The 72,089-nt window shown below is 40.2% G+C and overlaps 1 protein-coding gene and 2 long non-coding RNA genes across 3 annotated transcripts; all 3 read right to left on the bottom strand.

Moving 5' to 3' along the window:
- Positions 1-26,947: 26,947 nt before the first annotated feature.
- LOC132607808 (uncharacterized) lies at positions 26,948-28,315 on the bottom strand. Its single transcript, XM_060321885.1, has 2 exons — positions 28,066-28,315; positions 26,948-27,348 (listed from the first exon to the last, which is right to left on the bottom strand). The coding sequence occupies exons 1-2, from the start codon at positions 28,313-28,315 to the stop codon at positions 26,948-26,950; spliced, it is 651 nt and encodes a 216-aa protein (XP_060177868.1).
- A 5,008-nt stretch (positions 28,316-33,323) lies between these two features.
- Positions 33,324-36,544, bottom strand: LOC132605070 (uncharacterized). The gene is made up of 3 exons (XR_009569011.1): positions 35,978-36,544; positions 35,705-35,896; positions 33,324-33,627 (listed from the first exon to the last, which is right to left on the bottom strand). It is a non-coding gene; the product is annotated as an uncharacterized LOC132605070 (long non-coding RNA).
- A 1,881-nt stretch (positions 36,545-38,425) lies between these two features.
- On the bottom strand, positions 38,426-41,032 carry LOC132605069 (uncharacterized). Its single transcript, XR_009569010.1, has 3 exons — positions 40,902-41,032; positions 40,629-40,820; positions 38,426-38,552 (listed from the first exon to the last, which is right to left on the bottom strand). It is a non-coding gene; the product is annotated as an uncharacterized LOC132605069 (long non-coding RNA).
- Positions 41,033-72,089: the final 31,057 nt, after the last annotated feature.

Raw genomic sequence — 72,089 nt, 5'->3', positions numbered from 1 at the left:
CTGTACATGTAAATAAGAATCACCGTTTTCTGAAAAAGAAACTAAGCATGCATGGCATCCGCAGAAAGGCATTTACATGTACAGGTTACTTCTGTTCCAAGATAAGCTCCATATGTCTATTCCGTTATTATTCATACTGCATATTCCTTTATTATGTCACTATTCATGCCTTACATACTCAGTACATTACTCGTACTGACCCCTCTTCTTCGGGGGCTGCGTTTCATGCCGCGCAGGTACTCCCAGATGATTAGAAGACCTTACTAAAGATGTTCCAGCGGAGATGGCGAACTCCACTTGTCCCGGAGAATTGCCAAGTCGAAGTATATGCTATGATGTTCTGTTCTATGTTAGAGACTTTGCAGACAAAGCAATGGGTATTGGGTTGTCAGTCTGTAAGCGGCTCCAGCAGCCGATATGCTATTATGTTTTATGTCACGAGTCTTACATGATGTAAGAGCTTACTTATGAAAAGAAAAAAAAATATTTGAGAGCTTACTATGTATTTCTTTCTTAATTGATTCAAGAGTTTCTATATGTAACAAGAGTCAGCGGGTTCGCTCGGCTCCAGATATGGGGTCGGGTGCCCATCATACCCTAGTAAAGTCGGGGTGTGACACTACTATTCAGAATGCAGCAGTCTCGTCGCTAGTAGTGAAAGTGAAAGAGCGACAATACGAATATCCCATGCTAATGCATTACAGAGATACACTCCCTCAGAAGGAGAAGTCATCATTAGAGATTGTAGGAGACGGAGTTCTCCGATGCCGAGGCAGATTAGGTGTTCTTGATTTGGCGGGGTTACGCCACCAAATATTGAGGGAAGCCCATTGCTCCCGCTATTCTGTCCAGCCTGTAGCAACGAAAATGTTCCATGATCTTAAGTTTATATATTGGTGGAATGGGATGAAGAAAGATATAGCAGAATTCGTAGCTCATTGTCCTAACTGCCAACAAGTGAAAATCGAGCACCAAAAGCCGGGCGGATTGTTGCAAGCTATAGAAATTACAACTTGGAAGTGGGCAGTAATTAACATGGACTTCATTACAGGCTTGCCCCATTCTCGACGTAAATATGATTCTATATTGGTGATTGTGGATAGACTCACGAAGTCAGCTCATTTCTTACCAGTCAAAACGACATATGTGGAAGGAGACTATGCAAAGCTTTATGTTAAAGAGATAGTGCGACTCCATGGTGTCCCAGCATCTATTATCTCAGATAGAGGAACTCAGTTTACAGCTAATTTTTAGAAGTCCTTCCAAGAGGGTTTGGGGACTCATGTGAGCCTTAGCACGACATTTCACCTGCAGACTGATGGGCAAGCCGAATGTACCATTCAGACTCTTGAGGATATGTTACGGGAATGTATGATAGATTTTGGAGGTAATTGGGATGATCACTTACCACTCATTGAATTTTCTTATAACAATATTTATCATTCTAGCGTCCAAATGGCATCGTATAAGGCTTTATATAGGAGAAAGTGTAGATCCCCAATTGGGTACTTCGAGGTAGGAGAGACTAAATTGATAGGGCTAGACTTGGTCCAACAGGCCATAGAGAAAGTTAAGCTCATACAAGATCGGTTATTAGCAGCCCAAAGTCGTCAAAAGTCCTATGCGGATAATTGTCGAAGGGACTTAGAGTTCCAAGTGAAAGATTGGGTATTCTTAAAAGTGTCACCAATGTAGGGTATAATGAGATTTGGCAAAAAGGGGAAGCTTAGTCCCCGGTACATTGAGCCTTATGAGATTGTGCGCAAAGTAGGCAAAGTGGCTTATGAATTAGATTTACCTCCTGATTTGGAGTCAGTTCACCCAGTTTTCCATGTCTGGATGCTTCGTAAATGTGTCGAAGATCCTACTAGGATCGTGCCAGTAAATGATGTTCAAGTGACAAAAAGGTTGACTTATGAAGAGATACCCATTACCATATTAGATAGGCAAGTGCGGAAGCTTAGAAACAAAGAAGTGGCCTCAGTTAAGATTTTATGGAGAAACAATAACCGAGAAGAAATGACATGGGAAGCGGAAGAAAATATGAAATCCAAGTACCCGCACTTATTCCAACCCCCGGGAGAGATCCGAGATGAGACATCAAGATCATGAGGTATGTATGTTTTCCCTTTTATGCATTTGGGTCGTGTGTGGCAAAACTCTATTGCTATTATGTTGTGACCCCGTGAGGCATTGTTATTATGGGTTGTTGTAACAGGATGGTAGTGCCATATTACAGGAGAAACTCTGGCGAAAGTTTTACAGAATCCCCGAGAACCTAACATTCGAGGACGAATGGGCTTAAGGGGGGAAGAATGTTACACCTCGGAAAATTCCCCGTTGATGAACAGTGAATAGACTAACGAAGGGCACGAAGTATACGGTATTGCAATAAGTGAGAAATGACATTTAATGACCCTAATTGAGATTAGCAAAGACATCCGGAGTAAGAGGAGAAAGTTGCCAAGAGAGGGCAAGGCATACGATGTGTATCGGAAAGGATTTACGAGTAACAAGTTAATGATGATTTAATGGTGTCTTGCAGAAGAATTATAACGTCCCTTAGATCGTTAATGAGGTCTTAAACAAGTATCAAGAAGGTTCCATAAGGATTGGAGATCAAACAAAGTGACGAAAACAAGATCAGAGGAAAGATGAGTTCCACGGCTAATTATACGGTCCGTATAATATTGTACGATCCGTATAATGGTCCGCAGAATCGTCACTGTGAAGGTCCCTCACTGATGGGATTATACGGTCACTTATACGGACCCTATAATGTGTTGTATAATGGTCACAGAAGCGAGATGTGGAAGGTGCGATTTCACGGTCACTTATACGAACCGTATAAGTTTATACGGACCGTATAAGTGTCCGTATATGAATATGAGTATGTATATGAATATGAATATGTATATGAATATGAAAATGGATACAAATGTAAATGAGTACGGATATGAATACGAATACGGATACAGATACGGATGTATGTACACAATCACACATTAGAAATGGAAAGTCCCTATTAAGAGCAAGTAAGTGTTTGCGACGATGATACTACTATCTCCCATTTTATGCTATTTCTTAGGTTGCTTATTATGCTTCTATAATGATGTTGATCATGCTTTACCTACTAAGTACATTCTTCATACTGACGTCTTGTTGTTTGTGGACGTTGTGTCATGCCCGCAGGTGGTCTGGGAGATAGGCTTGATCCATAGCTTTATTACTTAGGGACTACATAGCGGAGCTCCATTTCATTCGGAGCTACAACTTTTGGTATTTATTCTTTTGTGTACATATTTATTGGCATAGCGGGGTCCTGTCCCGCCTATATGATATGACATACTCTCGTTAGAGACTCATAGACATGTGTATATGGTTAGATGTATTTGGCCTTGTCGGCTTATATTTTGGATATCATTTTGTTAGCCTCATCGGCTTATGTACATTGTTGCAAGCATAGTTGTTGATGGTGCTATAAATGTATTGTTGCCCAATGGAAATAGTATGATTGATGGATAGAAAGCATGATTTAGCTATGTGGCTCACCTAGATGTTAATGTGTATGCACGTCAAGAGGTGCCCGGGTGGGGTAGCACCAGCTACCCATCATGGCCCTCCGGTTGGATCGTGACAACCCATCTCAAGGTTCATGAATTAAAGATTTTTTAAATCTTCTTCAAAGTTGAAATCTTTAATTCAAGTTTGGAGCATTACCAGGTAAGTAGAGTTACTATCTACGTGTGGAAACATCATTGTTCTTCCCCACGCCTCATAATCCATAAATTATGATTCTCTACTAAAACTAAGGTTTCTACACCATGTTCATGACAACCCTAGGTCCATGTCCATGAATAAATTATGTATGAATTGCTATTATTCTATCCTTGTGTTCTTAATAACTCCATATGATTATTGAGAATCAGTCTGTAATCCATGAAAACCCATATCTTGTATTCCATGGGTTCTTGCATGCATGTTTTTAACTAAGAATGATTATTTCATGAATATCCTACATGTCTACAAGTTTTCATGCAACTATATTATATAATTATTTTCATGCCATGATACAAGATACATACATGCTAAATACAAGCTATTTCATGAAACCATGTTCACAAGTTATTTCGTGAAATCATGATTACAAGTCAAGTACAAGTTAATTCACGAAAATCATGAGCTCCATAGCCAATTATATCATGTTCATGTTTTTGGGAGTTGCACCAATTACCGAGAAGGCTCAGATATCCTGAAACTACGTAGCCACCGTAGGACAAGGATCGCTCCGCCCAGTTAGGACGATTCCTTAATTTTACACTGAATGGATCCATCAGGCACGTTACGACCTTATACCCTTGCAAGGTATGGGGGCTCTACTGGTCCGGCGAGGTACCAGACTCCACGTATCCACGTGGTGATATCATGTTGTCAGTTTATGAAATGCTCTCCCTACTTATCATGTTTTACTTATGTTATATATATCTATGTACCCATGCTCATGCTCATGTTCATATCCAGGTTTTCAGTTTCAGTTCTTATCATGTTATTCCATGTCCCATGTTATTTCTTTCAGTTGCTTTACATACCAGTACATTCAATGTGCTGACGTCCACTTTTATTGCATGGGGGCCTGCATTTCACGATGCAAGTACGGATTTACAGGACGACGCCTCTGCTCATTAGGATCTGCACGTACCAGCTTATTGGTGAGCCCCATCTCTTTCGGGGTTTGGGCATTGTCTTTCTTTATTTAGTTTTGTATCTAAAGGTATGCTGGGGGCCTTGTCCCAACAAGTATGTTATGTGTTTTAGACTCATGTTAGAGGTTTCATAGACAAGACAAGTGTCATGTTAGACTTCCAGAGTTGGTTAAACGGTTTGGCTCGTTTATGATATTGTCCACATTCATGACTTAATCAAGTACTTATGTTTAATATTGTGACTTACTATGTTTTATAAAAGTTCATCATGCACTTCACGTTATATTTCCGCTCATGTATGCCTCATGATGATTCAGCAAGCCATGTGGTTCACTCGGTCACATGCAGCAGGGCACCAACTGTCGTGTTACGCCCAGGCCATGGTTCGGGGCTTGACAAAGCTTGGTATCAGAGCCTAGGTTCATGTGTCTTTAGGGAGTCTATGAAACCGTGTCCAGTGGGGTCACATTTATATGTGTGAGGGCCCCATACTTATAAATAGTTGACCACCAAGACATTCAGGATTGTCTCACTTCTTTCATATTCTAGTTCGTGCAGTTAGAGCAGTACTTTTAGGATGCCTTTCTAATTTGTGCGTGTACGTATTTTCAGAAAATGCCTACGAAAAGGAAATACACCATAAAGGCTACAGCCACCAGATAGGGGCTACTGCGGAAGCAACTCACGAAGAGACCGTTCCGACTCAAACAGCAGCCCCAACTGCTCCTACAGTTACATCTCCTAGTGATTCGGATGGGGATGTTAGGAATGCCATCAATATGCTCACAAAACTGGTAGCAGCTCAGGCCCAACGTCAGGAATCTAGGTCAAGTTTAGGAGGTAATGGAGAGTCTTCTAAGAATAAGTACTTTCTCAAGATAAATCCCCAGTCTTTACGGGGACAAAGAAAGATGAGGACCCTCAGGACTACATTGATGCTCTCCAAAAGATCTTCAGGATTATGACAGTTACAGAAATCGAAGCAGCTACTCTTGGAGCTCATCAGCTACAAGGCATTGCTAGCACTTGGTATGAATCTTAAGAATTATCCCGAGGTGAGGGTACACCTGACACTATATGGGATGAATTTACAAGCGCATTCCTGGACCACTTCATGCCAATAGAAGTCAGAGAGGCTAAGGCTGAGCAATTTCTAAAGCTTAAGCAGAATGGCAGGTCAGTTTAGGACTACTATTTGGAATTTGTCAGTCTGGCTAAGCATGCTCCACATATGGTACCGGATTTGAGGGAAAGAGTGAGGAGGTTTGTTGGAGGACTTGATTCCCATTTGTATGATGGGGCCAACATTGCTGCACAGAATGGGGGAATGACCATCTCCAAGATGGTTGCTTTCATACAGGGTAATGAGACAAGGCTAAAGGAGGAGGAAGCCTTGCAGAAAGAGAAAGATAAGGAATTTAACAAGAGGGTCAAGCCTACCAGACAATTTAACGAGAACGAAAACATGAAATTCTTTAATAACAGGTCAGCAGGACTTGCTCCTTCCACAACAAGTGCCCCAGTCCCCAAGTTCCGTAATGATAAGAAGCAGAATTTCAGGCCATCAAGTTCTTACTCTCAGGCTAGTGTGGGTCAGTCGACTTATACCCATCCGATATGCGGTAAATGTAACAAGAGACACTCAGGTGAATGTCGTATGGGTACTCATGCCTGCTTTAGATGTGGTCAGAAGGGCCATTTTCAGAATGACTGTCCATCAGCCAGACAGGGTACCGGAGGTAATGTGACGCAGTCCATAAATTCAGCAACTCCTCGTCACAATCAGGCCCAGTAGGGGCGTGGCACAGCAAGGTCCGACAATACAGGCGGTGGTCAGAACCGTTTGTATGCATTGACATGTCGTCAGGATATAGAGGCTAGAGCAATGTTGTCACAGGTACACTCACAGTTTTCACTTTTGAAGTATATGCCCTTATTGACTCAGGATCCACCTTATCTTATGTAACCCCTTTTGTTGCTAAAAATTTTGGTATTGAAGCAGAAAAATTGTATAAACCCTTTGAGGTGTCCACCCCAGTTGGGGAATCAGTCATAGCTAGACGTATTTATAGGGGTTGCCCAGTTTTAGTCTATCACCGCAAAACCATAGCTGATTTAGAGGAATTAGAAATGGTAGACTTTGATGTGATCATGGTTATGGACTGGTTAGCTTCATGTTATGCCACAGTATGTTGTAGAATTAAGGTGGTAAGATTCGAGTTTCCTAATGAGCCAGTCATAGAATGGGAGAGTAATTTAGTAGTACCCAGGGGTAGATTTATTTCTTACCTAAAAGCCAGAAGAATGATTTTCAAAGGTTATATCTACCACCTAGTTTGAGGCAAGGGTTCAAATGCCCAGATTCCAACTCTCAGTCCGTCCCAATTGTAGATGAATTTCTAGATGTCTTTCCCGAAGATCTTCCAGGAGTCCCTCCTGACAGGGAGATTGAATTTGGAATTGATCTACTTCCCGATACTCAGCCGATATCTTTTCTGCCATACAGAATGGCTCTAGCAGAGTTAAAAGAGTTAAAAGCCCAGTTGAAAGATCTTCTTGACAAGAGGTTTATTAGGCCCAGTGTTTCTCCTTGGGGTGCACCGGTCTTATTTATCCGAAAGAAGGATGGTTCCCTACGTCTGTGTGTAGACTACCGTCAGTTGAACAAGGTCACCATTAAGAACAGGTACCCTCTTCCTAGAATAGATGACTTATTTGACCAATTGCAGGGCGCCCAATGTTATTCCAAGATTGACCTCAGATCAGGCTATCATCAGTTAAAGGTTAAGGAAGTTGATATTCCGAAGACCGCTTTCAGAACCCGTTATGGCCATTTTGAATTTCTTTTTATTTCATTTGGGTTGACAAATGCGCTAGCTACTTTCATGGATCTTATGAACGGGGTCTTCAAGCCTTATCTCGACTTATTCATCATTGTCCTCATTGATGATATTTTGGTGTATTCCCAAAATGAGGCTGATCATGCAGAACATCTCAGAATAGTGTTGCAGACTCTTAAAGATCGCGAACTTTTTGCAAAATTCTCAAAGTGTGAGTTTTGGCTTAAATCAATGGCGTTCTTAGGCCATGTGATCTCAGGCGAAGGTGTTAAAGTTGATTCTCCGAAGATTGATGTCGTAAGGAGTTGGCCCAGACCCACCTCAGTTTCTGATATAAGAAGTTTCTTGGGTCTGGCAGGCTATTATCGACGCTTCGTAGATGGATTTTCTTCTATCTCTGATCCGTTGACTAAGTTGACTCAGAAGAAAGTTAAGTTCCAATGGTCAGATGCTTGTGAGCGAAGCTTTAAAGAGTTGAAGAAAAGATTGACTTCTGCTCCAGTTTTGACGCTGCCAAAGGGAACTGAAGGGTTCGTGGTTTATTGTGATGCTTTGGGAGTTGGTCTTGGATGTGTCTTAATGAAGCATGGTAAGGTTGTAGCTTATGCATCTCATCAGCTCAAGGTTCACGAAAAGAATTATCCGACTCATGACCAAGAGTTGGCAGCTGTAATATTTGCACTTAAGATATGGCGTCATTATTTGTATGGAGTGCATGTTGATATTTTCACACATCATAAAATCTTGGAGTATATCTTCAAGCAAAGGGAGCTAAATCTTAGGCAAAGGAGATGGCTCGAATTTCTTAAGGATTATGACATGGATATTCTTATCATCCGGGGAAAGCGAATGTTGTAGCTGATGTTCTTAGTCGGCGTTCCATGGGGAGTTTAGCCCACATTAATGCAGATAAGAGAGTTATGATCAGGGAAGTTCACCGTTTGGCTAGTCTTGGAGTTCGATTTTTGGACTCCGGGGATGGTGGTGTAGTTGTTCAGAATAGAGCCCTTTCCTCTTTAGTAGTTGAAGTCAAAGAGAAACAGTTTAATGATCCTTACTTGTTTCAGCTGAAAGAGGGGATTCACAAGCATAAGATGACGACTTTCGAACAAGGAGGAGATGATGGTACTGTCACACCCCGACCTTACTAGGGTGTGATGGGCACCCGACCCCATATCTGGAGCCGAGCGAACCCGCTGACTCTTGTTACGTATAGAAACCCTTGAATCAGTAAAGAAAGAAATACATAGTAAGCTCTCCATTTTTTTTTTCATAAGTAAGCTCTGACATCATGTAAGACTCGTGACATAAAACATAATAGCATATCGGCTGCTGGAGCCGCTTACAGACTGACAACCCAATACCCATTGCTTTGTCTGCAAAGTCTCTAACATAGAACAAAACATCATAGCATATACTTGGACTTGGCAATTCTCCGGGACAAATGGAGTTCGCCATCTCCGCTGGAACACCTTCAGTAAGTTCTTCTAATCATCTGGGAGTACCTGCGCGGCATGAAACGTAGCCCCCGAAGAAGAGGGGTCAGTACGAGCAATGTACTGAGTATGTAAGGCATGCATAATAACATACAGAAGGTATAGAACAGGGATACTAACATAAAGGAGACATAGCGCATGTCATGAGGTGGAAAGGTAACCTGTACATATAAATGCCCTTTGGCGGATACCATGCATGCTTAGCTTTCCTTTAAAATCTTTCCTTGTTCATATATATATATAAAAATAAGACATATCATATTGCTGAGGCGTCGGCAGCCGATCCATTTAACCATAAATATACACATCCCGCGTCCGGGCATCCCGCGTCCGGGACGATATCATGTCATATAATGCCAACTGATCAGGTGGATATGCGTTTATAACGCGCTGCCCTTATTTCCATCTTCCCCGTATGCGTAGACATACATCATGTACATATATTAGCGTCTATAGCGCTCTGGCTCTTTTATCATATACATATACGTGTGTCATGTACATACATCAGCGTCTATAGCGCTCTGGTTCTTTTATCATATACAAATACTCGTAACATGCATGCAACATGTTCGAGAGTCCAAGAAAACCATTTCCACGTCGGAGTGACGTAAGGTCGGTAGCCTCCGATTACATTATGGAACAATCGTGGTCGCCTTGTCTCGCCTTGAAGGAACAAGTATTTTAAGGCGAGACTACCAACGGAAAATAGCTTTAAGAGAGAGCATAAAATGAAATTATGGGCATTATAACCGTCAATTCATACGCTTTGGAGTCTTTTAGAAACTAGTGTCATGGCTACGGAATATAATTAAGGTTTAAGAACTAGTATAACACTTTCATATTCACATTGGGTTCTTAGCTCAAGACTCTTAGTCATGGAATCATTCTTGTCGTACTTATCATGGGCATATTCTCTTTTCTGACATCATAGCTATCTTTATCGTCATAGAAGTATTCTTGTCGGGACAGATATAGTACTTGCCATTTGGTAATGGAATAAGGATCGAAGGTTTCTTTTGGATTCAGCTTCAAGGTAAGTCAAGCGGAACAATAAGGTAAATCCGGGAACAGTGGGCCCACCTCGGATCAAATGAGGCGGCGCACCAAATTTACATATGTTACATGTCATGGCGTTACTTGTGAGGGTTTTAGGGTAGTCGGGTTCTATTTATGCGAGTTCTAGAGGTTTAGGAAATTCTTCCAACATTTTGCACACTTTTTAGTTCAATTCTTCTGATTGAAAAAGGGGAAACTTTAGATGCGGATTCTGGAGGGTAGAAGGGTCCCCGAGGTTCTTATTCAACATATTACATCTAAGACATGCCATAGAAAGAAGGGTGAAGCCTTACATACCTTTTCTGCTTCTTATGCGACTCCAAATTCACGTTCCAAACCCGCCAAAATCTACAAATTGGTCATGTTTACCAAAACTTGATTAGAGCCTTTAGAAGTTGATTCTTTGAAGTAATACTTCGTCTGCCGAAATTTCGGCAGCATCTCCCCTGTAAATGTGCCATCCCACCAAGTTCAACTTGGCCAATTCTAATCAACAACAATCCCGGGAATTCAACCCGGCCAAACTATCAACAACAATGCCAACAATCATAATAACAATTTCAATTAACATACGACTTCCTTCAAGACTTTCCAACTCCAACAAAAACAATAACAATTAACAACACATTTCTCTTATTTTAGGTTCACAATTCTCATCAACAACCATGCATTGACAACCTTACTTATGCAATATACGAATTCAAGCTAGCGTCGCATTATTTCTTCATTATTCCAATAACGATTACCACTTCATCTTAAATCACCAAACCTTCATTTTTCACCATGAAATTCTCAATACAACAACTAAAACATTAAGTAGAATTAATTCACTACAATTTTCCAAAATATCACCATGTTCGGCCTCCACCACAACATGCATATTTTCATGAGTTTTCCATTCATTTCTATACGTTACAACAATAACCAACATACTTCATAAATTATTCCATTCTTTCTATACCACATAACATATACACGGCCAACATACTACATACACACGGCCAACATACTACATACACACGGCCAACACACAACATGCAAGGTCTCATGGTTTTCATTCATTTCACATCATAGAATTCACAACGCAACAATCAAATTACTAGATAAAATCGATTTGTCACATCTACATTATACCACTTCCATTCGGCCACATGCATACTTACATATTCATCATGCAAACTTCCATCTTAGCATACTACAACACATATAAACCCTTCATAACACATAAGACAAGATTAAAACTCACCTTTCTTCTTCAACTTCTCCACTTGGTTAAGGTTCATGAATTGTCCATATAAGTGTCTTGCTTGCTCCAACAACTTCACCATGTTAAAGAGCATCTTCCAATTAGTAGAAAATCTAGGAGAAAATAATTTTCCTTGCTCAATTTCCCATGGCTAAATTTCTAGAGCCATGGCCGAAACCCTTGCACTCTCTTCATCTTTTTTTTTTTCTTTTGTTCTTCTTCTTTTGTCTTGAATTGGAAGACAAGCTCATTTATATATATATATATATATATATATATATATATATATATATATATATATACCCAAGCATGTGAGGGGCACATGCCCCTCTCTAGAACTTTCTTCCTTTTTCTTGACTTTTCTTTTCTTTGAATTTTCTTACTTGGTCAAAGATGACCAAGTGTCTTCTCTCTTTTTACACTTTAGCCCTTCCATATTTACACTTTCCCCCCTTCACTTATGAAATGGCCACATGCTCATTTCTTTATTTCCTAGAGTTCTCTTCCCTTTTTACCCTTAACTTTTCTCAATATTTCCATAACACTAATATCCATAATTGATATTTATAACCAACATATATATTAAAATAATTTTTGAACGTAGCCTTTCCCTTAACTTGCCACGACTACCTTGGAATGTCCGAACGTATAAAATACGGGATATAACAGTATGTAAGGCATGAATAGTGACATAATAAAGGAATATACAGTATGATTAATAACGGAATAGACATATGGAGATTATCTTGGACAGAAGTAACCTGTACATATGAATGCCTTTCAGGCAGATGCCATGCATGCTTAGTCCGTTTTTCAGAAAAACAGTACTTCTTACTTACATGTACATAAAACAGAACATTTCAGAAAACGGTATCCTTTATTCACATTTACAGACGCCGAGTACATCGGCTCTCCCACCCCCCTCCCCAACAGTGTCCCAACATATTATATATAAATATATATATATATATATATATATATATATATATATATATCACATATACAGACGTCGTATCCGGCTCTCCCATATCCCGCGTCCGGGACGAAATCCAGCTGAATCAGGTGGTGATATAACAGTGGCCCTTTCCCTTTTCCCCGTATACATATACATATACATATTCACATTCATATACATATGTCATACCATTGGCATGCATGAGAGCTCAAATAAAGTCATGTGTCCATCGGAGTGACGGAAGGTCGGTAGCCTCCGATTACATTATGGAACAACCATAGTCGCTTTGTCTCACTTTGAAGGAACGAGTATTATGAGGCGAGACTACCAATGAAAAGTATCATTATGAGGAAAACATCAAATAGGGTCATAGGGTACAGTTTCATATACATAGGACCTTTTAGAGTAGTCATTACCTGTAATAGAGTTGAGATATCAAGAATTAGTTTAACGTTTCCATATTTTCCTTTTCATGGCAGAACATTTTGCCAACATATCTACCGTAGGCATTTTCTCATCTTGGACTACATTGTTATCATTATAAGATCATATTCATCATCTTAGTCATGGAATCATCTTTGTCATACTTATCATAGGCATATTCCCTTTCTTAACATCATCATTATCATTGTCATCATAGAAGTATCCTCATTAGCATAGTTACAGTACTTGTCACTCGGTGAACGGGATAAGGATCAAAAGTTTTCTTTGGATTCTGCTTCAAAATAGATCAAACAGAACAATAAGGAAAATCCGGGGACCATGGGCCCACCTCGGGTCAAATGAGGCGGCGTACCAAATTTACATATGTTACATGTCATGGCGTTACTTGTGAGGGTTTTAGGGTAGTCGGGTCCTATTTATGCGAGTTCTGGAGGTTTAGGAAATTCTTCCAACATTTTGCACACTTTTTAGTTCAATTCTACTGATTGAAAAAGAGAAAACTTTAGGCGCGGATTCCGGAGGGTAGAGTTATTCCCGAGGCTCATATCCAACATATTCCGTCTAAGACATGCCATAGAAAGAAGGGTGAAGCCTTACATACCTTTTCTGCTTCTTATGCGACTCCAAATTCACGTTCCAAATCCGCCAAAATCTACAAATTGGTCATGTTTACCAAAACTTGATTAGAGCCTTTAGAAGTTGATTCTTTAAAGTAACACTTTGTCTGCCGAAATTTCGGCAGCATTTCCCCTGTAATATGCCACCCCCGAGAATATGGCTCGGCCCAATTCAACAGCAACCCAACCAACAACCAAGCTATAACGTCAATAATCAATTCAAGAATACATTCTAACATTAAGCGCTCTTCCTACATAGTCCGACAACATTCACAATATTCACAATGATTTAATGCTACCCGAAAACTTCAACAAAAATGTAACCACACATTTTTATTCTAGATTCATAACCCACATTAAAACCATGCATTGCTAACATCATATTCATACAAACATAAAGAAGCATACTAATATTACATTAACTTCTCCACCAATCTACAACCAATTTCCATTTCGTTCCAACCCTTTAAACCTTCATATAATATCATAGAATCCGCAACGACATCGACTAGAATATTACATGAAATCAATTCATCATAGCTTACCACACAATAACATTCTCGGCCACAACAACTACATCCCTATTTTCATGAATTTCCATCCTTTTCCATAAATTGCAACAACAACTAACATACTACATAGAATTAATCCATTCTCTTCCAAATCACACTATGACCACACAGCCACAACTACATATACACGGACAACTATTCAACATCCATATTTTCATAATCTTCATGAGTTCCATTCACTCCCACACACCACAACATATACAACCATACATAAAATATAAAAGAAGATTAAGTTCTTACCCTTTTTCTTCAATTTCCCACTTGTCTAGAATGTTGATCTTGCAACAATAAATGTTCTACTTGTTCCAATGACCTCTTATCCTTGCTAGAGACCTTCCAATTAGTAGAGAGTAATTTTTGAGAAATTTTTCCAAGGTTCTTGTTTCCTCCAAGCTTGGCCGAAATTGGCCCTTTGTTTTTCTTCCAAAGTATCTTCTTTTTTCTTTGTTTCTTCAACTCTCCAAATTGATGAATTAGTCCTCTCCTTTTATATATATATATATAGTCTCCTCCAATCTTATGTGGCCACCTATCCATCTCTAGATTCTTCTTAATGTGGTGGCAAAGATGACTTATTTGTCATTTTTTTTTCTAGAGTTTTCTTGAAATTTTAACAAAGAAGACTAATGTCTTCTTTGGCAAGCTTTGCCCCTTATGTTGTTATAATTTACCATTAGCCCTTATTAATTAATAAAAATGTGGACATATAGGGGCATGCCACACGGCCAAGGGCCCTTCAAGAACATTCTTGATATTTTTTGTGAAATTCCCATTTTGCCCTTAGTCCTTCGCAATATTTTCCATGAACCCTTTTCGCGAATTTTCTTTTTTACCCTTAGTCTTTCTCACTATTTCCATACTACCAATGTTCGTAAATAATATTCACAACAACTTATACATTATAATAAATTTTTGAAAATGGTCATTCCCTTTACTTCGTCACGACTACTTTGGGATATCCGAACGTACGAAATACGGGATATAACAGGTACTTTGAGGTACCGAGGTAGATTGTGTGTTCCAGATGTAGATGGGCTCAGAGGGTGAATCATGTCAGAAGCTCACAATTTCAGGTATTCCATTCACCCAGGTTCCACTAAGATGTATCATGATCTTAAGGAGATTTATTGGTGGAACGATATGAAGAAGAATGTGGCCGATTTTGTAGCTAAGTGTTCGAATTGTCAGCAAGTGAAAGCCGAACACCAGAGGCCTGGTGGCTTGGCTCAGAATATTGATATTCCTGTGAGAAAATGGGAAATGATCAATATGGACTTTGTATCAGGTCTACCTCATTCAGCCAAGAGACGTGACTCTATTTGGGTGATCGTTGACCGGCTTACTAAGTCGGCGCACTTTTTGCTAGTCAAGACCACAAATTCAACAGAGGATTATGCCAAGTTATATGTTAATGAAATTGTCAGATTGCATGGGACCCCAGTGTCTATTATTTTAGAGCGTGGTGCTCAGTTCACAGCAAACTTCTGGAAATCCTTTCAGAAAGGATTGGGTACCAAAGTGAACCTCAGCACAGCTTTTCATCCACAAACAGATGGCTAGGCAGAGCACACTATTCAAACCCTTGAGGGAATGTTGAGAGCATGTGTCCTATATTTCAAGGGTAATTGGGATGACCACTTACCTCTCATCGAGTTTTCCTATAATAACAGTTATCATGCTAGCATTGGGATGGCACCGTTTGAAGCTCTGTATGGGCGAAGGTGTAGATCACCAATTGGTTGGTTCGAAGTTGGTGAAGCAGAGTTGTTAGGACCAAATATGGTTTACCAGGCTATGGAGAAAGTTAAGTTAATACAGGAGCGTTTGAAAACGGCTTAAAGTCGCCAGAAGTCTCACCCATGAAGGGTGTTATGATATTTGGCAAAAAAGGGAAGCTCAATCCCAGATATATTGGACTTTATAGAATTCTGCGAAAGGTCGGTCTAGTAGCCTATGAACTTGAGTTGCCATAAGATTTAACTGTTGTACATCCCGTGTTTCATGTGTCCATGTTGAGGAAGTGTGTAGGAGCCGTCGTTGGTTGTTCCTATTGATACTATAATAGTTAAGGATGGTTTGACCTATGAGGAGATCCCCGTAGCCATTCCTGACCGTCAGGTTCGCAAGTTGAGAACTAAGGAAGTAGCCTCAGTGAAAGTCCTGTGGAAGAGTCAGAAAGTTGAGGAAGCTACATGGGAAGCCGAGGAGGATATGAAGTCCAAGTACCCATTTTTGTTTGAAGAGCAAGCAGAGAACTCTCAAGGTAACTTTCCATAGCCCATGTCATGTTATGTCTCATGTTCCACGCTCATGTCATGTATCTAGTGCCCATGTTCATGTCTCAGTATTCACGTTTCCATGTAACCATGTCATATTAGTTCAGTCTCCCTGTTTCATGTCATGTTTCCTTCACGTTCATGTAGTAAAGCCATGTCCAGCCATATTCTTAACCATGACCCATCATTCAAGGACGAATGATCCCAATGGGGAGATATTGTAACACCTCGTAGCTTCGGGTGAAGGTTTGACTCATAAGATGATAATATAATGGAACCAATATGACGGCTATAGAAAGTGTTTTGAAAACTAATCAAGTCATAAGAAATGTCTTTGGGCAAAGCAAAGTTGGAAGCCACTCTACGGGGAATGTTTGCAAGTGAGTTTGTAGAAGTTCTTACTTCCAATGACCATAACCCCTTTATTAATTTGGAATTTGGGAAACCTTCCTAAATGAAAGTTGTATCCCTTTGAAATATCTTTCCAACGGTATATTATGGGGGCAAGGGGACATCTGTACAAAAAGTTATAGCTCTTTTACTGAAGGATTACAGAGCAGTCCGTTCACTGGTCAAGTTATACGAACTTGTTATACGGCCCATATAATTTTATACGGACCGTATAACTCGTCCGTACTTCATGAAACTTCAAATTGACATTCTGTTTTCAGCCATGAGAAAACATGGTCATATTATACGGACCGTATAATATGTCCATATAACTTCCGCCTTACTTTTGTATAAATTCAAGCCTTCAGTTCTTTTATTTCATTATTCACAATTCCAAGCCCTAGCAACAATCCAAACCATCAAAGTAAGTCAATACAAACCTTTCCAACTCAATTCTAACATATATTCTAACATATACCATATGATTATTGAGAATCAGTCCGTAGTCCATGAAAACCCATATCTTGTATTCCATGGGTTTTTGCATGCATGATTTTTACTAAGAATGATTATTTTATGAATATCCTACATGTCTACAAGTTTTCATGCAACTATATTAAATAATTAGTTTTATGCCATGATACAAGATACATACATGCTAAATACAAGTTATTTCATGAAACCATATTTACAAGCTATTTCGTGAAATCATGATTACAAGTCAAGTACAAGTTAATTCACAAAAATCATGGGCTCCTTAGCCAATTATATCATATTCATGTTTTTGGGAGTTGCACGAATTACCGAGAAGGCTCAGATAGCCTGAAACTACGTAGCCACCGTAGGACAAGGATCGCTCCACCTAGTTAGGACGATTCCTTAATTTTACACTGAATGGATCCATCAGGCACGTTACCACCTCATACCCTGGCAAGGTATGGGGGCTCTACTGGTCCGGCGAGGTACCAGACTCCACGTATCCACGTGGTAATATCATGCTGTCGGTTTATGAAATGCTCTACCTACTTATCATGTTTTACTTATGTTATATATATATATCTATGTACCCATGCTCATGCTCATGTTCATGTCCAAGTTTTCAGTTTCAGTTATTATCATGTTATTTCATGTCCCATGTTATTTCTTTCAGTTACTTTACATACCAGTACATTAAATGTGCCGATATCCCTTTTTATTGCCCGGGGGCCTGCATTTCACGATGCCAGTACGGATTTATAGGACGATGCCTCTGCTCATTAGGATCTGCATGTACCAGCTTATTGGTGAGCCCCATCCCATTTGGGGTGTAGGAATTGTCTTTCTTTATTTAGTTTTGCATCTAAAGGTATGCTGGGGGCCTTGTCCCAGCATGTATGTTACGTGTTTCAGACTCATGTTAGAGGTTTCATAGACAAGACAAGTGTCATGTTATACTTCCAGAGTTGGTTAGCCGGTTTGGCTCATTTATGATATTGTCCGCATTCATGACTTAATCAAGTACGTATGTTTAATATTATGACTTACTAAGTTTTATAAAAGCTCATCATGCACTTCACGTTATATTTCCGCTTATGTATGCCTCATGATGATTCAGCAAGCCTTGTGGTTCGTTCGGTCACATGCAGTCAGGCACCGAGTGCCGTGTTACGCCCAGGCCATGGTTCGGGGCGTGACATTCTGATTCATAAGTGAAAAATTTGAGCTTTGTCCAAGTTCATCATCATCCTTCCTTCATTTGGTAGTTCTGCAAATATGTATGTTTGTATGTCATTGTTATCTAAAGCATAGTTTGCCAAAAAATTAGAAAGTGTCTTTCCTTCTCTGAATATTTGCAAAATACGTGCTTGTGCCATCTTCATGTCGTTTTTGATATCATCAATCAGTGCACTAATCTCCCAAGGCTTGTTCTAATGATCTTGCAATAGAAACACTTTGTGAGGACTTGAGAGTATCGATTTACTTTCTACTTCTACTTTTCTAGTTTACTTTATGAATTTTTACGTACCCATGATGTTTATTTCAAACATGAGTGGCTAATCTCCTTTTTCTGGGGTTATGGCCAATGTATGATTGTTGTCGTATGACACTTGAGTTGACTTTTGCTTTATTTATCATATGAGTTATTTGCTTAATCTTTTGCTCGACTATTTTGCTACTTCGAGACCAGTAGGATATATATTTGATTCTTAGTTTGAACTCGAGAGAGGAATGCTAAGATACAATGAAGCTTAAGTAGAGTAAGATCTTAACCCTAGGCATCAGGGAGTGGATTTGGGCATATGATAGAGATATGCCCAGTTTCCTTACTTGGTTATTACACAAGAAATACAAATGTTTTTGTGTTAAGGTTCATGACCATGGAGATATAGGCATGTAAGTAACTTGAATAGGCCACTATAGAACTCGAGAGATTCGTAGTCGTAATATCAACCCTGTCAATCAATGAATCGATAAAGAACAAAGGTCAATGAAAGTGAATACGCAGCATGATTATGAAGGTTATGTAACCCTAGAATATTCTTCTATCTGTGATAAACTCAAGCTTTAAATATACGTTCTTGACCAACTGTTAGTATAGTTAATTGGAAAATACATTAAAACCCCCCAACGTATAGCCAGATTAATTATGATGCACCCAACCTTTGCGGGCGACCTATTACCCCCCCAGTCTTAATTTTTCAGTATTTTAGTGACCTTTTTTGACTGACCTGGCCAACACAAGGTAATCAGGCGCCTGCTTCTACTCGTACGAGAAGTATGGAAGAAATGAAGGCTGATATGCAAAAGATAATGGTGGATCAACAAAGGATAATGACCGAGAATCAGAATTATGACTTGTCAGTGCATAATCTGGAGAGGTAAATAGGTCAAATAGCTAGCATTCAGAACACTAGAGCACTTGGGGGACTTCCAAGTGACACTGCCCCAAATCGGAAACCGTGTAATTGTCACGACCCGACTAGGGCCGTGACGAGTACCCGGTACTTGTACCGAGCACCCCTTATCTTGTCTCATATCCTTATTACTAAGTGGGCCGTATGACCTATACCATTTTTTTTATTTGTTACTTAACATTAACATTATTAGCATAGTTATGAACATAGGCGAACAACCTTTACTAACACATTATACATCGACTAGGACTGCTAAAAGTACAAAACATTTAACTGTACACATCTGTCTACGAGCCTCTAGACATAATACACATATACACAAGAAGGGTCGAGCACTGTCACGCCCGAATATATATATACACAAAAGTAGTACCAATAAACAGTGGCTCCGGAACAACTGGAGCACTCTCTATGAACCGCTGGTGGAGCTTCTAAGAATCAAGTCCGTCAACCTGCTTACCTGCGCGGCATGAAACGCAGCGTCCACAAGAAGGGACGTCAGTACGAATAGTGTACCGAGTATGTAAGGCATGAAAATAGTAAGGAGAGGAATATAAATTGCAACCAATAACATAATGAAATCATAGGACATATAGAGCGATAATAGAGCAACCTGTACATGTATGTGCCACCCAGGGCAGATGCCATGCATGCTAAGCTGTCTTTAAAAAAAACATTTCGTGTTCATATATGAATATAAAACATAATGTATTGCCGAGGCGTCGGCAGCCGATCCATTTAGCCATGAATGTGTGTAAATATCCCGCGTCCGGGCATCCCGCGTCCGGGACGATATCAAGTCAAATACGGCTACATGTACCATGTGTATATCCCAGCGTCTATAACGCTCTGCCCTGCTCCCTTCTTCCCCGTATACATATACATATATACATATATATCATAGCATGCAAGGGAGCCCAAAGAGAAGCTATAACGTTATCGGAGTGACGTAAGGTCGATAGCCTCCGATTACATTATGAAATCGTCATGGTCATCAGGTCTCACCTTGAAGGAACAATAATTATAAGGCGAGACTATCAATAAAGAATAACATCACGAGAGAACATAGAACAGGATCATAAGGTATCGTTTCATGAACTATGGTATCTTTAATCATGGAATCATCATTGTCATATTCATCATGTAAACATTTTCTTTCCTGACATCATCCATGTCATTGTAGAACATACTCATCGTCATTGACAAAAAAAAACTTACTTTGCCATAACCTTTGTTTTGGGAAAATGCGGGCGTTTGGAAAACATTTACGAGCTATTGGGGAGAAGATCATACCTTAGGATCAATAGATTAGTTAAACAACTATTGTTTAGTAGTCGGAATAGTAACTAAAAGTTTCCCTTAATTATAGTACGGAAATAAGCTAAATGGAACAATAGGAGGGAATTTGGGAATAGTGGGCCCACCTCGAGTCGACCTGGGTGGCGTACCCAAATTGCATATAATAAGTTTCATGGAGTCACTTATGAAGGTTTAGTTATAATCTGGTTTCATTTGGCAAGTTATAGAAGTAGGAGCCATTGTTTCAACAAGATATGAAAAATTTAAGTCAATTCTATTGAATGAAAAAGGGTTAATTTCAATCTCAGATTTCTAGGAATAGGATCATCCCCGAAGTTTGTATTCAACCCTATTACGTCTAAGACATGCTGAAGAAGGAAAGTGAGACCTTACATACCTCTTTCCGCTCCTTTGGCTATCCCGAATTCAACTCGCAAATCCGCCAAAATCTACAAATTGGTCAAGTTTACCAAACATGATTAGTGCCTTTAGAATTGAATTCTTAAAATGATACTTGGCTACCGAAATTTCGGCAGCACTTCCCCTGTAAACTACTCCATCCCACCAAGTTCAACTTGGCCAATTTCAATCAACAACAATCCGGGAATTCGACCCGGCCAAACTAACAACACAATATCAACGACCATACTAAAAATTTCCATATTCATTCCAAGTTACATTGTAACAACTCAATCAATATACTACTTCCTTCAAAACCTTCCAACTCCAATAAGAACATTAACAACATTATAATTCATATACCAACAACACCACACTAACAACATTATCTTCCATACATGCAAGAACATAGTATTCAATTTTAAATACTCCAACCGCAAGTCTCCAACTTCTTCAACTTCACAAGATTATTATGCATTCATCAACAACATAGTACCCGCAACACAACGACAACCAAAACACTAAATAAAATTGGCTCATCTTCTTTCACTACTTAACACATATATACGGCTATACATATAATATACACTACACGGCCACCACCCTACATACACAACTACAACCTCTCCAAAATCATTCAACTCCCATCATCCACATAACATTCACAATAATAACAACCAAATACTAAACAAAATAATCAACACATGATTCCTACACATGCACATGCATTCACGGCCACACCATGGTTTCATTCCTCTATGAATTTCATCCACTTTTTACCCACTACAACATGCAAAACATCCATAACATAAAAAAAGAAGTGAATTCTTACCTTTTCTTCTAATCTTCTTTCTTGAGCAACACTTGCAACTCACAAGAACATGTGGTTTCTTGCTTCAATGAACACTCCAACTTACTAAGGCCCCTTTAATAGGTAGAAAATGATTTTTGGAGAATTTTTGTAAATTTCCTTGGAATTTTCTACTTGGCCGAATGGCCCTAGTAGGTTCTCCTTCCTTTCTTGCTTTTATGTTCTTGAAATTTCTAGAGAGAATTGTGATAAAGATGACTACTAAGTCATCTTTTATACAACCCATTTAATTTCCATATGGGCTTGGGTCCTTAGGGGTGTTGGACGGCCACCCTTGGCCCAACACCCTAGCCCACTATATTTTACTTTTTTTTTTTGCAAGTCATGAAAAATTATTTTTATCAAATTCCAAATTTACCCTTCGTCTTCCTCCATAATTCCACGAGGCATATTGCGAATTTCCCTTTATGCCCTTGACCTTTCTTAATAATTCTACTTCTAAATTCTTCATGAGCCATTCATATGCTTAACAAAATAAAAATATGGCCTTGCTTGTTGTCCTCCCGCGATTGTCTTGAATTATCCGATTGCACGAAAATGCGGGATATAACAGTAATGTTCTGACTCTCAAGAATGGAAGAGAATTGGAAGAACTTGCTCCAAAAAAGTGACACAGGAAGAAGCAGAGAAGAGGCAGTTATAGAAGATGATGTGATCGAGGTAGAGAGGGTAGAAAAGTCACCTTTGGTGAAGCGACCCCAGCCAATGGTTTCCAAGCCACAGCCTCCTTTCCCTCAAAGGTTGGCGAAACAGAAAGAAGAGGCAACATATAAAATGTTTCTTGACTTACTGAAGCAAGTACATGTGAATGTTCCCTTGGTAGATATGCTGCAAGTGGTTCGGAAATACACTAAGTATATCAAGGATATCATAGCAAAAAAGACCCGATTCACGGAGTATGCCATAATTGCACTTACTGAAGAATGCACGTCTCAAATTCAAAGTAAATTGCCTATAAAGCTGAAGGATCCGGGCAGTTTCACTATTGAAATCACTATTGGGAAAGAAGTCATTGCACAAGCACTGTGCGTTCTTGGTGCAAATTTTAATCTTATGTCGTCGTCTATGTTGTAAAAAATGGGTTGGAAACCCGAGATCGACTACTATTGTTCTACGGCTGTTCGATAGATCCTTAGCAAGACCAGAGGGAATAATTGAAGATGCTTTGGCCAGGTTGGGTCTCTTATATTTCAAGCAGGTTTTGTTATCTTTGATTTCGAGCCAGATTCGAAAGTCCCATATATCTTGAGGCGTTAGTTTTTGGCCACATGAAGAGCTTTGATCGATGTAGCTACAATGCAGCTAACTACGAATGTACATGATAAAGTCGAGGTGTTCTATGTACTCAATGCCCTCAAGTTTTCCGCAATCTATGAAGAACTTTATGCTATTACTGGGGTGACCGATGATACGCTCAAATTACACCTATTAATGGTATAAAGCGGACGTTGTCAAATATAGTAACCCAACAAGGTTGGGAGCGAATCCCACAGTTAATATGGTGTGAAAAGGTTACTAAAGTCGTAGGATTCTTAATTTAGGTCTAATGTCTTAATCCGATGATTTTGGTAAAAGTTTGGGTTTTAATGACTAATTGGTATCTAATTGCTTTGGGTGGTAATTTATGGTAAAAGAAACTAAGGTTGTGTCCCCGTTAGATAAGGTGTATGATCATGGGTATTGATCTTGATATACTTCTAATGGATTATTATATGAATGCACTTAACCTCTATATGAATCTTTACTATTTCCCAATAACTAAAGATTATCTCTTTCTATGATTTTCCCAAATATAAGAAAGTAACTATGAAGAACGGTTAATTATGCCAAGTAAATTCTTCTTATTCCTAAGTAAATTTATTAAACAAAGTTTAGAGCTTTGAGTCCTTCTTGTTTATTCTTACCAACCCTAATTATTTTCCCAAATAAATCAAGGTTTGTGGCTTTAATCAATGTTTGCAACTATTAATTATCAATGACGAATGAAGAATAAATAAACCCTAATAATCCATTATGTGTATATCAATCACAAACCCAATCACAAAACACCCGTCATTGGGTTCACAACCCTAGTAAGGGAATTTAGCTACTCATGACAAAGAACAAGAAATAAGAAATTGAAGAATTCATAATTTCTTACTTTTGAAGAAAAGATGAATTGATAATACTTGAATTAATGTTTGAATCTTCAAAAACTAGAGAGTATTTGATATTCTAAGTCAAGAGAAAAAAATATATTAACTGATCCTAAATAAAACCCTGCATTGGACTATTTATAGGTTTCAAAAACGTGAGATTACAAAATTTGCACTTTAGTCCCAGGCAGCACTTATACGGTCCGTATAATAGTGTACAGACCGTACAAAACTTATACGGCCTTCGGTCTCTAGGTTTGCAGAGACAAACACGACTTGGCATTACTCGGTCCGTATAACTTTATACGGACCGTACAACTTGCTCGTGAAACTTCCTCTTCCAACACAACTTTGTGTCTCCTCTTCAGCCTGTCTACGAATCTACTTATACGGCCCGTATAAGTGTCTGTGTTTCAATATCTTCCAACTGCAATATTCTTCTGCCTTAATTCCTTTTATACGACCACAGATACGGTCCGTACAACTTTCTACGGACCGTGAAAATCAAGCTTCAATGCAACTTTTCTGTAACTTCTAATTCTTGAACCCGTACTTTATGATTTACCTGAAACATGACAAAAACACATACTTGACTAAAAACAAGTAAAACTTCTCGTAAAAGAGTATCAATTGTGCCACAATTTCTCGGCACATCAACACCCCCAACTTAAAGTCTTGGCTTGTCCTTAAGCAAGCAGTGCAACACAAACAGGACTCAACTAACACCTATATATCACAAAGTAATAATGTCTACAATGGTTTTGTTTCCGAACTACCGGCATGCACGTTTTTCTTCCACGGACCACCCCATTTTTCAATTTTCAAACCGTATACACAACCCAAGAATGCTATGACTAACAATGAAGCTTCAATGCATGACATTACATTATTGAACATATTATGTCGCACACAAATGCTACTTTAAGCGGCCACTTACTATGCTCAATTATCATCCTTATGCCCTCACCTAGACCAAAGAATGTCCCAACACACATATATACAACAAGAATGGGAAGACGAAAGAGAAGAGAAAAACACTCACACTCTCAAAGAATTTCATGTCTACACATGCAAATACCATAGGTTTGCCCTTATTTTCTATGTTTTCATCGTAGGCTCGTTCGGTTGTGATCACATTAGGATTTGTTTTGGCTTGTAATGTAGGCTTAGGGACGGATAGGATACTTTTTGGATATTAGTGACTCACCCTCCTTGAACGCTACAACATCTCTTCACCTTAATTCACCTCTTTTTCTTTCCAACCCCTTAATTTTCTTTCAAGCTTTCAACTTCGATGTGGTTTTATTCCTAACCAACTTAAAATTCTTTTTATGTCACAATTTTCTGATTTCCATTTTTTTTATATCTATGCAATTACCACATCGAATCTCCACTAGCAACTTCACCACCCCCAACTTATGTTTTTAACATTTACTCCCCATTTAATTCACCGCCAACTTAGGCATTTTGCCTCATCTATCTAGTAGAATCAAGGAAGGAATGGGTGCGAAGATGGATTAATTTCTCAAAGGGTAAGGTTTCATCATTGGCTATCCAAGAAAAAGGTCAAAGGCTCAAAAAGGGAAACTAGGGATATTCGAAATGCTTTTGGTCAGACTTATTTAGGCAAAGTGACTATTTATACAAAGAAATCCTAAGATCATCTCACAACCAAACTAACTTTCGAATTTCAACTCACAACCAAACTAGATTATACATGCAAAAACGGAACCAAACTAACAACTCACACACACATTGGCATAAGGACAATTATTTTTACACTTATGACCTCCAAAGTAGTCATTCGTCACACACAATACCCCCGTAATCCTAATATCATATAAAGAATCAATCATGTCAATCAACAACTGTTCTAAGCATGCATTTTTCGCAATTTCGAGGTGTCCAAAATTTCCAACAAACCATCACAACATGCCATCAGTTACAGAGTAACACCAAATAAGTCAAAACTACTCTATTCAACCTAAGCACATCCTAAGCATGCCAGTTTCAACATAAAATACAACCCCTCAGGAAAAGAACTCTGGCAAAGAAAAGTCGAGGGGGTTCCTAAACAAATATTTACAATATTAACCTGATCAAGTACCCCACCCCCAACTGACGATCATGAAATGTCCCCAATGCATCAACTCTAGGTGCAATATTAAAAATGGTAAGGGATACCTGGGCACCCTAGGCGCTATGTTCCTCGACTCGGGGCTGTACTGCTTCAGACGCAGCAACATCAGGTGTCGCCTCTCGTGGCTGGCTGCCCGACGCGCCCATTAGATCTGGATAGTTTTCACGCAACGAGTTTAGGGCAGCGGCTTGCAGCATCTCCTCCGCCATTTTGTGCAACCTTTTGTTTCTCTCATTCACATCCTTAACCACGGTATCTAGTGGCCGTTTCCCTCGAGTCTTATCTCCTTCCTCTTCTTCCTCTTCAGAGTCGAGCAGGTTCTGGACCGGGATATCAATATCCATGTTGATGTGTGGTGCCTGAACAGGTTCCTCTGCTTGCTCACGTGCCTTCAGCGCGTCCAATTCAGCCTTCAGCTTTTCCAATTCAGTATTACATGAAAATGAATTGCCCCCTGCTTTCGACTGCTCCAAAGCAACCAACCTCATCTCAAACCCGTCCAATCGTGCTTGGAATTCCTCGCGAGACTGAGCATATTCCTCCCAAATATCTCTTTTAGCAATGTTGATTTGCTTGTTTATTTAGGGCTTAAGGTGCAACATGATCGCCCCAAGTTATTTTTCAGCTTTTAAAGTTTTGAAAGCTAACTCTCGGTCACACGCTCTCGAAAAGGTAAACAAATCAACCTCAGAATGCTCAGCTGGAGGTGGAGCAGATGAAGTAGTAGGACCCGCAGAGGTAGCGGGTGCAGGAGCAGGAGGTGGTGGTGGATCAGTAGTCGCAGCCACCGTAACAGTATTAGAATCTGTGTCGTGGGCCTGAGCTGTAGCATCAGTACTACCCGCTTCAGGAATCCCGGGATCAGTAGCAATAGAATCTCCCAGAGCCCTAAAATCTGACTCGGGTAGAGCTTTTGTATCTCCCTCGGGTGGGACCACAAATATCTCTGGTGCATCCCCCTTTTTATCCTTTCGCCAGTCCCTAAATTTCTTGTTTTTGGTGCATTGGCCCTGATCTGGAATTCTGACAACTTGAGCTCATCTGCACAGCTCTGTGATAAGACACGGGTATGCCAATGAAGTCATAGGCTGGGGCGCTCTCCGTCGAATTTCATCAGCTATCATACGCCCCATGTTCACTGGATACCGACTCATTATCGATGCAATACCCACTGCCTGGGCAACCGTGATTGTATTGTCATTTTGGGTCACCAACAGTCTGTATCTCATCAGGTGCTACCAGAATCGAGCTTCCTTATTGAGTGTACTCTTGACAGTCTTTGGGCTCTGCTGGGTCACCCATTCTACCTCCGGGTGGGCAATTACAACAGCTATCCATTTGACCACGGACTGATGATTTCGGCGAGCCAACTTATCTAATTACTCTTTCTCATCCTCCGGTGCCTGAAAGTCATCCCCGAAATAAATTTTGTTGATAGCCTCAGCTAAGATGTCAACCTTGACATTCCGCACCGTGATTTCATCACGGAACGGGAGAGCAGTATTAGTCTGACTGGGCTTTTTCATCCTCAACAACTCAGCCCCATAGTTAGCATAAAACTCCCACACAATCTCCGGGAAAAACTATCCAGCAGGTTCAGCAAACACCTCTAACCTGTAGAATCTGAGTGTTTCAGCTGTGTTGGGAAGAGCCTCAAGACCCTCGAACACCAATTTCCTCTCTTCTCATATGCTTCGATTAGGCTCAGCCCCACGCTTGATATGAGACAGACCATCCTCGTACAGTTCCGTTGACCCCGGAACTCCAAACCGCAAAGCATCCTTTGGCAGTGTTTTACTCAGTAGAACCAACCGGCTCTTGCTGTGCGCTGATTCTGGCGAAGCATCAGAGTTTGGAGCTCGGGTGTCTATCGGCTCAGATAAGCCGCACTTGTTCGAATCTCCCTCATCATCTGAGGACTCACCTGTCCCCGTTCCAGCTTCCACAGATTTTTCTCCTCCCTCCGAGGTGGAAGGAGTCATGGTTGGGGGTTGAGGATTGGTAGCCCCCCTTACCTTTTTCACTGGTATAACCTCTTTGTCCGAGCCCTCATCTCGCAAGCGAAGGTCTGTCTCTGGTTGGTCGGGGGCTCGACGTCAGCCCCTACTAGCTCGGGGCCCCGTTCCCTTTTTCACATCTCATTTTTTAACCATGCCTGTGCCTTGATGATTTTGAGAAGAGTCCTTGAGGAACACCTTATGCAAAACAAGGGCAGAAAAAGAAAAGAAAAAGAAAAATTTTAATCTTGAACAGAGGGTTTTTTAATGTGGGGATGGATTTTGCTAAGTGTTTATGGCTACTTGGATGAATTTATAGATTTGGGGAGGTGGAATTCGAGTGGGTGAAGGTGTATGGTTTGTGGGTGATTGTGGTGAAGTTCGTGGGTTTAATGGAGGGAGTGGAACAAGGTGGGAGGTTTTATTTTAACCCTCTGTACGCGATTTGAAACTTGTTTTTTTTGTACGAGCCGTATAAATTTATACGGATCGTGTAAAATCAATTTTTCTGCACTGACCACTGTTTGAGAACTTCTTAATTACACGATCATTTATACGGCCCGTATAATATTACACTGTCCATGAAAATGATTGTGTATGAGAGATGTGTTCAAACAGTGTTCTGTTTGATTTCCTTACCTTCCACGACTGGGTTATACGGTCCGTATAATATTATACGGTCCGTACAAGTCCAATTTCCTCCAGGCTTCAATGATTTTTCTGCAACTTTCTCTCCCCTTTTTTTTAACCTGCACCAAAACAAATGTTACCCTATATGCAAACAAAAACAAGAAGGAAAATAACCATTACACTTGAGTTGCCTCCCATGAAGTGCTTGATTTAATGTCGCGGCACGACGGTGGTAGCCATTCACTCCTTATCTACGTTCACCAGGTCATTATTCATTCTGAGGTGCTTCAACCGGTATCGTTCAACAATTTTATCTCCCGACACCATCCCGTGATAGTGATTCACCCTCTGCCCATTCACCTTAAATGTTCGAGTTCCATCTCCGGACTTCAACTCAATCGCTCCATGGGGTGAAACACCTACCACCTCAAATGGACCAGACCACCTTGATTTTAGCTTACCCGGTAGAAACTTCAATCGAGAGTTAAACAGCAAGACAGGATCACCTTTGTAGAACTCTCGCTTCAGGATTTTCTTGTCATGATATTGCTTCATCCTCTATTTATATAGTGCTGCACTCTCATATGCCTGGTACTGAAACTCATCCATCTCATTTAGTTGAAACAACAGGAGCTTGGTCACTTCTTCCTAATTCATATTAAATTTCTTCAAAGCCCACATAGCCTTGTGCTCAAGTTCAACTGGCAAGTGACAAGCTATTCCGAAAACAAGCTTGAAGGGTGGGTCCCAATCGGAGTCTTGAGAGCAGTCCGGTATTGTCACGACCCGAATAGGGGCCATGACGGGTACCCGGGCTATCCACCGAGCACCGCTCATACTATTACCCATCGTACTCATCCTGCTTTCATTCATTATTCTTATACTCAAAATCATAGAAAAACCATTTCCACTTTGAAACATATTTACCTTTATATACACAGGCCTTCCGGCTATCAAAATAATATATACATATACAATGAGGAAGTAGTGAGACCATATTACCAACACATACGTATCTACGAGCCTCTACTAGAGTACTAGACATGAGGACGGGACAGGACCCCGCCATGCCCAAATATGTACACAAAATAATAAATCAAATAGCACCTCCAGAACAATGGAGTGCTCTCAAGTCTGCTGGTAGCTCCTACGAGTTTGGTTCACCTTCCTGTTTACCTGTGGGCATGAGCACAGCGTCCAAAGAAAACGGACGTCAGTACGAACATTGTACTGAGTATGTAAGGCATCAACAATAATAATACATCAATGAAATAAAGAGGCATCAAATGAGGAGCAACATGTAACTGACTATCAATTATAAAAGAAATAATGCATGCTAGCTTACTCCATAACAATCATCATATCATGTATGCATATATGTATAAGGTGCCCGACCATATTGGTACGGTGTGATAATCATTAGCCTGCGTCCAGGCCTCCCGCGTCCGGGGTAACAATCTCATGCTGCCCACTAGTGGTGTCTGCCCATGCCATCTAGACATGGTGTATATGCTGCCCGCTTTAGCGGTGTCTGCCCGGCCATATAGGCACGGTGTGATATCATCATGTACATCTCATAGACTTATCATAATCTTATCATACTATTATCATAGCGCATGCCTAGGAACTCAAAGACAACTATACTTTATCGGGGTGACATAAGGTCGTGAACCCCCGATTCCGTTATGGAGCATTCATAAGCATTCTACCTTACCTTAAAGGAATTAGCATATAAGGTGAGTGTATACAATGAACAACATCAATGGATCATAGTTAACATCATTAGCTTTGTAGAAACATCGTATTCGTGAACTCTAGAATCTTTAGACTTAAGCTCATCATCATCATGTTCATAATATCTCTTATTTTTAACTCATTTGGCTATTCATGAACATAGACTCTTAGTTTTCCGGAATGTAGGAAATTCATGGAGAAGGAGGGAAAATCATGCCATAAGATCATGCCTTAGAAAGAAGGGACTAGCCTCACATACCTTTTCCTTCAGCTATTCTACCGCTTGATCGTTCTCCTTCAATACTCACGTCTTTACCTTCAAGGGAGTTCATATTAACATTAGCTAAACAATTATAAGAACGTGCTTACTAAAACTAGAGAAAATAGGGCAGCTTTTCCTTTGTTTCTACTACTTTCTCCATATCGTATATCAACTCCCAAACGTCAATAATAACATTCATAATATCATCATCAATCACTTTTGTCAAATTCATCATTATCAAATCCCCACAATTTCCTCTCAAGGTCATCCATAATCATGATCATAATACAACATTACATTCATTCTCATCTAATGTTTCTCTCATGCTCTTAACATCATTAATAACATAATTACAATCACAATATATCAATATTCATGATTCACTCAAAACTACTACTCAAAAATGGCACTATTCTTACATTCATAACCCATTTTCTATTGTTACACCTCAGAAATTTTTTCGTACTTGTGTGATGAGTAGAACAATGAAGGGCTTGAGTGTATGATGTTTTACTAAGTCGGGAATGGCTAATTATGAATTTTTGGAAATAAGGAAGTGGCAGAGAATTTTCAGCTCAGTGATCGTAAAGGGCACTATACGGCCCGTAAAGTGTTTTACGGACCGTATAGTGCAATCGTCCTCCAGCCTTCCAAAATCTCAAAGTTTCTGCCAAGTGTTGAAATTGCTAAATACGACTTGGAGGACGGCCCGTAAACTGGTTTACGGACCGTAAACCTCGGTCGTAAACTGCCATGTCCCTTAGCCAAACTTTCTATTTTTGAAATGCTTAAAAACGATCGCGAAGGACGGACCGTAAACCACAATACGGTCTGTAAACTGTGGTTTACGACCACTGTTCACCCCGACAAAAGTTCATTAAAAATCAGATTTTGTGATCATTAAAAGGGACTTAAGCCTCATTTCACTTCATTTTTCATCCATGCACCTCAAGAATGCTCTAGAACTCTCCAAATATTTCCTCCATAAGAATTCAAGAGAATCAAAGGAAACATCAAGATCAACACCACTAAATTCATGAAAACAAGTGTAAGAACACATCAAAGGATGATCTAAGTAAAGAAATCCTTAAAAGGGTGGCACTAGGGTTTTGGCTAAGTGAAGTATTTCAACTCAAGGCCTGTTCAATCATCATTTAAGGTATGTTTCATGACTATACCACGTGATTCAAGGTATTGGAAGGCTTAGATACTTAAAATGTAGAAGAACATAGGAATGGGTCATTATTGAGTGAATAGTGACATAAATGAATGATTGTGGAATTGAATCATAAATGTTGAAGTGTTGAGAGTACAAATACGATATAAATGATGTTTATAACGTGAAACAAGTAGTAAATGCACGAAAGCACTAAGGTGAGCTATAGGGAGAAATATGGGAAAATTGGAGGAAAATGGTGGATTTTGCTAATGGTGCATAAATGATGATTTTGATTGTGATATTGCGAATAGCATTGTGAATGTTGGAGGTAGATATAGAACATGGGAAAACTAGTATAAACGAAGGAAGTACTGCCCAAATTTTCCTAGAACTAGGGATCTGTTCTTGTAGTTAATTAACTAATGAAGTACGAATTCTCTCATGAAGGTGACGACGTGGTATCGAAGGAGAATAAGTGGACAACAACTTAGCTAAACGACAAGGTATGTGAGGCTAGTCCTTTCTTTCCAATGGCATGAATCTTATAGTCCGAATTACCATCTTTCCATGAGCTCCTACATTCCAAAAAGTTTAATGCCTATATGAGATAAGTTATACGATATGATGATGCTAGGATGATGATGATGTTAGTCCTTGCCTACACTCACCTTATGTACTAGTCCTTTCAAGGTGAGGCAGAATGTCCGCAATTGCTCCATAAGGTAATCGGGGGGGGGGGGGGGGGGGGGTCACGACCTTACGTTACCCCGATAGAGTAAAGTTGTTCTCAAACCCTACGCATGTGCTATGATAAGATAAGCATTTTACAATGGGTACATTATTATGATTATTTTATGATAAGCATGGCATGAGCATTGCATACCGGGCCTAGTTGGCCGGGCAGACACCGCTTCGGTGGGCGGCGATACGGATACACCACGACCTTCGGGCATGGGCAGACACCACTAGTGGGCGGCATGAGATGGTACCCCGGACGCGGGAGGCCTGGACGCGGGCTTACATTATTGATTATCACACCGTTCCGACATGGGCAGGCAGCTTGCATATGATGCATACATGTTACTGTCACGCCCCAAAACCCACCCTAGACGTGACCGGCATCCGACGTCATGAACAACATCGGAAGAACCTAAACGACATAATAATAATACTTGAACCCGCCAGGTTTAATATTCGCCTCCAACAATTTATAAATTAAATGTAACACATGAATTAAATCAGCGGAAGTCTTTATAAGCAATGGCCATCAACGTGGCAAACACCCATTAAGTCGTACGAGACTTTTGACAATCTACCAACAATTCTGACAACTATCTATGGAGCTTCTAAGAGACATAACAATCGTCAAACTTCGGGACGCAGCCCGGAAATCTAGAATAATAAATGAAACGGAAAGTGTCCCACGAACAAGGATGTGGGCTCACCAAATCCACAGCAGTAGCAAGTCCTATTAAGCGTCGAAAGTATCACGAACCTGCTCTTCTTCGTTACCTAACATACCATCAAAAACAACAATGGTATGCCTGAGTACTTTTGTACTCAGTGAGTGCCTCGGGGACAACAAGTATTATGAAAATAAAATATAATAATATATAAAGAAATCAGTTCTGAAAAAGATAGCATAAAAACAGCCATTCCACTTTGTGATTCTCAATATCATTTGTTAAATAGTTTACAAATCCATTAATCAATATAGAAACAAGTATTCAACATGTGTATCTCCATAAGAATTATCAAAAATCGATTATGAAGTCTTTTGTTAAGTTACAACTTTTAATTATGCCTTTCAAATTGATCATGATTGTCAACAACGGTTCCATGAGAGATTACGAATATTACACATATACGAATATTTTACATACTGACACAAGCCCAAGAATCAATCACATCGAGGGAATGACCGTAGGGTTCCCCTGTCACAACTCACCACACCGAATTATAAAGTCTCGGTGACCACTCATTATCCCGAATGGATAGGCATAAACACACCGGGATATGAAATCCCCGGTAACCACTCATCCTTCCGAATGGCTAGGCACACTGCGCAATACACCGAAATATAGATTCACGGTGGCTACTCTTCCTCCCGAATAGCAAGGCCATTAATGCACCCCAGGTAGCGAACCCGGGAGTGGCCACTCCTCCTCCCGAATGGCAAGGCAATTAATACACTAGGATCCATAGTGGCTACTCCTCCTCCCGAATAGCAAGGCAAACAGAACAACAAAGTCTATGGCATAGAAGCCGATTCACCAATTGTCTCAAAGCAGTCATACCGTCAATAACATTTAAGTTCATTACACATATCGATCAACGAAAGGCATATCAATTTAACTCTTTACCATTTACCATGCCAAGAATTTCACTTACGAATTCTATATCACTACAAGCCACTCACAGGAAACAAGATAGAAAGCAAGCCACTCATAGGCAAACTAATCAATCAATCGATACTCCTGGTTAGGAAACCACGGAGGCTAATCGTCCTTTGGACAAACACAACTTTACCATACAGTTACAAAAACACAAACAAAAAATACAAATAATGTCATATTACTAAATTATCAATTATGGCTTAGGGCCGAACCTCACTTCTCAAGTCATCATCCCAAATAGAGGCATTTCAAGTTACCACCGATTGAGAATCTTACTCAAATATCTTATTCAAATTTCAAGTTTAAGAAACCCATTTTACAACAAAACAAGTTGAAGGTCTAACCTTTAGAAGATTTAAGTTCAATCATCCAATAATGGGGAAAAGCGAGTTTCACAAAGTAGTATAGTTCGTGTAAGGTTCGATGCGGGCTTGACCCTACACACGCATGACCTTGTCTAAAAGAAATCATCTTTGTAGTCAAATTATCATTACGGAGCATTATGCCATATTGAAAGGATAAGTTATTCCGACCAATGTTTGAAAACGTATAACTTCTTTACGAAAGATTTCCATGTCTTAAATCATCAATGAGAATATCATTACCAACCCTTAACCATCATTATTAAACATATCTTATAGAGGAAAACATTCATAATATCACATACATATATAGGGTTTGTTACAATCTAGGTTTAATGTGGGTTTGTCCCCTCACACACATTAACCACCATTTAAACATGAATTAGAGTTCAAGGAACATGAAAAGATTTCTTTTCCTTTCATTCATTAAAGGATCTTGAATAATATTTATACTTCCAAATTCAAGAACAACAACATCAAAAACAATCACAACAATTATTTTATATCAATATCCAACTAATTCTATCCATTTAATCATACCAAAACAGCCCACAAATCATTTGATATCCAAAAATCATAACCGAGCTTTCAATGCCATTTTCTCTATTCTAACCTGTCAAATCTATCAATGATAAGGGTAAGAACATTATTAAAATCTTAGACATACATTAGGGTTTTGTATGAGAAGTTCACCCTTTCTATTCAATAAAGAACCTTCAAGAAAAGAAGTCATGCATTCCAAAATAAGATTTTTCAAAAGAGACATACGAATCAAAATCAAAGAGTTTATAAAAAAAATCGATCAAAAGAGTATGTTCAAAAGAGGCATACCTTAATTTGTTAAACAAGATTTAACAATTCACTTTTCTATTGAAGAACACCCAAAACCTAGCTTGAATCACTTTGGAAGGAAATATGTTGCAAACCCTTAATTGCTCCAAAACCTGAATTAAAGACTTGAATTTTGGAGAAGATTTCCCAAATCTTGATTCTTGAATCTTGAGATGGGTTTTCTTGAAAACCCTATATTAGGAATGATGATTTATTGTTTAGATTACAAGGATATATGTTAGAATTGAGTTGGAATAATTAGAATGGACTTACCTTGGTGTTCTTGATGTTGGAGGAGAGTAGGAGGTCGTTCTAGGGTTTGAAGGAATGAAAAATAATGAGTTGAACTGATATGGACGAATATATATTGTTCTGTGAAAGTGAAATTTACGACCTGAACACTGCTGGTCGTAAAGTCAGTTTACGGGCCGTAAATTGATTTACGGACCGTATTCTGCACTTTGGACTGCACTGTGTCGCTTCAGTAAAATGGCCATAACTCCTTGCACAGATGTCCGTTTGACCCCCGTAAGATACCGTTGGAAAGGTATTTCAATGCTCTACAACTTTTATCAAGGAAGTTTTCCCAAATTCGAAATAAGTTTTGAAATACGGTCCGTATTTAACCATATGACCTCAAAATGTCAAATTCCAGAATGTTCAGAAATTCTTGGTTTCAGTTTACGGGCACTGTTCATGGTCGTAAATTGAAATACGGTCACTGTTCATGGGCGTAAACCACCATATCACAACTGAACAGAAAAATTTCAATTTCCACATTCTTTATCTGATGTTCTAAGTCTAGGATCGTGGTCAAAACTTTCGTTAAAGGTACGGGGTGTTACATTATCCCCCCCCCCCCTTAAGATCATTCGTCCTCAAATGAAAGTCGTGGCTTAAGATTCTTCACTAAACATCAAATTTCAAATTTTCAAGAATTCTTCTAGCAAGGTGAAACATCCTTAGAGATAATATACGACTAACCATATAACGAATGCATCATTAAGGCCTAAACACAATTGTGAGATTTATACTTCACTCTAAACTTTCACAGGAAAAGACATCCGAAAGGTTCAACACATACCTATAGTAGGGAATAATATTTAAGGTAACACGGCTTGAGTAATACCACAACAACTAGATAGAACTAAGCCCTTTTTGATTTCACCCCGCAAGTCTTAAGATACGACATAAGTCTACTCCGAATTTTTAACAATATCACTTTTTCACTCTATAATGGGTCCATCAGCAAATTCAAGCCTAACCATTTCTGATTGACAATCCAGAGTTTCATAACACTCGGAAAGCTAGTCCATCCCCAAAAATCACATCACAGTTCATCATTTCTAATTCAAACACATTAAAAGTAATCTCACAACCCTTAACTACAATGACACAGTCTCTATACATTATAAAAGCGATAACAAGCACGCAGGGGTATTCATAGAAAAAGGGTGTCAACCATTGTTCGACTTCCACACAAAATCAAGGGCAAGATTTTGAGTTATATAAGAAAGAGTCGAACTCGAATTGATCAGCTAATACGCTTTAAAAGAACATATAGTAAGAATACCTGTGGCCTCGGCTTCAGGATCTTCTGCCGTATCCCTACGAATCAAACTATAATGTCGAGCTTGTCCCCTATTAGCGGTGTTAGAAACCGTTTTACCAGCCCTATTACCACGAGCATTAGGGGTGTTGTTAGCATTACCATCAGACGTATTATTCCTTTGGCCTGAAGAGTTAGCCATTTCACGAATCCACTTCCTACAATATTTCTTGATATGACCCCTAATCCCACAATGGTGACAAACACGATCCTCCCATCTAAATGTTTGTCGGTTACTACCTTGCGAATATCTGTTCTGATCATTGTTCCTCTGACCTTGTCCACCAGATGGAACGCCTATATTAGACTGAGAACCAAACTGTTGAGGTGCATAATTTCCTTTTCGTTGCCCTCCATCATACGAACCAGTGAAACCACCCACAGATCGGGCCTTCTTACTTTGTTCCCTGTCTAGCCGCTCTTCTCCCTTCCAATTCTCTTGTTGCTCGGCAAACCCAACCAAGGAATTACCGTTCTTGACCCCAGCAGTGGTATGGTTAGTGACCCTGGTGGCTCGTCCGCCAGGCGATGATTTAGAAGCACCATTGTTTCCCTGATTACCAGTCCTCGCAGGAGTTAAAGCCATTTCTGCGGGGCACGAATTATTGGACACGTCAGAATGATCCTAAAGGAAGTTCAGGCTCTATAGCACAATCTAGAATAAAGAGGAGTGAGAAACACCTATAAATGCCCTGGTAGTCTTTCGATCATGCAGGTGATCAGGCTGCACAAGGAAGACTCCACTAGACACAGCTCCACAGACACAGAAAACTCCTAGGACACATTTAAACCTAGGCTCTGATACCAAGCTTGTCACGCCCCAAAACCCACCCTAGACGTGACCGGCATCCGACGTCATGAACAACATCGGAAGAACCTAAACGACATAATAATAATACTTGAACCCTCCAGGTTCAATATTCGCCTCCAACAATTTATAAATTAAATGTAACACATGAATTAAATCAGCGGAAGTCTTTATAAGCAATGGCCATCAACGTGGCAAACACCCATTAAGTCGTACGAGACTTTTGACAATCTACCAACAATTCTGACAACTATCTATGGAGCTTCTAAGAGACATAACAATCGTCAAACTTCGGGACGCAACCCGGAAATCTAGAATAATAAATGAAACGGAAAGTGTCCCACGAACAAGGATGTGGGCTCACCAAATCCACAGCAGTAGCAAGTCCTATTAAGCGTCGAAAGTATCACGAACCTGCTCTTCTTCGTTACCTAACATACCATCAAAAACAACAATTGTATGCCTGAGTACTTTTGTACTCAGTGAGTGCCTCGGGGACAACAAGTATTATGAAAATAAAATATAATAATATATAAAGAAATCAGTTCTGAAAAAGATAGCATAAAAACAGCCATTCCACTTTGTGATTCTCAATATCATTTGTTAAACAGTTTACAAATCCATTAATCAATATAGAAACAAGTATTCAACATGTGTATCTCCATAAGAATTATCAAAAATCGATTATGAAGTCTTTTGTTAAGTTACAACTTTTAATTATGCCTTTCAAATTGATCATGATTGTCAACAACGGTTCCATGAGAGATTACGAATATTACACATATACGAATATTTTACATACTGACACAAGCCCAAGAATCAATCACATCGAGGGAATGACCGTAGGGTTCCCTTGTCACAACTCACCACACTGAATTATAAAGTCTCGGTGACCACTCATCCTCCCGAATGGCTAGGCATAAACACACCGGGATATGAAATCCCCGGTAACCACTCATCCTCCCGAATGGCTAGGCACACTGCGCAATACACCGAAATATAGATTCACGGTGGCTACTCTTCCTCCCGAATAGCAAGGCCATTAATGCACCCCAGGTAGCGAACCCGGGAGTGGCCACTCCTCCTCCCGAATGGCAAGGCAATTAATACACTAGGATCCATAGTGGCTACTCCTCCTCCCGAATAGCAAGGCAAACAGAACAACAAAGTCTATGGCATAGAAGCCGATTCACCAATTGTCTCAAAGCAGTCATACCATCAATAACAATTAAGTTCATTACACATATCGATCAACGAAAGGCATATCAATTTAACTCTTTACCATTTACCATGCCAAGAATTTCACTTACGAATTCTATATCACTACAAGCCACTCACAGGAAACAAGATAGAAAGCAAGCCACTCATAGGCAAACTAATCAATCAATCGATACTCCTGGTTAGGAAACCACGGAGGCTAATCGTCCTCTGGAAAACACAACTTTACCATACAGTTACAAAAACACAAACAAAAAATACAAATAATGTCATATTACTAAATTATCAATTATGGCTTAGGGCCGAACCTCACTTCTCAAGTCATCATCCCAAATAGAGGCATTTCAAGTTACCACCGATTGAGAATCTTACTCAAATATCTTATTCAAATTTCAAGTTTAAGAAACCCATTTTACAACAAAACAAGTTGAAGGTCTAACCTTTAGAAGATTTAAGTTCAATCATCCAATAATGGGGAAAAGCGAGTTTCACAAAGTAGTATAGTTCGTGTAAGGTTCGATGCGGGCTTGACCCTACACACGCATGACCTTGTCTAAAAGAAATCATCTTTGTAGTCAAATTATCATTACGGAGCATTATGCCATATTGAAAGGATAAGTTATTCCGACCAATATTTGAAAACGTATAACTTCTTTACGAAAGATTTCCATGTCTTAAATCATCAATGAGAATATCATTACCAACCCTTAACCATCATTATTAAACATATCTTATAGAGGAAAACATTCATAATATCACATACATATATAGGGTTTGTTACAATCTAGGTTTAATGTGGGTTTGTCCCCTCACACACATTAACCACCATTTAAACATGAATTAGAGTTCAAGGAACATGAAAAGATTTCTTTTCCTTTCATTCATTAAAGGATCTTGAATAATATTTATACTTCCAAATTCAAGAACAACAACATCAACAACAATCACAACAATTATTTTATATCAATATCCAACTAATTCTATCCATTTAATCATACCAAAAAGGCCCACAAATCATTTGATATCCAAAAATCATAACCGAGCTTTCAATGCCATTTTCTCTATTCTAACCCGTCAAATCTATCAATGATAAGGGTAAGAACATTATTAAAATCTTAGACATACATTAGGGTTTTGTATGAGAAGTTCACCCTTTCTATTCAATAAAGAACCTTTAAGAAAAGAAGTCATGCATTCCAAAATAAGATTTTTCAAAAGAGACATACGAATCAAAATCAAAGAGTTTATAAAAAAAATCGATCAAAAGAGTATGTTCAAAAGAGGCATACCTTAATTTGTTAAACAAGATTTAACAATTCACTTTTCTATTGAAGAACACCCAAAACCTAGCTTGAATCACTTTGGAAGGAAATATGTTGCAAACCCTTAATTGCTCCAAAACCTGAATTAAAGACTTGAATTTTGGAGAAGATTTCCCAAATCTTGATTCTTGAATCTTGAGATGGGTTTTCTTGAAAACCCTATATTAGGAATGATGATTTATTGTTTAGATTACAAGGATATATGTTAGAATTGAGTTGGAATAATTAGAATGGACGTACCTTGGTGTTCTTGATGTTGGAGGAGAGTAGGAGGTCGTTCTAGGGTTTGAAGGAATGAAAAATAATGAGATGAACTGATATGGACGAATATATATTGTTCTGTGAAAGTGAAATTTACGACCTGAACACTGCTGGTCGTAAAGTCAGTTTACGGGCCGTAAATTGATTTACGGGACCGTATTCTGCACTTTGGACTGCACTGTGTCGCTTCAGTAAAATGGTCATAACTCCTTGCACAGATGTCCGTTTGACCCCCGTAAGATACCGTTGGAAAGGTATTTCAATGATCTACAACTTTCATCAAGGAAGTTTTCCCAAATTCGAAATACGTTTTGAAATACGGTCCGTATTTAACCATATGACCTCAAAATGTCAAATTCCAGAATATTCAGAAATTCTTGGTTTCAGTTTACGGGCACTGTTCATGGTCGTAAATTAAAATACGGTCACTGTTCATGGGCGTAAACCACCATATCACAACTGAACAGAAAAAATTCAATTTCCACATTCTTTATCTGATGTTCTAAGTCTAGGATCGTGGTCAAAACTTTCGTTAAAGGTACGGGGTGTTACAGTTACGATGATAAGTATGAGTAAGACAGTATGCATTATTCCATTTATGATTACCGGACAGATCCATATGCTTTATATTGATTCTCTCATTATATTATTGATGCCTTTCTTCATTGTTCATGCCTCTCATACTCAGTACAATATTCGTAGTGACATCCCTTCTTTGGACGCTGTGTTCATGCCCACAGGTAGACAGGGAGGCGAGCTTGATCCAGATACTTAGGAGCTGTCAGCTATTGGGAGCACTCCATTGTTCGGAGGTGCTTATTATTTCTCTTTGGTATATATATAAATATATATTTTGGGCAAGACGGAGTCTGGTTCCGTCTATGTATTCATTATGACAGTAGAGGCTCGTAGATACGTAGTGTGGGTCGGGTGGTCTCAAAAGATGCTATTATTATGTATATAATATTTTGATGGACGAGAGGCATATGTATATAAAGTACTTATGTTTGGATACAAGGTCATTAGATGAGTAAAATGAGTAGTAGAGTGAGCGGTGCTCGGTATCTAGCTCCGGGTACCCATCGCGGCCCCTAGTTGGGTCGTGACAGAAGTGGTATCAGAGCAGTTCATCCTAGGAAGTGTCTACGAGTCGTGTCTAGTAGAGTCTTGTTTATGGTGTGTTGCGCGCCACATCAATAAACAAGAGGCTACAGGGCATTTAGGAAAATGACCATCTTTCTTTTTACTAGATCATGCGATAGAGCCATGCATAGGATTTTATCCTTCCCTAAAAGTGCGTTGTGATTTCAGAATACCGCCGAAGGGAAAAGCTACAACTGCCCAGAAAGACAAAGCAACGACGAAGAAGTGGGCAGAAAGGGAGCCTCCGGCGAATGTAGAGAAAAGTGAATCACAGAATGAGGCCCCGCCTAATGTAGGAGAGCAGGGAGGAGCCGCAATCCCAATTCCTCCGCCAGTTGCTTCGGGTCAACAAGTGACCGAGGCCATACACCTACTGACACAATTGGTTGCCTCCCAGGCACAACGGCCGAATGCGGGCCCGAGTGACCGTTCCGCCAGTACGAGAGCCCATGATTTCTTGACTTTAAATCGTCTGGAATTTTTCGGGTCGAAGCCGGATGAGGACCCTCAAGGCTTTGTTGATGAGATGTTGAGGACGCTGAAACTTATGCATGCTTCTGAGACCGAATCGGTAGAGTTGGCCTCTTATAGACTCCGCGATATGGCGGTGCTATGGTACAAAAATTGGATGATATCAAGAGGAGAGAATGCACCATCGGTGAGATATAAAGCAGGGACTCAGCCCACAGGTTCAGCAGCGGGTTCTTCTTCAGTGCTTCCGACAGCACAAACTTCTCAGACTACAGCAGGTAGAGGCAGAGAGGGAGCATCTACTTCAGGAGCTGTTCAGCCTCGCGTATATGCTTTGGCAGGGCGACAGGATCTTGAATTCTCCCCCGATGTTGTCACAGGTACCTTGACTATATTTTCCCGTGAGGTATATGCTTTGATTGATCCGGGTTCTACTTTATCTTATGTTACCCCGTATGTTGCTAATTGTATCGGGGTGGAACCCGAGCCGATTAAACCTTTCGAGGTGTTCACCCCGGTTGGTGATCCCGTAATAGCGAGGCAAGTATATAAGAATTGTGTAGTCGTTATATGTGACCGACAAACAAGGGCCGATTTGATTGAACTGGAAATGATAGACTTCGACGTAATAATGGGTATGGACTGGTTAGTGTCGTGTTACGCAAATGTTGATTGCCGAACGAACATGGTTCGATTCCAGTTTCCGGGAGAGCCCGTACTTGAATGGAAGGGTAATACAGCATCCCCTAAGGGTAGGTTTATTTCCTACCTCAAGGCGAGAAAGATGATAGCCAAGGGCTATATTTATCATATAGTTCGGGTTCATGATACGGAGGCAAGGCCACCAGTTTTCCAATCTGTCCCGGTAGTAAATGAATTTCCAGATGTATTCCCGAATGAACTTCCAGGTCTTCCTCCAGAAAGGGAAATTGACTTTGCTATCGATGTATTACCAGACACCGAGCCTATTTCTATTCCCCCTTATCGAATGGCTCCGGCAGAACTGAAAGAGCTAAAAGCATAGCTAAAAGATTTACTTGAGAAGGGGTTTATAAGACCCAGTTCATCGCCGTGGGAAACGCCAGTCTTGTTCGTAAAGAAGAAAGATGGATCTCTACGAATGTGTATCGACTACAGGCAGCTGAATAAGGTGACAATAAAGAATAAATATCCTCTTCCCAGAATCGATGATTTGTTTGATCAGTTACAGGGCGCTAAGTGGTTTTCCAAGATAGATCTGAGATCGGGTTATCATCAGGTGAGAATTAGAGAAGCAGATATTCCTAAGACTGCCTTTAGGAAAAGATATGGTCACTACAAGTTCCAAGTGATGTCGTTTGGATTGACAAATGCCCCGGCGGTGTTCATGAATTTAATGAATAATGTGTTCAGGCCATTTTTGGATCTCTTCGTGATAGTATTTATCCACGATATTCTGGTATATTCTCGCACAGAGTCAGAACATGCAGACCACCTAAGAATTGTTCATGGCATTCTCCGAGTCCGAGAATTATATGCAAAGTTCTCAAAGTGCGAGTTTTGGCTAAATTCTGTAGCATTTCTAGGCCATGTTATTTCAGATGATGGCATCCGAGTCGACACTCAGAAAATAGAAGTTGTGAAGACTTGGCCAAGGCCTAAGACGCCTACAGAAGTTCGTAGTTTTCTGGGTTTGGCAGGTTATTACCAAAGGTTCGTAGAGGGCTTTTCATCTATTTCAGCCCCATTAACGAAGCTAACCCAGAAGTCAGCGAAATTTCAGTGGAATGATGTTTGTGAGCGTAGTTTCCAAGAGCTAAAAGATAGATTGACCTCAGCTCCAGTGTTAACACTTCCAGAAGGGCCGGATGGTTATGTCGTGTATTGTGACGCTTCCGGTGTAGGACTAGGATGTGTGCTGATGCAGCATGGCAAGGTTATTGCATATGCTTCGAGACAGTTGCGGAAACATGAACAGAATTATCCGACTCATGATCTCGAATTGGCTGCGGTTATTCATGCCTTAAAGATATGGAGGCATTATCTGTACGGTGTGCACATCGATATCTATACAGATCACAAGAGTCTTCAACATATTTTTAAGCAGAAGGAGTTGAACCAACGGCAGAGGCGGTGGTTGGAATTGTTGAAGGATTATGACGTGAATATTTTATACCACACCGGGAAAGCGAATGTGGTAGCAGATGCGCTTAGCCGTCGATCAATGGGCAGTTTAAGTGAAGTCCCTTCATAAAAGAAAGAAATGGTTCGTGAGCTCTATCAACTAGCAAATCTTGGGGTACGTGTAATTGATTCGGGTAAGGCAGGAATTAGTGTTAATGATCCTGCAGTCTCGCCCTTGAATGCGGAGATAAAAGAACGCCAGTACGAAGATCCACAGATGTGTCATCACAGGGATGTATCCCATGGGAAAGAGAAGTCTCCATTTGCAGTTTCCATAGATGGGGTTCTTAGATACCGAGACAGATTGTGTGTATCGGATGTGGCAAAATTACGCCAGCGAATTTTAGAGAAAGCGCACCATTCTCGGTGTTCCATCCATCCAAGTACGACCAAAATGTATCATGACCTTAAATTGCTATATTGGTGGGATGGCATGAAACGAGACATAGCAGATTTCATGGCGCAATGTCCGAACTGCCAATAGGTGAAAGCAGAACATCAGAAGCCAGGGGGCTTATTGCAAGCAATGGAAATTCCTACCTAGAAATGGGAAGAGATTAATATGGATTTTATTGTGGGATTACCCCGTTCCCGAGGCAAATATGACTCTATATGGGTGATCGTGGACAGGCTCACGAAAGCAGCTCATTTCCTCCCAGTCAGAACCACGTATTCATCGAAAGATTATGCGAGGTTGTACTTGAAAGAAATTGTGCGACTTCATGGAATTCCTGTAGCCATTATTACAGATAGAGGGGCCCAGTTTACAGCTAAGTTTTGGAAATCTTTTCAAGAAGGGTTTGGTACTCAAGTCAAATTCAGCACGGCATTTCACCCACAGACTGACGGGCAAGCCGAGCGTAGCATTCAAACTTTAGAAGATATGTTACGAGCTTGTGTACTAGACTTCGGCGGTAGTTGGGATGACCATTTGCCATTAATTGAGTTTGCCTACAACAACAGCTACCATTCCGGTATTCAAATGGCCCCATATGAAGCTTTGTATGGAAGAAAATGTAGATCCCCAATTGGATGGTTTGAAACCGGAGAAGTACAATTGATAGGCCCCGACTTGATCCAACAAGCAGTTGAAAAAGTTAAAGTGATTCGAGACCGACTGTTAACAGCCTAAAGTCGCCAAAAGTCTTATGCGGACAACCGCCGATGAGATTTGGAATTTCGGGTAAATGATTGGGTATTCCTGAAAGTATCACCGATGAAAGGGGTAATGAGATTTGGCAAGAAAGGGAAGCTAAGTCCAAGATACATCGGACCCTATAAAATTGTCCGTAAGGTGGGACAGGTAGAATATGAATTGGACCTACCTTCGGAGCTTGAATCAGTCCATCCGGTGTTCCATGTTTCGATGCTCCGCAGGTGTATCGGGGATCCTACAAGAATAGTCCCGGTTGACGATGTGCAGGTTATAGAGAAGCTGACATATGAAGAAGTACCTATTTCCATTTTAGATAGATAGGTGCGACGACTCCGAAATAAAGAAGTCGCTTCGGTCAAGGTTCGATGGCGAAACAACAACCGGGAAGAAATGACTTGGGAAGCGGAAGAAAAGATGAAATCCAAATACCCACATTTAAGCACCCGGGAATTTTACAAAAATTTCGCCAGAGTTTCCCCTGTAATATGACACCACCATCCTATCACAACAGCCCACAATAACATTGCCTCACAGGGCCACAACACAATAGCAATATAAGTTGGCCACACACGACCCATATGCATAAAAAGAAAACATGCATACCTCATACTCCCGATATTTCATCGTGGATCTCTTCTGCGGGCTGAAATAAGTGCAGGTATTTGGATTTCATACTCTCTTCTGCTTCCCAAGTCATTTCTTCTCAGTTTTTATGTCGCCATAAGACTTTAACTGAAGCCTCTTCCATATTTTGAAGTCTCCGTACTTGCCTGTCTAATTTGGCAATGGGCGCTTCTTCATAGACTAGCTTTTCTGTCACTTGAACATCATCTATTGGGACAATCCTCGTAGGATCTCCAACACACTTGCGGAGCATTGAGACATGGAAAACTGGATGGACTGATTCAGGTTCTGGAGGCAAGTCCAATTCATAAGCTACTTGACCCACCTTGCGAATAATCTTATAGGGTCCAATGTATCGAGGACTTAACATTCCTTTCTTACCAAATCTCATCACTCCTTTCATTGGTGACACCTTTAATAATACCCAATCATCAACTTGAAATTCTAAGTCTCGCCGGCGGTTGTCCACATAAGATTTTTGGTGACTTTGGGCTGTCGATAATCGATCTCGGATCACTTTGACTTTTTCTACTGCTTGTTGAATCAACTCAGGGCCTATTAGCTGTACTTCTCCTATTTCAAACCATCCAATTGGAGACCTGCACTTCCTTCCATATAAAGCTTCATACGGAGCCATTTGGATACTGGAATGGTAGCTATTGTTGTATGTAAACTCGATTAGAGGTAAATGGTCATCCCAACTACCACCAAAATCTATAACACATGCTCTTAGCATATCCTCCAAGGTCTGAATGGTACGTTCTGCTTGCCCATCAGTCTGCGGATGAAATGTTGTGCTAAGCTTTACTTGAGTACCTAGACCTTCTTGGAAAGATTTCCAGAACTTGGCTGTAAATTGCGCTTCTCTATCTGTGATAATGGATATAGGAATACCATGGAGTCACACAATCTCCTTGAGATACAACCTTGCATAATCTTGTACTGAGTATGTGGTTCTAACAGGAAGAAAATGAGCTGCTTTCGTCAATCTATCCACAATCACCCATATAGAATCATACTTTCTTCGGGAACGAGGTAATCCCACAATAAAATCCATATTGATCACTTCCCATTTCCAAGTAGGGATTTCCATTACCTGTAATAATCCTCCTGGCTTTTGATGTTCGATTTTGAATTGCTGGCAATTTGGACATTGAGCTACAAATTCTGCTATGTCTCTCTTCATGCCATCCCACCAATATATCAACTTGAGATCATGATACATCTTTGTTGCACCTAGGTGAATAGAATACCGAGAATAATGAGCTTCTTCTAGAATTCGGTGACGTAATTCTGCAACATTCGGAACATATAGCCTTCCTCGGTATCTAAGAATTCCATCCATAGAAGTTTCAAATGGAGACTTCCCTTTTTCATGAAATGTGTCTCCGTAATGGCTCAACTGGGGATCTTCATATTGACGCTCTTTTACTTCCATATTCAGGGACGAACCTGTGGGATCATTAATACCAATTCCTGCACTACCTGAATCAATTAGACGTACTCCAAGATTAGCGAGTTGGTGGAGCTCATGAATTAATTCTTTCTTTTCCGGATGAACTTCACATAGGCTACCCATTGATCGGCGGCTAAGCGTATCAGCTACTACATTTTCCTTTCCGAGGTGGTACAAAATGCTCACATCATAATCTTTAAATAATTCTAACCACCACCTCTGCCGCAGATTTAACTCCTTCTGTTTGAAAATGTATTGAAGACTCTTGTGGTCTGTATAAATATCGACATGTACCCCACACAAGTTGTCACACCCTGATTCCCTAGGGTGTGATGGGCACCCGACCCCATATCCGGAGCCGAGCGAACCCATAGACTCTTATTTCATACATGATCTTTCCGGACTTGTTAAGTCAAATAAGCATGACATACATATTAAGGCTCCCAAAAAAAAAATTCTTTGCTTATCAAATTCAACTAAATCTGTGATTATATAGATTTAATATTATAATACAAACTGACACATCGGCTGATGGAGCCGCTTACTAAGCCGACATACCATACCCACGACTCTGTCTGCAAAGTCTCTAACATTAACCAGAAACCATATCACATATACTTCTGACTCGGCAGTCCTCCAGGAGCAAATGGAGTTTGCCATCTTCGCTGGAACATCTTCTATAATGTCTTCAACTCATCTGGGAGTACCTGCGCGGCATGAAACGCAGCCCCCGAAGAAAGGGGGTCAGTACGAAATATGTACTGAGTATGTAAGGCAGAATACAGTAAGCAAAGTCATAGTCGGAATCAGAAGTACAGAAGTATAACAGACAGAATCACAATCGGAATCACAGTACAAAGAGAGTGTACACTAGTCAAAATACCGGGGTGCTTATTGCTCAGACTGCCAATCATGTATACTGATGTCATCTGTCAGAAGGAGTACAGAAAGTACAGAGTACCAAACTGGTTACTTTCCAAACACAGATAACGTCATATGTCAAGGGATACAGAACGTACAGATTGTCCAAACGCTGACTTTCCAACCACAGATCATGCATGTCAAAATCTTGTATCACATATGCATATAACGTGCCCCGGCCCTCCCGTGAGGGACGCGGTGAATCATTTATCATAAATGCATATAATGTGCCCCGGCCCTCAGTAAGGGACGCGGTAAATCATATGTCATGTATGCATATAACGTGCCCCAGCCCTCAGTGAGGGACGCGGTGAATCATATGTATCATGTAACGTGCCCCGGCCCTCGATGAGGGGCGCGGTAAATGGAATCATGCATGCCAATGTCATGTGTCATGTATGCCAATGTCATGTATCATGTATGCATGTAACGTGCCCCGACCCTCTTTTGCGGGACGCGGTGATTGTGCCATCCTGGCCACCACCCCGTCATCATATCATAATATCATCATATCATACATAACATGCCCCGGCTCGCAAGTGAGAGGGACGCGGTGAATAATGCAGAGAAATACGCACGAGAACATGTCCTGGCCCGGGCTCAGTGAAGTCCAAATCAAAGCTTGCACGAACAGAGTAGTACGAAACCACATGCACACAATCAAGACCCGAGATACAAACATACTTATATGCAAACACATTATCGGCATCTGGAGGTCCAGAAAAAAGCTTCGGGTCAATCGGAACTAACATACGAAAGTTACGAGAGTTCGAAGTACGGAACGCTCCATAAATGTTTCGGAAGTCAATCTTTGCAAAACCGAAGTACTAGTCGTATCAGCTATCTTTCGGATGACGTATAGAGCAACTCAGGTACAACTTAGATTCTTACGCACACACCACTACATATCAAGGTATTAATTATATCACTTATTTTCTTTATTAACAACTAAGGAACATATCAAATAGGTCTTTAGGTATCGTGCTAACCTCATATGGATGAAATTAAATAAACTTCCGAAATCATGTGTACGTATCGTAATATATCAAGCTTTGGTGAAACCATCATTCATGTTATCATACTTACAAAATTTTCTGTAAAACATGCTTCACGAAAGTTGGGGGCAATATGACTCATAATATTCTTTCCGACACAAATTCTTTAGACTTATTTCGTTACTCGATCATGTCGTAAAATGGGTCATGTCAAACATACTTCTACCCATATAAGTCAGAATCATAGGCAGACTCGGAACATATTAGATAGCACTTTAGAAGCGAATTCCTTCCGGATATCTTACGGATCAGACCAAATATAACTTATAAGATCGCGTGCACATATCAAAATGTAGATTAAGGACTCAATGGGATAATAAAACAACCAAGAGTTTCCTTTAATTATTGTACGAAATTAAGCCAGATAGAACAATAGGGGAAGATTCGGGAGTAGTGGGTCCACCTCGGATCAAGTCAAGGCGACGGACATGAATCATGGACATTAGGGTCTATAGAGTCATCCAAGGAAGTTTCGAGTCGACTTGATTACATTTACAAAGTTTCGGACGTTTGATTTCCTTTCGACCAAAACATGAGATTTATAGTTCAATTAGATTGAATGAATAGTGCTCAAATTCACTTTCGGATTTCTATGAACAGAATTGCCCCCGAGGCTCAAGTATCGACCTAGTATACCTAGGACATGCCAAAAGAAGGAATAGGGTAGCCTTACATACCTTGATTGCGCCTTACGCTCGTCCAAGTTCAATTCCCGTTTCGCTCAAAATCTACAAATGGTCATAAGTGCCAAATGTGAGTTGTGAACTTTTTAAGAATTCAATTTAGATTCATATTTGTCTACCGAAATTCCGGCAGCATTTCCCCTATAAATTCAACATCCCCAAAAGTTTAACGTAGCCAAAACAATCCACAACAACCCAACAACAACATCAATAACAACAACAAGTACTACAAACACATAATATGGCATAACTAGCCATCTTTCCGACATAACACAATATCTTTCATTCCGACTTCACACTTCCAAACCAATCTTACTATTTTCATATTCATCATCAATCACGATCATTACAATGTAAATTGGGAGCATTCCATACCATTTCCGCTAAATATTCATAAGATATACAAAAATATTCAACTTTCCACCAAAACCGTAATTCACCTAAACTTCCTATTTCTCAACATAAACATTCATAATTCATTCTTACCTTCCAATTTCATTAATGACAATCATAATTTACACCTTACCACTTTCATTTCCATCATCAAAATACATAATGACAACAACCAAAATACTACATAAAATTATTTCATCATTCCTACACACAACACACACACACGGCTACACATACTAATCTCAACTCCAACTTGAACCATCAAATTCTCATTTTCATCATAGAATACTTATCAACAACAACCAAATCACCATATAAAATTTAGTTCATCTTTTCTACACAACATGCACACACACGGCCAAGCTTCCAACTTGCATGGTTTCATGATTTTCTTCCATTTCCACTTACTACAACATAAATATGGATTCATGGTGGATACTCTTCCTCCCGAATAGCAAGGCAATTAATACACCCCAGGTAGCGATCCCGGAAGTGGCCACTCTTCCCCCCAAATGGCAAGGCAATTAATACACTAGGATCCATAGTGGCTACTCTTCCTCCCGAATAGCAAGGCAAACACAACAACAAAGTCCATGGCATGGAAGCCGATTCACAATTTGTCTCAAAGTAGTCACACCATCAATAACATTAAAGTTCATTGTGCCATATCGTAAGAATAAGTCATTCCAATCAATGTTTTGAAAATATATAACTTCTTTACAAAAGATTTCCATGTCCCAATTCATCAATGAGAATGTCATTACCAACTCTTAACCATCATTATTAAGCATCTCTTATAGAGGAAAACATTCATAATATCTTATACATATATAGGGTTTGTTACAATCTAGGTTTAATGTGAGTTTGTCCCCTCACACACATTAACCACCATTTAGACATAAATTAGCATTCAAGAAACATGAAAAGATTACTTTTCCTTTAATTCATTAAAGAATCTTGAATAAAATTTATACTTCCAACAATAGTTTCAAAAAGTGATTTTCATTCAGAATAAGTTTTCAAAAGAGAGACATACAAACCACCTTTATAGTCAAAAATGATTTTAAAAGAGACATACCTTAAATCCCGTTAAAATATTCCAAACGTAAGCTCCATGCTTCCAAGAATCATTCTACATCTAATTGAGGTTTGTATGACCAGTAAACTATAGATATTCACCAATCGCAGCTACTGTTCATAGCTGGAAACGCATAGCTACAGACCTCGAAATCCGATCTTCACCGTTCACATTTAAGACCAATATGTTGGGACCAATCATTTAAAATTTGGGCTCGATCCAACTGTTAGATAAGCGGGAAACGTCAATTTAATATGGCTGGTCGGAGGAAATTCTACAGCAAAAATACTAGGGTTTTGTTTTTAACAAAGTGCATCTAAATCAATCCTATTTCATGATTCTACCAACTATCCCATGTCTAAAAAATAATAATAATTCCATATATCCATAAAAGTGTGAGGGTGCTACCTTTTTGAAGAAATCCCGAAGCTTCATCCCATATTTGACCTTGAATGAAGTTTCACAATCTAACGATTTCATGTAATGATTTAGTGTTAATCAAGAGATTTGTTAAGGTAATTAACTTAGGGATTTGAGTAAAAAAACTCATCTTAGAGAGATGATATATGGCTCTAGTGGAAAAATCCTCTCCTTGGACCTTTTTGGGTTGTATTTATAGGTTATTATAAAGGTTTGGGCTTTAAAACCTAATCCTACAAGAATCGGGATTTCCATTTTATACAGCTTCCGTAAATCGGTCATAACTTTTCGTACGGACCTTCGTTTGACCTACATAATATATGGTTGGAAAGTTATTTCAAATACCAACAACTTTTATGTTTTGATTTTTCCTAAATTCCCAACAAAAATACCCGAAAACTGGGCATAACTGAAACTATCTCAGACTTAGACGAATTTGAGGATTTTTAATGAACTTCCTTATCTCATTTGACCCCGAAAAGATTATTTAACACCATTATTCATCCCAAAGGGATCAAAAAGGTTAAAATGACGTCTAAACCCCAATTATTTCACATTGACACCTAACTCGAATTTACGCGATGTTACATCTAGATTCTCCTTTACCATATTCTGAATCATAGCACTACCATAAGGTACAACATCAGCATTGTTTAAGTGCCAAGCCTAATTTTCAGTAGTCAGCTTGTCAAGTATGTTGGTCACTCGTCGATAAGATTTGTTCATGAAACAACCATCAGTTGCATTATTAGCAATTGACTGTGTCACTGGATCTAGTCCTCGGTAGAACTTCTCCATTAATATGTGCTCTGGAAAACCATGATTCAGACTCTTCTGCAAATACTCCTTGAATCTCTACCAGGCTTCATATAGTTGTTCCCCGGTCGCTGCTCAAATTCATAGATGTTGTCACGAATTTCAGCCTTCTTGCTAGGAGGGTACCACTTCTTGAGAAAAGCAGTCTCCATCTCTGCCCATCTAGTAATCGAATTTCGAGGCAGCTTCTCAAACCATGTTCTTGCATCTCCAGCTAAGGAATATTTGAATAACCTCAGCTGAATAGCATCTTGTGAAACGTTGTTTTGGATGTTATTAGCACACACATCCACAAAATTCTGCAAATGACGTTGAGTGTCATTCTCGGTAGAGTTCCGAAAGTATCCCTCAAGCTTCAACAACTGGTATAGAGAGGAGTCAATTTTCACGCTAACAGCTCCTACTCGAGGATGAACAATAGCAGATGCATAGTCCTCCTCTGGAACAAGATCAGCGAAAACATTCTCATCATTTGATTCATTCGCTTGATTATTCAATCGATTCCCCTAGTTACCAGCACGTTGATTTTGTTGATTCTGATTCATGTTCACCTAGTTTACAAAGAATAGCAAACAAGGTGTGATGGACTAAGCAAAGACTTCAATCAAAGCAAACACTATTTAGTAATTTCAAAACCGTATTCCCCGGCAGCAGCGCCAAAATTTGATTCGCTCAAATTACACCTATTAATGGTATAACGCGGACGTTGTCAGATATAGTAACCCAACAAGGTTGGGGTCAAATCCCACAGGGAATATGGTGTGAAAAGGTTACTAAAGTCGTAGGATGCTTAATTTAGGTCTAATGTCTTAATCCGATGATTTTGGTAAAAGTTTGGTTTTTTATGACTAATTGGTAACTAATTGCTTTGGGTGGTAATTTATGGTAAAAGAAACTAAGGTTGTGTCCCCGTTAGATAAGGTGTATGATCATGGGTATTGATCTTGACACACTTCTAATGGATTATTATATGAATGCAATTAACCTCTATATGAATCTTTACTATTTCCCAATAACTAAAGATTATCTCTTTCTATGATTTTCCCAAATATAAGAAAGTAACTATGAAGAACGGTTACTTATGTCAAGTAAATTCTTCTATTTCCTAAGTGAATTTAGTAAACAAAGTTTAGAGCTTTGACTCCTTGTTGTTTATTCTTACCAACCCTAATTATTTTCCCAAATAAATCAAGGTTTGTGGCTTTAATCAATGTTTGCAACCATTAAATATGAATGACGAATGAAGAATAAATAAACCTTAATAATCCATTATGTGTATGTCAATCACAAACCCAATCACAAAACACCAATCATTGGGTTCACAACCCCAGTAAGGGAATTTAGCTACTCATGACAAAGAACAAGAAATAAGAAATTGAAAAATCCATAATTGCTTACTTTGGAAGAAAAGAGGAATTGATAATACTTGAATTGATGTTTGAATCTTCAAAAACTAGAGAGTATTTGATATTCTAAGTCAAGAGACAAAATTATATTAACTGATCCTAAATAAAACCCTACATTGGACTATTTATAGGTTTCAAAAACGTGAGATTACAGAATTTGCACTTTAGTCTCAGGCGGCACTTATACGGTCCGTATAATAGTGTAAGGACCGTGCAAAACTTATACGGCCTTCGATCTCTAGGTTTGCAGAAAGAAACACGACTTGGCATTACACGGTCCGTATAACTTCATACGGACTGTACAACTTGCTCGTGAAACTTCTTCTTCCGACATAACTTTTTGTCTCCTCTTCAGCCTGTCTACGAATCTACTTATACGGCCCGTATAATATTACACGGTCCGTATAAGTGTCCGTGTTTCAACATCTTCCAACTGCAACATTCTGCTGCCTTAATTCCTTTTGTACGACCACAGATACGGTCCGTACAACTTTCTATGGACCGTGAAAATCAAGCTTCAGTGCAACTTTTCTGTAACTTCTAATTCTTGAACCCGAACTTTATGATTTACCTGAAACATGACAAAAACATATCAAAACAACACATACTTGCCTAAAAACAAGTAAAACTTCTCGTAAAAGAGTATCAATTGTGCCACAATTTCCCGGCACATCAACCGAAGACACTAAGAGACCTCTCATTATGTGTAGAGATCCATTGAAGAGAGGTCTAGTGGGTGATGATATTGTTGGAGATGCACAGGCATTCGAGTTGGTGTAGATTCTTGATCTAGTAGGTATTTTGAGAAGGAGAGTTTAAGCCGCTTGACAGACAAATTGGGCCACCGCCCAAGTTATTGATAGAAGAGCCCCTGAAGTTATAATTAAAGCCTTTGGTGAGGGTAAAACTTTACCTGTTAAATTGGCAGCTGAGCTCACTAATCAAAAAATAAAGAAGTCTTTAGAGATCTTGAAATAGCGAAAAAGAGCATTGGGGTAGCAGATCCCACATTTTGCATGCATAAGATAATGATGAAGGATGATCACAGGCCGAGCATACAACATCAAAGGAGGTTAAATCCAGTGATGAAGGAAATGGTCAAGAAAGAGGTAATTAAGTGGTTAGATTCAGTCATTATCTACCCTATTTCTGACAGTAAGTGGGCGAGCCTAGTATAGTGTGTCCCCAAGAAAATAGGAATGACAGCAGTAACGAATGACAAAAACAAGCTCATCCCGACTAGAACTATGATAGGGCAGAGGATTTGCATGGATTATCGAAAATTGAATGAGGCCATGTAACGACCTGTTAGATTGTTTTAGCACATTTGACCATTGTAACCCTTTTGATCTTTCCCCTAGCTTCACTATGATTTATTTGACTAGGGGAATGGGTGGCGCAATTCTCGAGGCAATCGTATGTGACTTGAGTGAGATAATGAGAGTTTTTGCATTTCATAAGTGTTGCGTTGATAAAGTCAACAAAGGAGGAAATTGTGTCATATTGGGAATTTTATCGATTTTATTAGCTCCACAACGTCGAATATAGGTTGGTTGTGTATTTGGTTTAGTTCCCGAGGGTCTTGGGCGCATTTTGGACATTTGGTTGGAAAGTTGATTTTTTGCCGTTTGGGGTTGACTTGGTCAATGAGACATCTTTTAAGAATTTCGAGTGGGCGAGGGAGTTCGTGGCGTGTTTTTATGTGGGGTTGCATATTTGGTTTGTATCAGGGAAGTTCCGGGAGAATCTCGGGATTTGGGGTGAGAGAGTCAAAACCAGATTTTTGCTGGTTCTAGTGTACTCGCCCCTGCGAGCCTCTGTCAGCCCCAGCAGTATGGCTCCTACGGAAGGAGGCCCGCAGGCACGAGATTTGGGAAATGATGTTGGGTCTCGCTGTTGCGAAGATATGTTCGCAGAAGCGGCATCTCCCCTGCGTGGATCGGTTCGCAGGCGTGCACCTCCGAGATCTTAAGTGATTTCTCCCCTGCGGTGTATTGTTCACAGGAGCAGACTCGCGCGTGAGAGGAAAGTTGCGCAGGTACGCTATTCGCTGAACAAGTTTAGATATTTATTCCCCATTTCATTATTAGACCTTTCATTCACATATTTGGAGTTTGGGAGCTCGGCTAAGGGTGATTTTTGAGAGATTCTTCAAGGTTCTTCAAGCGGGTAAGTTTCTAATCACTCCTTTATGATTATATAATCTATTATTATGGAAATTCATGGTACAAATCATGATTTAGAAAGGGGAATTGTGGGTTTTGGAACCCTAACTTAAGAGACTAAGATTCTTTCAATTGTGCATGAAAGTGATGATAGTTTTGGCTGACTTTTGAGTTATGGACTCTATAAATCTTGGGTAAACTGATTTTGGGACGAATTTCCTATTTTGCCCTTTATGGCACGAAATCCTAATTTAGGGCTTAATCTGGGTTTGGATTAAAGAATGTCATTATGGGTATCAATGGATTCGTATGACTTCCTAGAATACTAATTAGACCATATTGAAACCGTTTTCCAATAAAATTACGAAATTGATCTTTGGGGTTTGGAACGGGGTCTATGGGTTGGCTTTTTGGACCCAAATCTTCTATAAGGTAATATGGGCATCGTTTGTCTCGTATTCTTTCAATTAATCTGTATTTGAGCATATTGGATAGTTCGGAAGCTCTACGGAAGGGCAAGGCTCTACTGTGATTTGGCTGGACTTCTTACCAAGCATGTTCAGACTGTAAACTCTAACTTAAGTATTGTGCTTGATAAATTGGACTAAATAAGAGGGTGTAACAGGGATAATAAGGGGGTCCCGATACTCATGAGGTGACGAGCACTTGTATTGGGTACCGGTGACATGTTATGGGAACTTGTGCTTAAATTGTATAGTTGGTTTGAATGCCATGTTTTGGGCACTAGCTGGTAGATAGTATGATCCTATGGATCTGTGAGTGGGGTATGAAGCCCGTATTTTCTATCTCTTTGATTGCGTGTCTTTCTTGTTTGTTATATGTTGTACTCATCACCCCTAAATGCTCATCAAAAAGTGGAAAAGAAGCTAAGATAATAACTTTATTGCGTATTCGGCTAAAGATAGGCCTTTACAACTTATAATGAATAAAGATGAGATCTTTTACTGTATTTACTGGCTTTTTGTTATTGTGCATGTCCTAATCAGGCCTCATTTGGTATCTCATGCATTATATTATTTGAGGATACATATGTGGGTCTGAGGGGAAACGTTCTTGGACGGAGTGATGATAATATCTTGAGACAGAACCTTATTGTGTATAAGAGGTTAAAGGTGGAACCCTTGTGATTATGAGAACTTGAAAAATGGAATCCTACGTGTATTCCGGCTTCTTATTATGATGCTAGCCATATCCATGCTTATTATATATCTCATGCATACTTATCATGACTAAAAGTAAGGTCATTTACTGTATGCATTGGATTCTTGTTGTTGAGCATATCATATTCATATTTATCATGTCATCTCATATGCATTAATGGTACTAGTGAAAGGTCCGAAGGGAAATGATTCCAGACGAAGTGATGATTATTATGATCCAATGGGCTAATTGACAGTGATATGAGCCTGAGGGGTTGAGACATGATTTATATGAGCCCATGGGGCTGAGATATGATATGTGGAGACTGTGATTCGAGGATTTTTTGGAGCGGTGGTATATGGACCTCGCGAGTCCCCCATGGGTCACGATTCGTTGACATTCGAACGTTTGTATCCTGGGTGATAGAAAGGCCTTGCATTGCATTGCATGGCATGGCATTACATGCATTTGCACTTTACATCATATCATTTATCCTATCTCATTTGTTGTTATAGTGGTTTGAATAAGTTGATTGTCTATTATGCCTTGACTGTAGTTTGGATTGCCTTTTTCGGCTTTGGATGATTGACGGATTAAGGACTTTGGCGCTTATTTGATTCTTGATAAATCATGGACTTAGTTGCTTATTCGGTTACCAGATGTACTTATGGATTAGAAGCTTAAACTAAGATCATTCCATCTTGATGTATTATTATTATTGTGAACTAATGGCGGTTTATTGTGGAAGTTGTAATCATAGACCAGCCCTCGTCTCCGTTTTCGTTAGGGTCTGTCGACGATGCTGCTAAGTACACATTGTTCCTGTCACGACCCAACCCCGTAGGCCGTGACTAGTGCCCGATCTGGGCACCCAAACCCATCTATCAAACGTATTCAAATGTATAGCAGAAGCCGACAAGGCAATATTCCAAGTACAGATAATTTCCAGAAAAATTTCGGCAGAGTTTCCTTTGTTTTTCGGACTAACCAGAATAACCCTGTACACAGCAAACACCAACAGAGGCCACACAGGGCTAATCATAGCAATGCACAAACATATGCGGACCGGCCGCCTCGGCGTATGGAATCGCCCAAACAACATGTACACATAAGCATACAAACAGACCATAACCCACAAACATGTCCACAGACCTCTAAACTGACCGACAGAATCATATGATGGGACAGGGCCCCGCCGTACCCAAATAGTCAGATATGCAGAAATATATACATGGCGAAAGATATATATACCAAAAGTGGACTCTGAATCAAGGGAGTACTCCGAAATAACAGAAGTGGAGCATACAGTGGTGGATCACCGGCGTCTGTACCTGCGGGCATGAAACGCAGCCCCCGAAGGAAGGGGGTCAGTACGAAAGATGTACTGAGCATGTAAAGCATGGAGTACAAAAAATATAGGCCGCAACTGAAAGCGAATAGAATACCATAGAGAGAAATGCCGAACAGTATATAAAAATGTTTATCAAAATCGTATATACATAATGCAAACAAAATCATGCAAAGCTCAGGAACGTGGTCACCACTCCGACGCTGGTGCCACACATAGCATAACACCAGAAGGTTCAAATCTCCGTACATCCCCGAACACACACATATGAGCGTATCACATCACAGCCATATCACAGCATAACTCCAAACGGAACCCGGCCCTATGGCGAGGCCTCGGGGAACCGTAACACAGCATACGGCCGAATCATCATAGAGCGCACGAATCATAACCGGCCCGAGAACCGGTGAACGAAATCATAATAAGGCACGAGCGGAGTCGTGAGCAAACAATGCAATTTGTATATCAAAATAGCCTTTCAAAACTTGATTACTTCATAAGTCAATTCATTAACCAAAATAGTCAAATAATTAATTAGTACGAAAGTCTATTTCACAAAATATTTCCAAAGTGGTACATATGGCTCAAAACATAACTTAGTATCTCATGGTGTTCAAAACATTATTTCATAAAGGATAAATTCCAAATTCGAAGATTCTTTATCGAAGCTTATAAAAAAAAAGGAGAGCCTAGTAGGACGAATAAGGCATCTCGGGGTTAGCGGGCCCACCTCGGGTCAAGTTGAGGTGGCGAACATAATTTATGAACATTTCGGGTCTATAAGATCATACATAGAGATTTCAAAGTAATCCGATTGCATTTGCATAAGTTTCGGACGAAAGGTTGCTTTCTAGCTAAAATAAGGTCATAGGGCTTCAATCGGATTGAATGAATAGTAGCCGTTCTATAGATCGGATTTCGAGGAGCAGAATTACTCCGGGGGTTCCGATATCAACCTAACATACTAAGACATGCCAAACGAAGGAGTGGGAAGCTTTACATACCTTAGAAACGTCTTATGCTCACCCCAAATTCAAATCCCGTTTCGTCCAGAATCTGCAAATGGTCAAAGTTACCTATTAGAGATTCTTAAGCTTAAAAATTCCATTAACTTCATTTTTGTCTACCGAAATTTCGGCAGCATTTCCCCTATATATCTAACACCCCCGAGACTTAGCGCGGCTCAATAAACATCAACAACAACAACCCAAACGTCACAAACAACATAAACCACAACTAAATCATTCTAACTTCAATATTCTTCTTTACTATAAAAGTTGGCAACTTTCATTCAAACTTCACAATTCCAAACTTATGTCCACATTATTGTATTCATTCAATCATTCAAGATTATTCAATCACATCCCAATTATGTTCCAAACACTATACATAATTTCAAGAAGTTCCTTACTTTCCATATTTCATCCAAAACATCAACACTTACGACGAACGTACTAACTCGCATTGTTTCATTCCAACTTCATTCACAACAACCATAAGTCACATTTGAAGTTTTAATATCATAATTATACAACGATATACACAAATATACCGAAATTATATACTTTCCCATAATAATCCGTAATCATTTTCAACACCAACTCAATTCGTTAAACATTCATTTACGTTATAAAGGTCACAACGAGGCAACTAACAAACTAAACAAAATCCAATTCACTCCCCTTCCACACCAACATGGCTCACGGCCAAACACACCCTTCACACACACACACGGCCATGCTCAACCACAACACAATTCCAAAATCTTCATGCCACTCTAATCACTATAGCATATATATCCATTCCATAACATAAAAACATAGAAATCTTACGTTTTTCTTGAAGTTCCGACTTGCCGCAAACGTCGCTCTCTCGCTAAACTAATTGTATCCCCGTCGGAGAGCGTCTTGAACTTACTACAATACAAGAAGAACAAGATTTTTGGATTAAGATCAAAGATTGGAGATTAATTTTTTTTTCTTTCCTTGTTGCTTGGCCGAGAGCTCCTTTTGGAGGTTCTTCAATTTTTCTTTTTTTTTCTTGAACTTTCTAGGGATATACATGGTCAAATATATGCTTAAGTGGTCACATGCAAAGCACATAACCATTAATAATGGGGCTTGGGCCTTGGCCGGCCACCCCTAATACTTGGGCCTCAATTCTTGTTAATTTTTTTCTTGGCCCAATCCATTGAGGTCTCGTTTTGTAATTCCCGAAACTAATTTCCGAAATTCCAAATTTGCCCTCGGCCTTCCCCAATGACTTAGCACCAATAGTTTCATAACCAACATAGTCATATTATTTAGAATCAAAATATTTCCTTATAACACACAAGTCTTATTCATTTTTCTCGATTTCCAAATATGCGAAAACACGGGACATAACATTCTCCCCCCCTTAAAAACATTCGTCCCCGAATGTTAAATTAATCTTATAAGGCCTTATGATCATGGCGGGAGTGTCCCTTTTTGATAATGGCATACATAATTCATTTTATCAATCAACACAACAAACTGAAAAGTTTAGATTACCTGTGGACGTCGGAAACAAGTGGGAGTATTTCTTCTTCATCTCGTCCTCCGCCTCCCGAGTAATCTCCGCGCGATTGTTATTGCGCCACAGGACTTTGACAGAAGGCATTTCCTTAGTGCGTAGTCTCCTGACCTGCCGATCCAGAATAGTTACAGGCTGCTCTTCATAAGATAAATGCTCCGTTACCTGAATGTCATCCACTGGGAATATCCTGGAAGGGTCACCGATACATTTCCGCAGCATAGACACATGAAATACCGGGTGTACGGCCTCCAAGTCGGATGGTAAGTCTAGCTCATAGGCAACCTCGCCTATCTTCCGAACGATCTGATACGGCCCAATATACCGCGGGCTTAAGTTACCCTTTTTACCGAATCTCATAACACCCTTCATAGGCGACACCTTCAGAAATACCCAGTCGCCAATCTGGAACTCTAGTGGTCGACGTCGTCTGTCTGCATATGCTTTCTGTCGACTCTGTGCAGCCAATAATCGCTCCCGAATAAGCTTTACCTTATCTACAGCTTCCTGGATCACATCTGGCCCAATCATCTTAGTCTCGCCCACGTCGAACCAACCAATCGGTGATCTGCATTTTCTGCCATAAAGGGCCTCGTATGGTGCCATCTGGATGCTGGAGTGATAGCAGTTATTATAGGCAAACTCAATAAGTGGCAAGTGATCATCCCAACTGCCCCTGAAATCAATAACGCAGGCCCGTAACATATCTTCCAGCGTCTGAATAGTGCGCTCGGCCTGCCCGTCGGACTAAGGATGAAAGGCTGTACTGAGGCTCACCTGAGTCCCTAATCCCTCCTGAAATGACCTCCAGAAAATTGCCGTGAACTGGGCACCTCGGTCAGTAATAATAGACACAGGGACTCCGTGAAGTCTAACTATCTCTCTGATATACAATCTAGCATAGTCCTCAGCCGAATAAGTAGTCCGAACCGGAAGAAAATGGGCTGATTTCGTCAATCAGTCAACAATAACCCAAATAGAGTCGTACCTGCGTGGAGTGCGCGGGAACCCAACAACGAAATCCATATTAATCATCTCCCATTTCCAGGCTGGAATTTCCATCTCCTGTAATAATCCACCAGGCTTCTGATGTTCAATCTTAACTTGCTGGCAATTCGGACACTGACTAACAAACTCGGCAATATTTTTCTTCATACCGTCCCACCAATACAAACACCTGAGATCATGATACGTCTTAGTGGAACCAGGATAAACAGAATACCGTGCATTATGTGCCTCGCCCATAATCTGCCGCCGTAAGCCTGCAACGTCCGGTACACAGAGTCTGCCGTCATATAATAATACCCCTTCAGGCGAAATTTCAAACGGAGTCTTTGCTTTACTAAGGGCCACATCTCTGTACTGAACCAGAATAGGATCTTCGAACTGACGCTGCTTTACCTCTGCCATAATAGATGATTCAGCAACTGCACGAACAGAAATCCCAAAATCTCCAGAATCCGCCAAACGAACTCCAAGGCTGGCCAGCTGATGAATATCACGAACCAAATCTTTCTTACCAGATGGTACATCAGCCAAGCTGCCCATAGAATTGCGGCTAAGTGCATCCGCCACCACATTGGCTTTCCCAGGATGATACAGAATATCAACATCATAATCCTTCAGTAACTCAAGCCATCTTCTCTGCCGCAAATTCAATTCTTTCTGCTTAAAGATGTACTGGAGACTCTTATGGTCCGTATAAATATCGACATGGACCCCATATAAATAATGCCGCCAAATCTTCAAAGCATGAATCACTGCGGCCAACTCAAGATCATGAGTGGGATAATTCTTCTCGTGCGGTCTGAGCTGCCGGGAAGCATAGGCTATGACTCGACCGTGTTGCATCAACACACAACCTATCCCAATACCAGAGGCGTCACAATAGACCACATACCCATCTGATCCCTCTGGAAGAGTCAAAACTGGTACTGAAACTAACCTTTCTTTCAACATCTGGAAGCTGCGCTCGCAGGCATCGGTCCACAGAAATTTCGCTGTTTTCTGAGTAAGCTTCGTCAGTGGTGCTGCAATAGAAGAAACGTCCTCCACGAACCTGCGATAATATCCGGCTAATCCAAGAAAACTGCGCACCTCTGTCGGTGTAGTAGGCCTGGGTCAATTCTGTACAGCCTCAATCTTCTGCGTATCGACCCGAATACCATCTGCGCCGACAATATGGCCCAAGAATGCCACAGAAGTTAACCAGAATTCACATTTGGAGAATTTAGCGTATAACTTCTGTTGATGGAGAATACCAAGCACCGTCCTCAAATGATCTGAATGCTCCTCGGCTGATCGCGAGTAAATCATAATGTCATCAATAAACACAATAACGAACATATCCAGAAAAGGCCGAAATACCCGATTCATCAGATCCATAAATACCGCTGGAGCATTAGTCAGCCCGAAAGACATAACTCTGAACTCATAATGCCCGTACCGGGTCCTGAAAGCAGTCTTCGGGATGAGACTTCCCGCAATGAGAGCAACGGGGTCTGGGTGGTCTGGCCTGGCTGGGGCCTCTAGACACCTGTGAACCTGCCGCCCTGGAGCCCTGACCGGCCCCAGGCGGTCCTGCACTATCAAACCTCCTGCTGCCAGACTGAGTACTCCGGCCGGACGGAGGAAGCTGTCTGCCTGTTTGTATTGCTGAGGCTGCCCGCCTCGAGAATCTCCAGAATATCCCGCGGACCTAGCCCTCTTGGGCGGCCTCCTGTCCCAATCTCTGCTAGAATAATCAGACCTGTGACGGTCCTCCATACCCATCGCATAAGCCAGAAGTCGGGCAATATCCATATCTGTCTGCAATGACACTGCCATACAGCCGTCGATCAAATAGCGATCCAACCCCATAACATATCTGTGCATCCGATCGGACATATCTGCTACTACGGCAGGTGCATACCGGGCCAGGGAATCAAACTCCAGATTATACTCACGAACGCTCCGACCCCTCTGCTGCAGATGTAAAAATCGATCAGCCCGCGCCCGTCGCAACTCTGGGGGCAGAAGGTGGCGGGTGAAAGCAGTCACAAACTCGTCCCAAGTAGCTGGAGGAGCACCCTCACCCCTAGATAGCTCCCAGGACTTATACCAGTGAGCAGCAACATCCCGAAGTCTATGCGAGGCCAACTCGACCGACTCGATCTCTGAAGCCCTGACCAGGTCTAGCGAGCGCTGCATCCCCCGAATAAAATCATGGGGGTCCTCATCGGGCTTAGACCCGAAAAACTCTGGAGGGCCACACAATAAGAACTCTCGAACCCGTAGGCTGTCACGCCTGTCATCATCATCATCGTCCCTCCGCCCGCGTCTGCGAGCCTGCCCCGCTACCAATGTGGTCAGCAACTGTACAGCCTCCCTCAGGGTCCTGTCCTCTGCCCCTGGCTGAGGAGCTGGAGTCTCGGGAGCGGGTACTCGGGCCTCCGGAGCTGCTGAAGGACCTTCTCCAGGCTGTACCAATGGTGGTGTAGCGGACCCCTCAGAATGAGGCACGACCTCAGGCAAATCATAAACACGAGCCCGGGTAGCTCGCTGTGCCTGACTGGTCTCTCCCATCCTCGCCTTGCCCTTCTGGGCCGCCGTTGCCTTCTTCGGAGGCATCACTGCAAACACAATAACGAATCAGATCAGAATCGTCCTAATAGCACAGCTCTATCGCACGATCTAAGATTCCAAAGAAAAGTAACACCCTAAATGCCCTGTAGCCTCCTGTTTATAGATGTGGTGCCCAACACATCGATAAACAAGACTCTACGAGACACGGCCTGTAGACATTCCGAGGACAAACTGCTCTGATACCACTTTTGTCACGACCCAACCCCGTAGGCCGTGACTAGTGCCCGATCTGGGCACCCAAACCCATCTATCAAACGTATTCAAATGTATAGCAGAAGCCGACAAGGCTATATTCCAAGTACAGATAATTTCCAGAAACATTTCGGCAGAGTTTCCTTTGTTTTTCGGACTAACCAGAATAACCCTGTACACAACAAACACCAACAGAGGCCACACAGGGCTAATCAAAGCAATGCACAAACATATGCGGACCGGCCGCCTCGGCGTATGGAATCGCCAGAAAAACATGTACACATAAGCATACAGACAGACCATAACCCACAAACATGTCCACAGACCTCTAAACTGACCGACAGAATCATATGACGGGACAGGGCCCCGCCATACCCAAATAGTCAGATATGCAGAAATATATACATGGCGAAAGATATATATACCAAAAGTGGACTCCGAATCAAGGGAGTACTCCGAAATAGCAGAAGTGGAGCCTACAGTGGTGGATCACCGGCGTCTGTACCTGCGGGCATGAAATGCAGTCCCCGAAGGAAGGGGGTCAGTACGAAAGATGTACTGAGCATGTAAAGCATGGAGTACAAAAAATATAGGCCGCAACTGAAAGCGAACAGAATACCATAGAGAGAAATGCCGAACAGTATATAAAAATGTTTATCAAAATCGTATATACATAATGCAAACAAAATCATGCAAAGCTCAGGAACGTGGTCACCACTCCAACGCTGGTGCCACACACAACTTAACACCAGAAGGTTCAAATCTCCGTACATCCCCGAACACACACACATGAGCGTATCACATCACAGCCATATCACAGCATAACTCCAAACGGAACCCGGCCCTATGGCGAGGCCTCGGGGAACCGTAACACAGCATACGGCCGAATCATCATAGAGCGCACGAATCATAACCGGCCCGAGAACCGGTGAACGAAATCATAATAAGGCACGAGCGGAGTCGTGAGCAAACAATGCAATTTGTATATCAAAATAGCCTTTCAAAACTTTATTACTTCATAAGTCAATTCATTAACCAAAATAGTCAAATAATTAATTAGTACGAAAGTCTATTTCACAAAATATTTCCAAAGTGGTACATATGGCTCAAAACATAACTTAGTATCTCATGGTGTTCAAAACATTATTTCATAAAGGATAAATTCCAAATTCGAAGATTCTTTATCGAAGCTTATAAAAAAAAAGGAGAGCCTAGTAGGACGAATAAGGCATCTCGGGGTTAGCGGGCCCACCTCGGGTCAAGTTGAGGTGGCGAACATAATTTATGAACATTTCGGGTCTATAAGATCATACATAGAGATTTCAAAGTAATCCGATTGCATTTGCATAAGTTTCGGACGAAAGGTTGCTTTCTAGCTAAAATAAGGTCATAGGGCTTCAATCGGATTGAATGAATAGTAGCCGTTCTATAGATCGGATTTCGAGGAGCAGAATTACTCCGGGGGTTCCGATATCAACCTAACATACTAAGACATGCCAAACGAAGGAGTGGGAAGCTTTACATACCTTAGAAACGTCTTATGCTCACCCCAAATTCAAATCCCGTTTCGTCCAGAATCTGCAAATGGTCAAAGTTACCTATTAGAGATTCTTAAGCTTAAAAATTCCATTAACTTCATTTTTGTCTACCGAAATTTCGGCAGCATTTCCCCTATATATCTAACACCCCCGAGACTTAGCTCGGCTCAATAAACATCAACAACAACAACCCAAACGTCACAAACAACATAAACCACAACTAAATCATTCTAACTTCAATATTCTTCTTTACTATAAAAGTTGGCAACTTTCATTCAAACTTCACAATTCCAAACTTATGTCCACATTATTGTATTCATTCAATCATTCAAGATTATTCAATCACATCCCAATTATGTTCCAAACACTATACATAATTTCAAGAAGTTCCTTACTTTCCATATTTCATCCAAAACATCAACACTTACGACGAACGTACTAACTCGCATTGTTTCATTCCAACTTCATTCACAACAACCATAAGTCACATTTGAAGTTTTAATATCATAATTATACAACGATATACACAAATATACCGAAATTATATACTTTCCCATAATAATCCGTAATCATTTTCAACACCAACTCAATTCGTTAAACATTCATTTACGTTATAAAGGTCACAACGAGGCAACTAACAAACTAAACAAAATCCAATTCACTCCCCTTCCACACCAACATGGCTCACGGCCAAACACACCCTTCACACACACACACGGCCATGCTCAACCACAACACAATTCCAAAATCTTCATGCCACTCTAATCACTATAGCATATATATCCATTCCATAACATAAAAACATAGAAATCTTACGTTTTTCTTGAAGTTCCGACTTGCCGCAAACGTCGCTCTCTCGCTAAACTAATTGTATCCCCGTCGGAGAGCGTCTTGAACTTACTACAATACAAGAAGAACAAGATTTTTGGATTAAGATCAAAGATTGGAGATTAATTTTTTTTTCTTTCCTTGTTGCTCGGTCGAGAGCTCCTTTTGGAGGTTCTTCAATTTTTCTTTTTTTTTTCTTGAACTTTCTAGGGATATACATGCTTAAATACATGCTTAAGTGGTCACATGCAAAGCACATAACCATTAATAATGGGGCTTGGGCCTTGGCCGGCCACCCCTAATACTTGGGCCTCAATTCTTGTTAATTTTTTTCTTGGCCCAATCCATTGAGGTCTCGTTTTGTAATTCCCGAAACTAATTTCCGAAATTTCAAATTTGCCCTCGGCCTTCCCCAATGACTTAGCACCAATAGTTTCATAACCAACAAAGTCATATTATTTAGAATCAAAATATTTCCTTATAACACACAAGTCTTATTCATTTTTCTCGATTTCCAAATATGCGAAACCACGGGACATAACAGTTCCCCTATCTCATAATACACTTGCTGCACTTTTTTCGTGTGCAGATTCTTTTCCCGGTATGAGTGGATTTCGAGATGCTGGTGACCGTTGCGAGGGTCATCAAGAGGATTCGGGGTGAGCCATTAGTTGATTCGTGGCACTGGATCTTCTTCAGTTATCTTTATTGTTGTCTTTTATTTCGGATAACTTTTGTACTTTCCGGATGTATGCCTAGACTTATACTTCATTTAGTCGTTCTTGTACTAGTGACACCAGATTTCGGGTTGGTTATACCTGTATTTTTTCTGTTTTATGAAGATAAGGATTACTAATACTTGAATGATTTCTTTTTCTGTTTTAATTCCTTTATTAAATTGTTCTAGCGGGTTGTTGATGGCTTACTAACTTGGTGGGAGTTAGTGCCTTCATGACTTATGAAATTGGGTCATCATAGGCCCCAGAAAAGAATCACTATACTATCTTGTCACGACCCAAACCGTTGAGTCATGACGAGTGTCTAACCTCTAGCGACCAAACACCCCTATACTCATATCTAAATCTTATTGGACATCTAGGGCCCATACATGACTTAAGCTGATCGCATAAATAGGCGACATCATGGACACTGAACTATCTGTATATACATAAACATGTTGAAAGAACAGTGCAAGCCAGCTAGGCTACTACATATATTGTACACAAAATAATGGGAGCCGACAAGGCTATATCATCTGACTAATACATACAACAGACCTCTACTAGAATGAAATATGTAGAAAAGATGGGACAGGGCCCCGTCACATCCATATGCATATACATCTCAAAAGGGCTAGCATACCAAAATAGACTGTAACTCCGGATCAATGGAGGGCACTGACCACTGCTAGATGAAAGTCCTACTAAGCTGGACCACCTGTCGGTCTACCTGAACCTGCGGGCATCAACGCAGCCCCCCTAGAAACGGGGAGTCAGTACGGATAATGTACTAAGTTTGAAAGGCATAAGAACAATCATGTATAAAATCTGAACTCATAAGCTGAAATAACTGTCTGCATGTACTTGTATGAACTAGCATATGTATGTATCTGCATAAATCTGTATGACTGACAATGCCTCTGTGGGCGCATAATATGCATGCTCTCAATGGTAATCATGCTCATATACATAAATGTAGGTCATAGTGCTGAGGAACGTTCAGCCCGATCCATATCCCATATAACAGTAATGTCGAGGAACGTACGGACCGATCCATATATCATATAATAGTAATACCGAGGAACGTACAGCCCGATCCATATATCATATAATAGAAATGCCGAGAAACGTACGACCCGATCTATATATCATCATCAAGGTGCATGTTACACCTCGAAAAACTTTCATGTCATCATATGAAAGATAGACTAATGTGGGGTGATATTTATATGATGTTTCTATAAGTAAGGAAGGTTATTTAACGATCCTAGCTAAGATTTCAAAGATGTTGGAAGTAAGAGGAGAAAGTTCCTAAAGAAGGGCAAAGTATATGTTGTGTTTTGGAAAGTTTCGTAAAGTACCGAGCTAATGTTTACTTAATGATGTCTTAAAGAAGAGTCGTAACTCTCCATAGATTGGAAATGAAGTGTTAAACAAGTGTCAAGAAGGTTCCATAAGGATTGGAGATCGAACGAAACGACGGAAACCATTTCAGGGAATGTGAGTTATACGACCACTTATACGGTCCGTATAAGGGGTCCGTATAACCTCCAGCAGGATGATGATTTCCCTGATGGGGAACCACGGCCACTTATACAGACCGTACAATGTTATACGGACCGTATAAGTGTCCGTATAACACCCGACGGGCTAAGTATTTTTCAAGTCTATAAATGTGATCCCACTTCATTATTTTCATTTTAACACTTCTCCACTTCTCTCCAAGTCTCTAGAACATTCCCTACATTTCATATACAAGAATCCAAAGGAGATCCAAGGCTCATATCATTAATCTAAGGGAATCAAGTATAAGGAAGCTCTTAGGAGGTTGCTAGAGTCAAGAAGACCTTATGGATTGAAGCTAGGGTTTTTCTTCAAGTGAAATATTTACATCCAAGGGTTATTCCTACTCAATCAAAGGTAAGTTTTATGATCATTTCATGTTATTTGAACTATGGAGAGGTTGATAGACTTGGGTAGAAGAAGAAAGTAGAAAATGCAGTCTAAATGTAGCTTTTATGATGTTTATGAGTAGTAATCTACATGTAGTCATGATTCTTAGTATGATATGAATATAACCATGTTATGGAAGGTATAATGGTGATGAAGAAGCATTATACGAAAATGTGCTAAAATGGGTATGAAGTCGCTAATATGAGTTGAACATGGTGGTGAATATTGAAGGCTTACTGTAATGTGATTACTTGAATTGGATATTATGAGTGTATTATGGATGTTATTGTGGTTGTTAGTAGTGGTTTTGTGATATGGTGGAAGTTGACAAAATAGGGGAAATGCTGCCCAATTTTTAGTAGACTATAATTATTCTAGTTTGAATTTAAGAGTATCATTAAGGTTTAACCATGGTATAAATCCTTCTAAATGTAGATTATTCAAGCTTCAACGGTGAACGTTAGATAGTTGAGAAGAAAAAGAGGTATGTAAGGCTAACCCTTCTTTCGATAAAGCATGGTTCCTTGGCTATGTATATCCTTTTTATGAGTTCTATAAATTCCTCCAAATGATTCTATCTCCAAAGCTACTAAAGCTCATGATCCTCGATACTTTCACGATTCCATTGCATCCTTTATACGATAGTTGATCCTCCAAGGATAGACGTGACAAAAACGATAATGGTAATGATGTTGATGATATTTAAGGACTCTTAATTATATGTGTCTAAGTATGTATGACTATTATGTAACACCGAGCTTATATGGCTGGGTATGATACCTAATGCGCGCACACCACTGCAGTTGGGTATGGATACCACTGAGCCTTGGTAGGGCCAGGTATGTATAATCACCGAGCCTTGTCATGGTCGGGTATGCAAAACACCGAACCTTTATGGTTGGGTATGGTATGGATACGAATATGAATACGAACACGAATGTATATGTATGTATGTACACGAGCACGCTTTAGAAGTGGAAGGTCCCTATGAAAGACAAGTAAGTAAGAAATGATGATAATGTCTTTACTATCTCCCGACTTTCCCATCTTATGTTGTTTCCTATGTTGTCTCTTATGCTCCTATTATGATGTTGATTATGCTTTACATACTCAGTACAATATTCGTACTGACGTCCTTTTGTTTGTGGACGTTGTGTCATGCCCGTAGGTGGCCAGAGAGACAAGCTCGATCCATAGCTTTCTTATTTAGGGCTACTTAGAGGAGCTCCATTTCATCCGGAGCTACAGCTTTCGATATTATTCTTTTGTGTACATACATGGGCACGGCGGGGTCCTGTCCC

The sequence above is a fragment of the Lycium barbarum genome, chromosome 8 (genome assembly GCF_019175385.1).
Source record: "Lycium barbarum isolate Lr01 chromosome 8, ASM1917538v2, whole genome shotgun sequence".
In the NCBI taxonomy this organism is placed as follows: Eukaryota; Viridiplantae; Streptophyta; class Magnoliopsida; order Solanales; family Solanaceae; genus Lycium; species Lycium barbarum.
The sequence above is the reverse complement of the archived record's forward strand: the minus strand, read 5'-3'. Positions and strand labels throughout refer to the sequence as shown.

What these genes read in the sequence shown, in the direction of transcription:
- LOC132607808 (XM_060321885.1), bottom strand. Translation starts at nt 28,315, where the DNA reads ATGACTCCTTCCACCTCGGAGGGAGGAGAAAAATCTGTGGAAGCTGGA. An exon ending in AACGGAACTGTACGAGGATG is followed by an intron (nt 27,349 to 28,065) that starts GTCTGTCTCATA and finishes TCAGAATTCCAG; the next exon opens with ATCAGGGCCAATGCACCAAA.